Below are 63,419 nucleotides of genomic sequence, written 5' to 3'. Positions count from 1 at the left end.
CTATCCCTGCATTTCGGTCTGGATTCAGCTCTACAAGCTTTGGTTTTTTTTTACCTGGAATTTTCGTGGTTAAATGTAAATCAGCGTGTTCTATAAACACAAGTAGGGATATAAGCCTTTGAATACGAACAAGCTTTTTTATTTATTTATTTCTTGTAAATTACAAAATCATTTAATCCCAACCTTTACTAAATCTCCCAACGTGTGATGACTGGCTGAAGGATTATGGTAATTAGCAATAATATGCATATATCTCTTTCATGTAAGAACCAATTTGCATTTTGGAGGTCAAGATTTAGGAAGCAGAACTTTTGTTTTTTTAACAGCAAGGCAAGAGGCAAGCTTTGTTAGTGTAGTATCCAATTGAAATGTCTTTATCGTAAACCCATGTGTAGCAATACATAGTTAAGCAACTGCATTTACAGGCTGATGCAAATTTAGTTACACAGAATTATCTATTAAGGTACTCTCTTAGTACCTGCTTAACAATTGTTAATATAATATAAACAGATCCAAAGCATCAACACATCTTGACTAAATACAAAGAAAACACTCCTTGTTCAGACTTCTCTGGTCTAAGAAGCTGCTTTGGGTTAAATAATCGGTCAATGTAAATATAAGGCTGGGTTATTATGAAACGTGCCCTTTGCTAACGTTGGTGAAACAGTGTAAGAAGTGTTACGTAAAGCCACAGGTAGTTGCTCCACACCAGTTATGAAACGCACAACCTTCGCACAAGTCACACAGACTGCCTGAACTCAAGGGCTGTGTCCCAAATCGCTGACTCTATAGTAAACTTCATAGGGGGTCTATAAGCTAGTATTTTATATTCTAAGTTGTGGATTATCTAGGCTAAGACTGCAAAGATTTAAATAACTTTCGTTATTCAGTGGATTTCACAGTGAAGTGAATATACACTTAGCGTCCAGTTTATTAGGAACACGTGTGCAAATCAGCCAATTATGTGGCAGCAGTTCAATGCATAACATTATGCAGATGCTAATACTATTACTTTCATTACTTCTGTTCAAATTTAGATTAGATTTTAAATTAAATTTCTGCAAATAGAACAAGACTAGAAACACACAATAACAAATATAGACATATTATATTTCCCCTTGCTTTTCACAGTAACCCAGGATTATGTCTGTATAGTTTTATTATGAGACATTATTTGTTTGTTTTTTTTCTTCTTTTTTTGTGTGTGTACATGTAAATGAAAGATTTTCAAAGCTTTTCTTGTGTGCATACTGCATCACAGGACAAATTTTCTTATTTTTTCCTGTTAGATTTGAAAGCACATTTCTTATGTTTTAGAGCCCTCTTCTGCTTGCAAGGTGAATTGCAATAATTTTTATTTTAGCAGATGTTAGAGCTCAGCAGCACTGTTATTGGTTGTTGGAGAACTGAAATTTAGACCACAAATATGTAAAGATGAACTACACGATGCTTTGAAATGTAATGATGTAATGATTGCAATGCAATGCTTTGAAATGTAATGCAGGTTTTGAATGCATTCAAATATTGAGCTTTTAAAATATCAATATCTATGTCTTACACATCCAACAGGTAAAATATTTTTATTTATAATCTAGATTACCTGAAGAAAGCCAGCACTGAAAATCTGAAGACAAGATAGTACAAGGCTTAATTTGAATTTATGTATTATAAGAAAGCAGACATGGCCAATAAAGTGCAATCATGTTTATTTGAATTTTATTTTGCTCTTCATAGTCAACAGGAGCAGTGAAAGGCCCTCATTTATCTTATTGAGTGCTTACATAAATATTTAAGTCATAAAACGATGCCTATGGAAGTGTTTGAAGCAAATAAGTGTGTTAAATAGCACTAATTGAAAAAATGCATCGCTTTAACAGTGCTTGCATTTATAATATGTAAAAAATATGGTTGATTGTTATTAAAATCTGACAAGTGAGTTTTTCAAATTTGGAATCTTTTTTCCCCAAAATGAATTGTTTGTAGAACATTGTTGGTAGAAGTTGTGTACAAACCTTTGACTGGTAGTGTGTGTGTGTGTGTGTGTGTGTGTGTGTGTGTGTGTGTGTGTGTGTGTGTGTGTGTGTGTGTGTGTGAGAGAGAGAGAGAGAGAGAGAGAGAGAGAGAGAGAGAGAGAGAGGGTGTGTGTGTCTGTGTGTGTCTGTGTGTGTGTATGTGAGAGTGTGTTTGTCTGTGTGTGTGTGAGTGTGTGTGAGTGAGTGTGTGTGTGTGTATGTGTTTCTGTGTGTGTGTGAGTGTGTGTGTGTGTGTGTGATTGTGTGTGTGTCTGTGTGTGTGTGTGTGAGTGTGTGTGTGTTTCTGTGTGTGTGTGAGTGTGTGTGTGTGTGTGAGTGTGTGTATGTGTGTGTGTGTGTGAGTGTGTGTGAGTGTGTGAGTGTGTGTGAGTGTGAGTGTGAGTGTGTGTGTGTGTGTGTGTGTGTGTGTGTGTGTGAGTGTGTGTGTCTGTGTGTGTGAGTGTGTGTGAGTGTGTGTGTGTGTGTGTGTGAGTGTGTGTGAGTGTGTGTGTGTGTGTGTGTGAGTGTGTGTGTGTTTCTGTGTGTGTGTGAGTGTGTGTGTGTGTGTGAGTGTGTGTATGTGTGTGTGTGTGTGAGTGTGTGTGTGTGTGTGAGTGTGTGAGTGTGTGTGAGTGTGAGTGTGTGTGTGTGTGTGTGTGTGTGTGTGTGTGTGTGTGTGTGTGTGTGTGTAAGTGTGTGTGTCTGTGTGTGTGAGTGTGTGTGAGTGTGTGTGTGTGTGTGTGTGAGTGTGTGTGAGTGTGTGTGTGTGTGTGTGTGTGTGTGTGTGTGTGTGTGTGTGTGTGTGTGTGTGTGTGTGTGTGTGTTAGCGCTTGGGGGAATGTACACTTCAACAATGAAAATCAAGGTTAATCCCTGTGGTAAATGAAATGGCCGGCATTTAACAGTCACAGATTCCATTAACGATGAAAAGTGGCTAGAAACAAGCAAAATATTCTTGCACCATTCTGTGTTGATGTAAACACACACCACCACTGAGGGCATTAAATAAAACGAGGTACCATGAGAAACTATCCACACCTACAAAGATGACTATATTGTAGCTGAAACAAGAGACACACAATTCACACAACTGTGTGTCTTTCGGCCAAAACCTGTGAAATGTAATTTGGGGATATTATAAAACATGGTCAACCCATTGCCCCTTGCTTTTTCTCTTACTTTCTAAAACATCCTCTGGGACAACTACTACATTCCAATTGTGAGCAAAGTCTTTCCAATATAAAATCTAAACACAAATGCTGAAATTCAAATACAGCATGTTAAATTCATTACGTCAGTCACGTTGATCAAATAAATAAAGTGAATGTAAAATGCAAATCTGTTATTATTGCCTCACTGCTTTGGTCTTCGTCAACCCCTGCTTCCAACACCTGCTGGTGAAGCGGAGAAGCTTCTTCCTTAATGTCTTGATGGAACACAACCCCGGTCAAAGCAGTGAGATGCAGCCATAGCTACTTGAATCATTAAGATATGAACCTCTATATCATTTGGTGTGTTCATTTTAGAGTACTAAAATAGACTGATGCAGGGGTCTGGCCACTCCATGACCAAGATGAAGTATTGGGCTGTCTCGTACCATTCAATCAGCTCGATTACTAATGGACAGTGAGGTTCAAGCTCCACTTTAACAAGGAGACTGTGTGTGTCACCAGGCTTAAAATAAAAAAAAAAAAAAAAAAAAAAAAGCTTAACTGCTCAAATTAGAAATAAAGAAACATAAAATGATCTTCTTCTTATTAACTCAAATCAGCCTTCTTTGTATCAAATAAAGTTTTTAATTCCACACAGCTCTGTGACTACTCTGATTGTGATAGGTTTAAATCCTTTCATAGTTTATCATATAAAATAAACGATTATTATTGTTATCATTAATTATTATTATAATTATTATTATTATAGCAATAATAATAGTAGTAGTAGTTGTATTATAATTATAATTATTATTATGATTACTGTTATTATTTATTATTATTATTATTATTATTATTGTTGTTGTTGTTGTTGTTGTTGTTGTTATTATGATCATTATGATTATTCGTATCCTGCCTTGATGCCCGATGACGCCTGAGATAGGCACAGGCTCCCCGTGACCCGAGAAGTTCGGATAAGCGGTGGAAAATGAATGAATGAATGATTATTCGTAGCTTTTAATTTCCCATGCTAAAAAAAAAGACTTTTAAACAAATGGGAAGAACTGCCTTCGACACCGGATACAAAAACTCAGACTCCGCCCTCGTGAACATGTTAACTCCGGAGAGTGAAAAAATATCGTGCTTATTAGGACATAAGATATCCTTATCCGTTTCATATCAATCCGTGGAACAGAAAAATCAAGAATTTCAATTAAGAAAAAAAAAACATCAGAAATGATTCTACGGCCTTTGACGCGAATGTCCGTTAAAACACGTGACCTCAACCGGCACGTGCGACACGTGGGCGGTTTAAAGTCATGTTTTGATGATAGCTGTAAAGAGGGACTGATCCTCAAGTCTTCGTCCACGGATATCTTCCAAAACCTGGCTTTGGAGGACTGGATACATGATCATGTCGACTTGCAGAGTCGAAGGATCTTGTTTTTATGGAGAAACGCTCCGGTTGTGGTGGTCGGGAGACACCAGAACCCTTGGCAGGAGTGTAACCTGGACCTGATGCGGCGGATGGGAATCCCTGTGGCGAGGCGGCGGAGCGGAGGAGGAACCGTGTACCATGATTTGGGCAACATAAACATGACTTTCTTCTCTTCGAAGAAGAAATACGACCGCATGAGAAACCTCGGTGTGGTCACCAGAGGACTAAAGGAACTCAGGCCGAATCTGGATGTCTGTGTTACTGACAGGTTTGATATTATCCTCAACAGGTGTTATAAAGTCTCCGGGACTGCAGCCAGGCTGGGAAGGACGACCGCCTATCATCACTGTACCCTGCTGTGTTCCTCAGATCGCTCTATCCTCTCATCAGTCCTGAAGAGCTCGTGCACTGGCATTAAAAGCAACGCCACCCCCAGTGTGCCTTCGCCTGTTGCAAATTTATCAGACCACGACCCCACTCTGAACCCCGAGTCCATAATGGACGCCATTGCGTCTGGTTATAATAAAGAGTTTGACCTTGACTGTCCTGTCCTTACAGTTGACCCAGGATCAGAAGTGCTAATACCTGGCATTCACAAGATGACCTCTGATTTGAAAGACTGGGACTGGGTTTATGGAAAGACCCCAAAATTCAGTGTTTGTACATTTTTTATGGTGGAGAACACCAATGTTGGTCTGGAGATGGACATCAAGAATGGGGTTGTAGAATCCTGCATCATGGACGTACCCCATGACTGGCTGCCTGCAGACTTCGTGAACGAGTTCTGCTCCAGTTTGACAGGGGTCCGGTTCTGTCCAAATGAGTTTGCTGTGGCTGTAGCAGCTTTCATAAGAACGACCTCATCCTCTCCGAAGCACACACAAAACACATTAAGCCTTTGTGAAAGCATTGTATCTCTAATGTAAATAAAGGATTTGAGTTCTCTGTGAAGGTCTGATTCTAAGCGTCTGATTCGGTTTTTTACGTTCTCATGTATTTGTGCTGTGTCCAAATTAGAACAAAGTACAAGAATGCACACAATACTGGCTTCAAATTGTGAAACTCATACCATCATACTGTCAGCACTTGTAAGACACTCCAAGGACCAGAGCCGGATTTTAATACCATAAATAAATTAATGTATATTTAAAGAAATTTGTATTATAGTACATACCTGTGGTACTATCCTATAGTCTTGTTGAGTTAAATGCAAAAGTGTTCACACCCTATATAAATCTTTTTTATATAAGTAATTGTTGTGGAAGTTTTGAGGTTCGAGAGAATTAAAGCATAAAAGTATAACACCAATAGGCACGGGCAAGAGTATAAAGGTTTCACGGTTTATTGCGTTCAGCTTTGCAGAAGGACCCAACACTCTATGTGTAAAATCAGAGAGGAAGGGCCCCCATTATTGATAACATCAGCATTTTATAGACAGGAATAAAATGAAACAGGACATGTAAAACCAAAACATCATCCACCATTGGCTTAGAAGCATCGCCTGCTCATCTTCTGACCGAACTAATCCCACGGGAACAAAAAAGGTCTCATGGGAAAGGTCTGATTAAAGTCAGTTTTAGGAAGAAACAACTGAAATCTCTAGTCACAATAACTACCAGCCATGGGAAAATACAGAAGCCTAGAAGGACAGATTCATGTGTTCTTCTCTAAAGTAAAAATTTCCACTACATAATCCACAAAGTATTTGTTTAATGGACAACAGCCACAATTACAGTTATTAGGATTGTGGCATTAATTATAGAAAGCTCAAAAGTTTGACATGCTCATGTTATTTTATTTACATGCACCTCAGTATAATGGAAATACCTCCACCATTACCAACAGCAGAAACCTTCATTCATAAATAAGAATAAATACCACAAAGGTAGAGGGTTACTAAAATTCTTCACAATAAGGGGTATAAAATATGGTTTAAATTAGCAAATTATTTTAATTTAACATTTTAATCTATCTATCTATCTATCTATCTATCTATCTATCTATCTATCTATCTATCTATTTATTTATTTATTATGAAATATTTTACTTGATCGGCTATTTATTTATTAATTTATGTTTATTTTGTTAGTTAGTTCTGTATTTGTTTATTTAGTTAGTGAGTTAGTTATGCATTGTTTTTTGTTTGTTAATTAGTTATGTATTTTGTTTATTTTGTCAGTAAGTTAATTAGTTATGTTATTTATTTTAGTTAGTTGTTTTGTTAGTAAATTAGTGTCCTGTGGTTCTGTATAATCCACTACCGCAACATTATATGACAAATTCGAAATCTCCTCCCGAACAGCCATCTAGTGTTCTGCTTCCTTGTAGCACCTGAGAACATTTTCTGTAACCATGTAGTGCACCATGATAGTGCACACGAAGTGATTCGGAATTGTGCGAGCTTCCAGGCTGCGCATGCGCAATGCTGCTCATAGAGACCATATGCGCTAAGCGGTGACCACACACAGCGGTGCTAAGTGGGGAAATTATTACACAGTAATAATGGGAAAGAAGCAGAAAAACAAAGGAGATGACGGGTAATGTATACTTCAATAAAGGACAGCAGTGTAAAGCGCTCGTTGTGGAAGTGAAAGGTTTATTATGTCATGTTAGCGCTCTGAACCACGGGCATCATGTGGCAATAGCTAGTTAGCTAGCTAGCTAGTTAGCTTAGCCTCTGTAGTTAGGCCTGTGCTAACGTTGTATGTTATTATATATAACGGGACGTCTCTTTAAAGATGTTTAAGATGTTATTTACACCTCCGTGGGGTTGATTATACAGTTATGTTCTACGTCAGGGCTGTATAATGTGAGAGGAAAAGCATCTGCTCTGTTCACCTGATGTTCTCACAGCAGCAGTGAGCAACGATGTGAATGCAACATCATCTGTTTTCATTGTATTAGTATCTGTATAACAGCATGTCGCTATAACGCTCCTGCTTATTCAGCCAGCTCATCGTCTCTGTCTGTGATGCTGCAGTCAATTGTGTGGACGATCGTGTAATCTTTCTGTTGTGCGAACCGAGAGCACAGGCTCAGTGCTGACACCTCTTTTCAGGGGAAAGTAGACAACCAATCAACAGAAGCCGACTTATTGCGTCACGGACTAATTAGCATATTCGTTGATTCGTTGTGTCGTTGTCGAGAATGTAGGATTTTGTGAAGCGGGGTTTAGTCAGGAAACAAACATGAAAACGATTATCACTATTTTTTAAATTTATCAAAAATGCAGGTGGGACAAACGATGCTACATTAGTGATTCGTTGTTGGTGATTGGTTGTTGGATAGGTAGATGTGTTGGGTGGATGGACAGACAGAGATAAATAGATAGGCAGAGATAGATATGTTGGGTGGATGGATGGACAGAAATAGATAGGACTGTGGTAGCCTAGTGGTTAAGGTGTTGGGCTACCAATCGGAAGGTTGTGAGTTTGATCCCAGGTCCACCAAACTGCAACTGTTGGGCCCCTGAGCAAGGCCCTTAACCCTCAATTGCTCAGCTGTATAAAAATGAGATAAAATGTCAGTTGCTCTGGGTAAGGGCATCTGCCAAATGCTGTAAATGTAAGATATTTTGGGTGGATGGAGATAGATAAAAAGAAAGAAATTTATCATTGCATAGTACAGGAACACAGCAACGAAATGCATATAATTGTACAAAAGTTATATAAGTAGTGTAGAGTTCAGTAGTTTGATTGTGGATGGAAAAAGCTGTCCCTGAACCTGCTGGTTCTGGTGCTGGTGTTCCTGTATGTCCTTCTTGATGGAATGAGGTTAAACAGTTTGTGACTCGGATGTGAAGAGTCCTTGATGATGTTGTGATCTCTGCGCAGACGTCTGCTGTGGTGAAGATGCTCAATGGCAGGTAGTTGGGGGCCAGTGATGCATTGGGTGGATTTGAGGACACTTTACGTTCGCACACAGTGGAGCATCCATACCATACAGTGATGGAGTTTTTCAGGATGCTCTCGATGATGCAACAGTAGAAACTCGTTAAAACCCCTCGGGACAGATGAGCTTTCTTAAGACTCCTCAAGAATTACAGGCATTGTTGTGCCTTCCTAACCAGAGCTGAAGTGTTCTGGTGCCAGGACAGATCCTCAGATAGGTGAACTCCCAAGAACCTAAAGCTGGAGACCCGCTCTACCTCAGTTCCATTGATGTAGACTGGGGAATGTCTCCTGCTGTTAGATTTCCAAAAGTCCATGAGGAGCTCTTTAGTCTTGAGGGTCAGGTTGTTGATGGCACGTTACACTGTCAGGCTTCGTATCTGTTCCCTGCATGCCGATTTGTCGTTGTTGCTGATCTGGTGGTGTCATCTTCAAACTTGATGAAGATGTTGGAGATATGCAGAGGAGCACAGTCATGGGTGAACAGGGAGTAGAGTAGTGGGCTCAGAACACAGCCCTGTGGGATGCCAGTGTTCAGAATGAGGGTTGAGTATACCTGTTTGCTCAACCTAACAGATTGAGGTCTGTTGGTGAGAAAGTCCAGAATCCATCTGCAAGTGGGGGTGCAGATACCCAGGTCACTGAGCTTAGTGATCAGTACAGTGCGGATGACTGGTGTGGGTTTAGTGTAGGTGGTAGCTAGAGATGCTCCGATCAGCATTTTTGGGGCCGATTACCGATCACTAAGATCATGATCTGCTGATTGCTGATCACTGCCGATCACTGAATGGCAGGGGAATGGGAATCTTTTATCTATAATCTAGCAGAGTTTGCACATTTTTAGAAATGAAATTAACTCTAAATGAACTGTATTGAGAGGAAAAAAAAACTGTAGAAATAGGCTACAGTCAAGATCTTGAAGAACCACCAGGTGTTTATTTTAGAAAATGAGAACTTAAGGCTACTGTAGGCCATCTTTCCCAAATAAGGCAGAGTAACTTAAAATTATTCCAAACAAAGAGGGGTCAGGCAGACCAACACACATCAGATCAGCTTAATGGGATGTAGCCTCTTAATACACTGATTACATTTTATAATTGGCAGCAAAATGTAAAACTTGTATGATGAAAAACTACTGCCACAAAGGACAAAACTTTGGCAGGTGTTTTTTTTCTGTTATTATTATGAACGTCTGATGTAGTTGAGGAACCAACTACATCAGATCCAAAAAATAAAATAATGAAAGCCACTCTATCCTTCAGAAGCCTGTCAATGTTTGTGTTCACTGTTTGGTACAGAGTGGGGAGACACGCATCAGTTCGGTATTTCCTGCCTGGGGGGTCGTATCGTGGATCAAGGCAGCTTAGCAGGCGACACAGTCGGCTGATTGAGGGATGGGGATGTTGTTGGCTTCGGCTGGTATGGCGTGTTCTAAGATGCCTAATCATGTTAGTGGTATTAAAATGCCGTTTCCACCTCGAGGGATTTCATCACGGCATACATTGCAAACGGCTAACTTTACGTCTTTATCGGACACTTTGAAAAACTTCCAGACGGGAGAACTCATGTCGCCGCTGGTAAGCTCCGCTCTGCTGCTGTTTACCTGTGCGCCGTGCATGCACGAGTGAAAAAGTCGCACGAGTAATTTACGTCACGTGATCGGCTTTTTTTGATCGGCGCTTTTGGGGTTCGCCAATCAAGCTATTTTTAACCAATATCGGCCGATCATGATCGGTGGCCGATCAATCGGCGCATCACTAGTGGAAGGCATGCAGTGAGGTGATTCAGAACAAGTTTCTCAAAGCACTTCATAACAGTAGGGATTAAGGCATTTAGGCAGATGAGTGCTTAGGCACTGGTATGATGGTTGTAGTCTTTAGGCATGTAGGAACCATGGCTTGGGCCAGTGACAGGTTGAAAATGTCAGTTGTCCAGCGCATGCTCTGAGAACACGTCCCAGTATGCTGTTCGGATCAGCTGCCTTGCGTGCATCCACTCTGCTAAACGCTGAATAGACATCCGTTGTTGAGAGTGAAAGTTAACTGTGAGCAGAAGAAGAGTCAGCGGTTGAGGTGAAATGTTCTATGCATTGATCGAAACGAGCAAAAAAAATTTATTGCGTTTGTGTGGTAGGAAGGCACTGCTGGTTGGTTGAGATGGAGGTGTCGGTTTGTAGCCTGTGATGGTCTGGATGCCTTTCCACATGTGTCTGGGGTCAAAGTTGTGGAAGTGCCCTTCTCTGTGGATTTTGTATGTATGTTTGACTCTCCTGATTCCTCTTTTCAGGTTGGCCCTGGCTCTAGTGTAGTCCTCTGTTGCATCTCTCTCTTGCAGTGCTTTCATCTCTCTCTCTCTCTCTCTCTCTCTCTCTCTCTCTCTCTCTCTCTCTCTCTCCATCTCCCTCCCCCTCCCTGTGCATGTGCCCTGCCCTGTGTTGCCTCATCTTGTCTTGTGACTTGATGTGCTCTCCTCTGTCAGGTTCTTTCCATTGCTGATGCAACTGTTTGTAAGTTTTCTCTATATAAAGAGCTCTTCACGTGTTGTTTCCTTATTGCTGTAGATGCTGCTGAAGGTAAGAACCTCTAGAACTACTTTTGCTGTCGACTAAAGAAAGGTCTCTGATTATTAATCTTTCAGTCAGGTTTAAATATTATAATTATTGTTGCGTTCCCATTACGCATAAGGATGCGGTTCCTGAGATTAAAGAACGCAAGATGTCTGGTTCAGACGATTGATTTATACCACAGCGCTTTCTGACTTCTGAATGAATTCTGGAATCCGATTGGTCAGAAGTTGTTGACTGACGTTTCATAACAGCAGCTTGGACGGTTATAATTCAAACAGTTATTTTATTCACCTGGTCAAATACATTAATGTTTCTATAACGGCTTCAAAAATGCGTTTGTATCGTGAACACTGAAGAAAAATGGCGAAGCTTTGTGTAAATTGACGTTTGTATGGATGGAGTTTACGGTGTCGGGAGTCTGTAGGTCAGGAGTTTGTGCTTTCTGGAGTCTTGGTAACATGATAAACTGTGGGGGCAATTAATGTTTTAATAAAAAATTAATAAAGCACTTCCTCCACACCACTCCACTGCTGATTGTATTCCTTACATGATATTGATATTCTGATTAAATCACCTCAGAGTTAATGTGGTTGGAAAAAAAATCCATTTACATAAATAATAAGTCAAAGTATTGTGTTTTTTAATCGCTCACTACATATAAAATATGCTATTTATAGCTATAAATCCGATATAAACGATCGTTTTTAAAACGCAAATTAATAGTCTGACGGTGAATAACTGATATTTCATTCGATTCGTTTTGTCTTAAGTGCCAAAGACGACGGCGTTGACATCGATGCCTTAGCGGCCGAGATCGAGGGAGCCGGCGCAGCAAAGGAACAGAGCAAAGGCAAGGGCAAGAAGAAGAAAGGGAAGAAAGATGACTATGAGTAAGTGTTTCTTTGCTTGCTCTGTCTGTCTGTCTATTAAACTACTCTACGTGTTGTCACTATGGTTACATTCACACAACAAACCATAATGGCCCAAATCACCAATTTATTATTTTTAATGCAACATAAATTTGTTAATTTCATGACTTACAAAAATACAAGTGGCCATGGTTAAATGAAATGCTGTTTATACAGCAACTTAAAACTAACAAGCAGCATGATCTGTCCAGACTACAGATACAGTCTGCAATGACATTTAGTCAGTAAATCAGATCTGGGCCACGTTTGCTTGCGGTGTGAACGTAGCATATGTTTACTAATCCGAAGCGGAGAGAAGCCGATGCTCGAGTCTAGAGTGCTGATGGTGGTGTTTTTTGCAGTGAGGACGACATCCTGAAAGAACTGGAGGAATTATCACTTGAAGCCCACGGTGGAAAAGCAAAAGAAGCAGCAAAGGTAACAGCAGAGTGCTGTGAATCTGACACAATGACACAATTTAACTGTGGAAGTGTTCATTCCAATGAGCTTGATGGTAGATTATTAGTTACAGTCATAGTGTTATTTACAGTGTAATGATATAAAACAAATCAGAGCGCCGCAGACGTGTCCCTAATGATCTCATCATCTCCCACCTGCTGTATCCAGAAATCAGACTCCATAGAAGACGCCGAGCCCGAGCCGGCACTGATAAAGGCAGACAAGAAGAAGGCCAAGAAGGGCAAGCGTGAGGACGATGAGGGTGAAGAGGCTCAGGGTAAAGACGACCTGGAGAACGAGAGCAGGACGAAAGGCAAAAAGGATCTGGCGGCTCCCGCTGCTGCTCCTGCTGCTTCAGAGTCTGACAACGAGTCGCTATCACAACTCAAAACCAAGCCCGTTAAGAAGGGCAGGCGGAAGGGCGCCTCAGACTCTGAGGACGACGAGGAAGACGGACACGGCAAGAAAGGCGGTGGAGTCGACGAAGAGCAGTCAGACGACGATTTCCTGGCCGCAAGCAAAAAGAAGAAGAAGGGAAAGGCGAAAGCAAAGGCCGACAGCGACAACGACGACGCAGAAGACGACGGTTCCTTCAAGATGAAGACGGCGGCACAGAAGAAAGCGGAGAAGAAGGAGAGGGAGAGAAAGAAGAAGGAGGAAGAGAGGGCCAAGATGAAGGCGAAAAAGGAGAAGGAGGATGAGGCTGTTAAGAAGGAACCAGCTAAGACTACAGAAAAAGCTGCTGCTGCTCCATCCACAGAAACAAAGAAGACTGAGCTAGAGGAGTTAGACGGAGCTGAAGACCAGGGCGAAGGTAAGATTTTGTCTCGACTGTTTTAATAGTTTATTTATTTGCAATATCAAGCTAAAAAATATCTTTTTCTTCAGATGAGGGTGAGGGTGAGAAGAAGAAGAAAGACAAGAAGAAGAAGAAAGGTGAGAAGGAAGAAAAAGAGAAAAAGAAAGGGCCAAGCAAAGCTGCAGTGAAGGCCATGCAGGAGGCCCTTGCTCGGATGAAGGAGGAGGAGGAACGAGCCAAGAAGGAGGAAGAGGAGAGGGAGAGACGCCTGGCCGAGCTGGAGGCCCAGAGACTGGAGCAGGTGAGTCAAACACAACAGGAGAGTTGGATTTTCTCTGAGAACGCTGGTTACATTTTGTCTACATAGTCTTAGGTTTAGATTTCAGTAGAAAATAAAATGCTCTTGTTCAGAAAGTTTTGCCACAGTCTTTTGTCACTGGTCTTGCACAGAGATAACGATGACTACCCCTGACACATCTTTTCTCTCCCGCAGGAACGACTGGAAGCAGAGAGGAAGGAGAAGAAGAAGCAGAAGGACAAAGAAAGGAAAGAGAGGCTGAAGAAAGAGGGCAAGCTTCTAACCAAGTCGCAGAAAGAGGCTCGAGCCAGAGCCGAGGCCACGCTCCGTGCGCTGCAGGCCCAAGGTGAGAGAGAAAGACACACAAACTAAGAATAAGTTTATTCCAGTGTTTCTTAGCTCTGAGGGTCACGTCAGGAAAGGCATCTGGTGTCCGTTCGGTGTGCTAAACATGTGTCTTTCTCATTGCTCATTGGTTAAGGTGTTGAAGTGCCATCCAAAGACTCCATGCCAAAGAAGAAGCCTGTTTACTCCGACAAAAGAAAAAAGAAGCCAACAGTACACACTCCTGAAGGTAGCTTCTTAAACTACATGCTTCTTATGGCTGTGTTCAAACTCTCGCTTCATTATGCAGTGAAATACAACTGTTTATTCCTGTTTGCTCTGACAGAGACCTCAGAAGTGGTTTCACCCACGTCGGAGGTGGCTCAACCGATCGCCACTGCAATGGACGTGACCGCTTCCAAAGAGGCGGCAGGTAATTTTACACACACGCTTTTTGGTTGCCGTTCGTTACCAGGCCGACGTGTGCGGTGGATATTTCACATAAGCGCAGGTTGTGAATTGTTTGTTTGTTGTCACAGAGGCTAAGGTTGATGCTGCGGACCTAGATGACTGGGAGGCCATGGCCAGTGATGAAGAAAGAGGTAAGACCACAGACAACTAGATAAAATTAAAGGGTGCCATGTGAGGAGGAGGAAGAGGATGTATTCCCTTTTGGGGCTTTTTACACCTGGTCACTTTATGCGTTTTCTGTGATCAGATAGCTATCCGATGGCAAAAAGACCAGGTGTAAATGCCCGCCGAAATGTTTTAGAGACGGATATAAATCCGATGGTACAAACCCCTTCAGGAGGTGGTCTGGGACGCATTTCAGATGAAACTGGACAGGTGTAAATGAATGTGGTTGTTCAAGCCACATACGTCAGTGCTATACTCCTCCCTAACGGAAGTACGGCACTCGCAGGTGATCTTTCACCCAGGCGTCTCGTTGGGTCTTAAAATGCGCTGCTGCTGCCAGCGAAAATGCAGCAAACAGTAAATGCTGTTATTTGTAGCATAACCGTCGTAACAAAAACCGCATACGCCAAAGCGTGTTCCATTTTAATTACCCCGGAAATGAGGTCAAATATATTTGCATTTTGGGCGGGAGTAGAAAGATTGGATCGATATCCGATTCGCCAAGACGCATTTATGTGGCCTAATGTAAATGGAACAGTTTTAAAAAATCAGATAGCTATCGGATCAGAGACAACACATGAAGTGACCAGGTGTAAAAAGGCCCTTTGACTCACTAGGTTATTTCCTCATATGTTCTCGGGTGATTTTTCTTGCCACCGTTACCTTTGGCATGCTCATTAGGCATAAATATAAATTTCATTTTAAACTTTGTCATTTTTATGTTTCTGTAAAGCGGCTTTGAGGCCATTTCCGTTGTTAAAAGCTCTATTGAACTGAACACACGCAGCGCTTAGACGAGGCTGCACGAGTGAAGCAGGCCAAAAGTACTCTGAGGAAGCAGTTCAACCTTGGATAAAAACCAAGTGTAGGAAGTAACCAAGTATCTCATTTATAATGTTATAGGCAGCAAAAGTGATGGAGGGATGACCCAAAAAACGCAAGATGCAATAGACAATATAAAATAAATATTATTTCATTCTATACTTTATTCCTTGCTCTGTTCTCAATGCTCAGATAAATTTAGTAATATTCCACATATCTACAAAATTTATTTCTAATGGCTGAAAGAATACATTTTTCAGCCCCCCCTTTGTTAAATTATCTCCACTGTGAGATAATTATGAAACGTTAGGCGCCGTTCCTCGCTGCCGATGTTCTGTGAAAAAGACCGTAATCCTGTGAAAGAAAATTTGCCATCATCCCCCCCCCCCCAAACAAAGATTAATATATCGTTGTGTTTCTGATCACTCTCAGAGTTGAAGAAGGTGCACATCGAGGTGAAGGAGACAGCAGCTAGTCAGTCAGCCCGCAAACCCTCCGCCTCTGCCGAACAGGAGAACGGTAGCGAAGACGAGGATGACGACGACGACGATGATGACGACGAAGATGAGGACGGTGATGATGAGAGCGAGGAAGAGGTAGATGATGAAGAGAAGGACAGCCAGGCAGCACAGGAGAAAAGTGTGAAAGAAGAGAGCTCGGATTCGAGCAGCGAGAGCGATTCAGACGACGAGCGCACCAAAGAGGAGAGAATGTACAACAAGGCCAAGAGACGCATCGAGGTACAGACATAAACAAAGTGATAGAGACATGATTGAAATATCTGAATGCTAAGGAATAAAAGCCAGGTGGAACTGAGAGTAGCAGTAAATCTCCCAGGTTCTTTTAGCTGATCCTGTTATTTTATTGTGTTGCAGAAACGGAAACAGGAGAATCTGAAGAACATTAACTTGGAGAAATTGAGGTCTCCTGTGGTTTGTGTCTTGGGCCATGTGGATACAGGAAAAACAAAAATTCTAGACAAGGTGTGTATGTGTCTGTGTGTGTGTCTGTGTCTGTGTCTGTGTGTGTGTGTGTGTGTGTGTGTGTGTGTGTGTCCATTTATAGTTCACCCAGTGTGTGGTTTGAGTCACTTGTGCTGTTTTATATCTCCAGCTGCGACACACACACGTACAGGATGGCGAGGCAGGTGGAATCACCCAACAGATCGGTGCCACCAACGTTCCCTTGGAGACCATCATCGAGCAAACCAAGATGGTGAAAAACGTGAGTCTCACACCCGCCAACAGACAGTACAGAAGAATATGTGCACTATTTGTACACTTTTTACAATCCAAATGTTTACAATCTTTTTGTCTTTTGATTCGATTTGATTTTTCTTCAGTTTGACAGGGAGAATATAAAGATTCCAGGAATGCTGATTATCGACACACCAGGACACGAATCTTTCAGGTGAGCACCACGTGACATTGACGTTTTTCTCTTCCTTCCTTTCTTCCTGCATTTATTTATTCCCTTTTCTTTCTTTTCTTCACTGGCTTCTGTTCATTCTTGCAGTAATCTGAGAAACAGAGGCAGTTCCCTCTGTGACATCGCGATCCTGGTGGTGGACATAATGCACGGTCTGGAACCACAAACCCTCGAGTCCATCAACCTGCTGAAGGAAAAGAAGTGTCCTTTTATTGTGGCTCTTAACAAGGTGGGTCTTTCCACAGATCTGCGATCAGACAGTTACACAGCAGCCTTTGCCTAAAGCATATTAGGGATTATTTTTCCAGACCTCGTGTCTGTAACAGTTACGTTACAGTTTCACCTTCTGTAAAATGACCTGGGGAAAAAAATCCAAGATTAAATACTGTGTACAGTAATCCCTCGCCACGTCGCGGGTCACGTTTCGCGGCCTCAGTGCATCGCTGATTTTTCAGAATTATTCATCGAACAAATAAAACTAAAAACGGTTTCCCAGGATGCCAGACAAAGAGAGAAACTCTCTCAGAGGCTTTGTACATACCCACGGGCACTCAGACAAGGCACATGATTGGTTCCCGGCGCGAGTTCTGAGCTGATTGGCTGCGCATCATTGCATCCTCTCCCAGCTTCTTCCCTTGTTGTATCTCGCCACTCTCGTTCACGCTGTCAACTGTGTCTCGCTTATTGTGTTCGAAATTAACTTTTCATTAAGCCCTTACAATGCCTCCTAAGCGCTGCGTGCCCCAGCGAAAGATTCCTCTAGTGAGTTCAAGAGGAAGATGATGACCATCAGTGAAAAGGTCAAACTTAGGGCCAATCCTACTTCACGGATTTTCATCTATCGCGAGCGGTTCCGGTCCCCATTAACCGCGATAAATGAGGGATCACTGTGTATATATATTTTTATTTACATTTATGCCATTTGGCAGATGCCCTTATGCAAAGATTGTGTTATATGTTGTGTAGAAATAGTTTGTGCCCTTTTAGCATCAGTATAAAAATATAGACTTAAGGAAGCTTTCATGCTTTTCTGTTGTTTCCCTCCAGAATGAGGGGGAAAAGTATCAGAGCAATAGAATATAGACGATGTTTAAATAAAGGTGTCATGTGACCTACCAACGATCCCGAGTCATTGTACGTAGCCGTGTGGATTTTTTAGTATGACGCTCATGTGTACATTGTGTAGATCACGAATCGTACTTCATTTCTGTGTTACTCTGATTAACGTACCAGGAGGCTGAAAGGGTAATTATTTATGTAGCATTATTATTCATTATGCATTGTTTCACTGTCATGGCCACTGATATTTTGTCGCTGTCGGGCGGAAACCTCCTATGTCCAGATTTTGTCAATTTCATATTTTTTCACGTATCGATGCTATTGGTCAGTCCCCACGTGGGTCTGTTATTTTTACAAGTTATTAACCGATCTAAAGTCTTGAAAATAGCCTGAGCGCAAATCTCTTAACTCCATTGGACACTTCAACTGTCCACCTCTTCTTCACTCCGTGGGAGAGCTTCGTGGCATATCCTCAAGATTAAGAGTCGCAACGAATCTAAATGTCTTCAAAACACTGGGCTCAAAGAAAAAAAATCTTTGACCCCCGCTAGTTCTGGTGCTCGTCTGAGGACAGGAATTTAGCGCAAGACAATCCACTGCACCGCGGACTAAACCCTGTGCATTGCAGATAAGATACAAACCCTGTGATAAGATAAACCCTGTGTTTTTTTTTAATTTCCTGAAAAATAATGGTTTTGGAGATACGAGGATTCTGCCCGACAGCGAGGATTTGCTAAAGAAATGTGCAGTACATGTATTAGTATGACATTTATTTATTAATGCCATTCTTTCATGCTCTCAGATCGACCGTCTCTATGACTGGAAGAAGAGCCCGGACACAGACGTGGTGGCAACGCTGAAGAAGCAGAAGAAGAACACAAAGGACGAGTTCGACGAGCGAGCCAAAGCCGTCATGCTGGAGTTCGCCCAGCAGGTTCGTGCGCACTCCACATCCACGCCCTCCCATAGCCGATAGATTCACCTTTTTTCATCGCCGTATTGCTCGTGTTTGATTTATATTTAGAGTTAATGATCAAGTAAGTGGTGCTGAGAAGATCCTTCACACATCTTCGTAATATTACAACATCTTCGGTGCAGGATCTGTTCAAAATGTGACGTCAACACCGTGTCAGCGAATGTCTGCACTCACAGGGGTCATTTATAATTAAGATGACTCTTGTATTTTTTTTGTTTGTTTTCTCGTGTGTGTACGTTTACAGGGTTTGAATGCAGCTCTGTTCTATGAGAATAAGGACCCACGTACATTTGTGTCACTGGTGCCCACCTCTGCACATTCAGGCGACGGCATGGGCAACCTGATCGCCCTACTGGTCGAGCTCACCCAGACCATGCTGGCACGCAGACTGGCTCACTGCGACGAGCTCAGAGCACAGGTCATGGAGGTGGGGTTGAAATTTCATTCTCTTTAAAACTGTCAGAATTGTATATTACAGTATCTAGTCAAAAGCAAATCAGAAGTGTCATTAGAACCACAGTGTAATGACTGCTGTAGTAATGGAGCACATTTGGGTAATGAAAAGCATTTTTATGCTTTTTTTTATAACCAGCAGTAGAATCACAACCGAATAAACTTCCTGCTGTTTCTTGTCCAGGTAAAAGCTCTGCCCGGTATGGGCACGACAATAGACGTGATCCTGATCAACGGATGCTTGCGTGAGGGTGATACCATCATCGTGCCTGGTGTGGAGGGGCCGATCATCACTCAGATCAGAGGACTGCTGTTACCACCTCCTCTCAAAGAGCTCCGGGTTAAGGTCTGTCTCTGGCTTCGTTTAACATCCAGCCAACATACTATACAGAGCTTAAAGTTTCTACAGATATCGAACATCCTCCTGTTAAATATCTTTGTGCAGAATCAGTATGAGAAGCACAAGGAGGTAAACACGTCTCAGGGAGTGAAGATCCTGGGGAAAGATCTGGAGAAGACTCTGGCAGGTTTGCCCCTGCTCGTAGCTCATAAAGATGACGAGATCCCTGTATTGAGGGTGAGGATTTCTTTCCCTTCTATCTTGCTGCACTGTCTTGTTATTTGGGAACTTGGTGGCTTGCTAAAAATGACAATGAAGTAAATGGTTAAATAGCTACTTTTGCTAAATGTTTTATTTATTTATTTTTTTAGTTTTGGAAATTTAAGCCGAAAAATAAATAAATAAATCAAAAGTAGGCCTAAAATTCCCAGAAATATAGATATACAAATGGATATCACTTTACTCGAATGCATGTGTTACACAGAACAAAAGAACTAACACAAACATGTATACACACACACGCTTTATCTCAACGAGGCAGGAGAAAATGACAGCAGAGTGAAACCAGTTCACTGACCGAACAAAGAAATAATGGAATATTCTGAAAAAATGTATTTGTCTTAGTTCAAGCCTGAGACTTTTCTCTACACAAAAACATTTATACTGAGATACCCTGCATCTGTTTATGACCGTGATGATGCCATATATACTTTTATGTTTGTCCGTGTAGGACGACCTGGTCAGGGAGCTGAAGCAGACGCTGAATGCGATCAAGCTGGAAGAGAAGGGTGTCTATGTGCAGGCATCAACGTTGGGCTCGCTCGAAGCTCTTCTGGAATTTTTGCGCACATCCAAAGTTCCTGTAAGTACAAAGATCTATCTTAAAACCAACCTCAGGCTATATGTACTCACTGATGTACATAAATTTTCTTTTAAGAGTAGTAAAGTTTTTTTTTTGTGGCTTCAGTCATACACATGCTTGCTCACGACTTGCACTCGGTAAAAAGTCTCCAGTATTAAACTGTGAAGAATTTTGTAACGTATCTAAACTTAGATAACACGGCTCTGACGCTGTATAAATGTTCCTAGTGTATTATACTGTATCGTAGATCAACCTGAAATAAAGATGATTTGGATTTGTTTTGTTTTCTTTCCTTTTGTTTGTTTCAGTATGCTGGCATTAATATCGGTCCTGTTCACAAGAAAGATGTAATGAAGGCATCTACGATGCTGGAACATGACCCACAGTATGTAACATCTCTAACTCTATTCATTCTTCTCCCAGCTTGTACAATTTTATGGATTTTAATGTTTCATAATATTTTCAACATATATACAAAAATCAGAAAGCGCTGCACTTTCCTCTTGGCTGCTGCAGGTACGCGGTGATCCTGGCATTTGACGTGAAGATTGAAAGAGACTCTCAGGAGATGGCCGACAGTCTCGGTGTGAGGATTTTTAGCGCCGAGATCATTTACCATCTGTTTGACGCTTTCACCAAATACAGAGAAGACTACAAGAAACAGAAGCAGGAGGAATACAAGTGTGTGCTCTTTTCTGTCCAACTCTGTAGCTCCCAACTAGCAAATTGCATCCTTTGACCTTAACACTATTATGGTTACTGGTTAATAGTTAATATTATGGTTACTGATTAATAGTAATTATATTGTACATGCGATGTGATGTGTGATGAGATGTGATTATTTAAACATTGTCTAACATGTAACAGGTACTGCATTTAGCTGGAGATTAAAGGGGCACATATTTCAGATCAGCTCGTTTATTCGGTGGTTATCCGCCCCATCCCTAACCCTTCCACCCCACATAGAGCTAACATGGTCCGTTATCCCGGTCTCGTTACAATTCTGCATTTATTATACTGCAGTGTAAACACTATCCATCTGATTTTGGTCTTCTGTATAATTCTGCCGTCTTTCTGAAATCAGTTGACTTTTTAAAGATGCCCTGCCACATGTATTTTCATTACTTTTGTGGTAATGTCTGAAGTTTACCATGGACACTAACATTTTTTGTGGAAAAAATGCCTTGGTTACCTTGTTTCAAGCCATTCTAGTGTGGTATAGAAAGCCTGCAGGAAGACTCAGCTCGATTTGTGCCAGTTCTCATTAATATTCAATGAGCTATGCTGCTTGGCTCCGATTGGCTAACCGCTAGGATATGAGAGCATGACTATTCATTCACCCAGTGCAGTAAGTAGCCTAGGCTAGAGGAACTTTGTTTACAATCACCTGGAACTGAGGCAGAATGGCTTCTTCAGGTATATTGACGTTCAGCCATACTTGCTGTATAGGAAACTCACTGAGCTACACGAATTCTGTGGGCGTGGTCTCAAGTGGGAGAGCTCATGAATGGTAATGAGCTCGATCGATTCTACGTCACTCTGAGCAGCTTTTCTAACTGACCTGATTTCTCCGCTTATTTCTTTTAAGTGGCTAGAACTGACAGAGGAGGTAGCAGTTCATTTTCACATTCCCGACACAACACAAACACATATGGACCGAACACGTATCAAAAAATACAAGTAAAAACGGTTTTGTGTGGAAGGGCAACTTAAACATAATTCTTTGGCTCAGATATCTTCAGGTTCAGTTCTACTTTTTGTCATGTTGTGCTTTATTAGAAAAAAATGAACTGTACAGAATGATTTTACAAAAAAAAGGGAAGGTGATGTGTTTGAGTAATTATAACATCCCTGGCCTCGCCTTTTGCTCCTATCTCTCCGCTAGGCATGTAGCAGTGTTCCCTTGTAAGCTGCGCATCCTGCCTCAGTTTATCTTTAACTCCAGAGACCCTATAGTCATGGGGGTGACTGTGGAGGCAGGTGTACTGAAGACGGGCACACCGTTGTGTGTACCTACCAAAGCGGTAAGTGAGACTGAGGAAGTGTAGTGTGTGTGGTTTGGTTAACAGACTATCCCAGGTCTTCCTGCACTGATAGACTATATCTTTTCTGCCCTTTGTTCAGTTTGTGGATATCGGCATTGTGACCAGTATCGAGATGAACCACAAACCAGTGGACACGGCGAAAAAAGGGCAGGAGATCTGCGTCAAGATCGAGCCGATTCCCGGAGAGTCGCCCAAGATGTACGGCCGACATTTTGAGGCCGTAGATATGATCGTTAGCAAGGTGAGACTGTGTTTACTTAATGTGTGCTATGATATTTGATAACTTACAGGAATAATTTATTCAGGTGTTTAGTTTATTTGACCGTGCCTAAAAGGGCAGCTTTTATTTTTCAGTGCAAGTAGTAAATGCAAGAGGGAACTAAATATGAGATTTGGAGATGGGAACTGAATTAACCACGTGTTGGGCCACGTGACACCTATTCTATTGTCAGAATTTGTCCTTTTACTGCATCGTACCTTATCTATGTTCTGTGCTGAAATCAGCTTTTCAGAGGCATTTAGGTTTACAGGTTAGGGACTTTGGTCAAATCCAGCATTAGTCCCGATGGTTAATTTGTTTGTTTGTTTGTATATTTATTTTTTCCCCGGCAGATTACCCGTCAGTCCATCGATGCTCTGAAGAACTGGTTCCGAGACGAGATGCAAAAGACGGACTGGCAGCTAATCATGGAACTGAAGAAAACTTTTGAAATTATCTGAGCACACACAATGACTTTCAAACTGACCTTCATGCTGAGACTACACATACACACACACATACACACACACACACACATATACACACACACACACAGTTGTGCACATTGCCGAGTCCATCTGACTTTCTCGGTCTAAGTGTTGCTGTTGTTTTACACCTACGTGCACGCACACACACCCAGAGGAAGTGTTTGTGCGTGTGCAGGGTCGAGACATGTTCCTCCATGTTTTCTCTCCATCTCCTCCCATATGAGCGATGGAGATGACAGAAAAAGAAAAAAGAGAGAGAGAGAGCAAAAGTTTTTCTGTGAGAAACTGAAACTATTTCCACTGTTTTTAACAGTGAACGTTAGAGAAACATTTACACACTATTCCAAATGTGCCTGTTATTTCTGATTGACCCATTTAGTTTCCTTAGAAAATGGAGCTGCTTATATTGATTTAATGGAATAGATTCTCCCCAAAATGCTAACATGGATAATTACCTGAGAAAGTGAATCCAGAAGCCATTAGCGTAGATATTAGCGAGCGCTAATCCTGATGGCGTTTACGAATTAACCGCAGTGTTAAAATGTTTGGGTTATGGTGCAGTGGCAGTTTTGCAGGCTCAGTTTCAGCCGGTCTTTTGTGTGAACCTTCGTGTCCGTGGTGATGACGCTCCATCAAATCACAGAGTGCGTTCATTACACCATGTAGTGTTCGAGAGGGAATTGAAAGGCAAATGGGCAATTGATAGAGGTGAATTTGTAAACATTAAACAAGGATTTTAGACATAAATAATAATGCCTGGTCAGTTTTTTTTTTTATTATTATTATATTATTTTATTATACATTTTCCCCTTATCTCCCTGGTATGCAAGTCTTATGTCCCTTTGTGAATTAAGCCCACGCTGTATGATATTTGTTTCAAGGCATTTGCTTGATTCTGCCCAGTGCCTGTCTTTACTGACATTGTGTTCAATTGCTAAGAAAATCCCCAATTAAATACAGGTGATTGGAGATTTTATTACCAATAAAAAGATGGCATATTTCTAAGTTGTATTTGAACCATGATCCAGTTTTTGTGATTTCTAGTTTCTAATTGTTTCTGTCTTTAGCTGCTGAAGGAGAAAACTTTCTGAGCATGGAGAGCATGGGGTTGTAAACTTAACACTGAAGCAGTATTTACTGTATGCTACACACTACTCCACTCCCCTGCTGTGTAGTATGCAGTATGAGATGTATAGGAATCCTCCATCCCGTTTATACTGACATATAACAGCATTGTGTGATGTAGAAAAAGTTTGAACTAAAACCAGTTGTTGAAAATTGAACCAAATCTTTTGTAAAAGTTCACAGATCTATATATTACCTGACAATATGACTACCCAGCTACCAATGATTGGTTCCTGAAGCATTCAGATCTCTTTAGTTCCATTTCATTTTTTTTTTGTTTTACTTAATGTTCGTGTTGTGAATGGTTCAGAGAACATTCCCTTAGCGTTCTTATGGTAACCTTTAACGGATTTGAGAACCATTCTGGAACCCTTTGAAATATTTGTATGCCATTTCAAACACAACCCTGGGAGTTTTCAGGAAGGTTCCTGAAACGTCAGGGGAATGTTCTCTGAACCATCCGTATGTAAACCTGTCTTTATGCTGCTGCAAACCTGACCAGTTGTCATAAGGTACTTGTTATATTTGTATCTAATAAAACGAGACGGACACAAAAAAGCCTTGTAGATGAGAGAAGTCACAAGAGAGAACGACCAGACTAGTTTGAGCTGACAGCCAGGTTAACCACCTTTTCCAACTGTGGTGAGAAGAAAGGCGTCTCACAAGACGGTAAACATAATAATAAATGCTACAACAGCAGATCTTATTGGATTCCACTCCTGTCAGCAAAGACAGGACTCCAAGGCTTCTTTCTTATCAAGCATTATTCTTATTAACAGTTTTATCATCACACTAATACACGAGCGTCAATCACTGAATGTGTGCATTTTGTACTATTTCCAATCCTGCCATCAGAGCCTATTAATGAACCTTCTTAGAAGTCAATTAGAAGTTTTTCTCCTGACATCTTGTTTTTATTTCGAAGGTAATGACACATGAAACACAGAATGGAAGGATGTTACATAATTACATCATTTTCTCAAGCACTACACCAGTCCAGAAGCATCCTTTCTTCTCAGCCGATCGTTCATTCCAGCTTTTTCTTCAATGTGTCACCTGTCTGTACACTCTTAGAAATAAATGTGCCAAGAAGAATCCAAAATGGTTTTTTGGTTCACCAAGTAACCTTTTAGTAAACGGTTGTTTGTTAACCATTTATTTTTTGTAGTAAATACATTTTTCTATACTAAAAACCCTTTTGTTCAGAGCTCTACTCTTATGTTCAACAAAATGTTCCAAGGATGATAACAGTTCTTAGAAACATACATTTTTAGAACCTTTATTTTTACCACTGTAGTTATACATAGTGACCTGGAAGCCATTTAAGGATCACAAGAAATCACAAGGTAATAGAATAGTAAGAATTTTCACAATGCAAATTGTTCACACATTTTTTTTCTCGTGTGTATTAAGTGAGAAAAAAATTATTATAAACAATAAAAACTGCTTGTTTTTATTATCTAATATTTTCTCTAGATATATGTACAGTGTGCATGTATGTATGTTATATATTTTCTTTGTAGTTATTCACAGATTTTGGATGAATCTCGTTGTGTTTGTTTGGATGACGTGGTGTCGTCTAAATGCTGTACAGCACTTGTTCTGTCCTAAAGAGCTTATTGCATATTTTTCACATTGTTGTGTTTAACATACGTGGGGTTGAAGTCAGGACTTTATGCAGGCCACTCGAGTTCTTTTACATCTTAACTTTTTGGGTTTGTGCACTGTCACTGTCATGTTGGAACAGGTTTGGGTCCTTTAGTTTCATCGTAGGGAAACTGTAATGCTACAACACTTTGAGGCGACACTTAGAAAGACCTACATATCGGTGTGGTGGTTAAACTTCTGCCCATATAGTGTTTGTAAAAGGTAACGGCTAAATTGGGGTATCATCAGCCCTTAGCAGGGGGCGCTGTACACCAATATCTGTCTCACGTACACAAAGCCTACTTTGTGAAATTTTCTTTCATCAACAAGCAATTTGACAGAATTAACACTGCTTGTGTAGGACCAAACATGGTTAAGATTTTACAATTGTTAGTCGTTGGTCTAAAATTGACTCAATTCTAAGCAGCCATATTTAAAGTTTTAATGGTTTTTGGAATCAGCTGCAGCAAATGATCCATAGTATTAAATTTTATTGTGTTTAGTTGCTTTAAGTGAATCAAAGCGAGTAAAATTAAACCCAAACCATTTTAGTTTCAGAGGTGACCTTGGATGCTTGGTATCATCCTTACTTTAAAAAAAAATAAATCATATGAACCCCATTCTACATGCTTCAGATAACTTAAAGGTTATTTTCCACAGATTTTATCAGATGATTCATTCATTTTCTCATACATTTTATCCCCATGTACAGTATATGATTACATAATATGTATTCAACTTGAGGGAATACTATGTTCATAATAAGATCAAAAATTACTTGCAGAATTTGAATTCATTACCAGCATTTTACAGTCATATGTGTGGCAGAGGATGAGCTCACTCTAGCACACTGGGTAATTACTCATTATTCATTACCCAGCAGGGTTATTACAGTAAAACTCAACCCCAATCAGCATTGTCAGCATCATGGGTTTCATGGAACATTGAAACTGGAACATTGTCATGGATGGAAAAGCAAGACTGGCGGTGGGTTATTTTGGGGCTAGTGGCCACTAAGAGTCAAGTCAAGTCACTTTTATTGTTACATCACCACAGCAAATGTGCCTTGGTGAGTGAAAAGATCTACATTTAAAGGAAATAATAGGAAATTAACCAACACATGGAATATGACAAGCAAATGGAAAGTGCAAGCAGTGTATCTAATCAGTAAAGACTGGGAGAGCAGCCCTGATCCAGATCATTTCACTGTGCAGAGATGAGGCTGGTTGCTCTTTTTTTATGCTTTGTTCTCAACATTGTATGTATGCGTGTTTTGCAAAATAAGAGCCGCCTTTAGACAAAGCTTCCTTCCTTCCTTCCTTTTATGTTTGTTTTAAACTTCAGCCACTTGTTACCATCAGCAGCACTGAAAACAAATCTCCATTTGCATAAGCTGTCAGGGTCTCCAGAGGCGTGTTACTTTTTGTTAACAGGAGAGGAGAGGAGAGGAAAGGAGAGACAGAGGGAGAGGAAAGGAAAGAAGGGGTAGAGGAAAGGAAAGAAGAGGGAGAGGAAAGGAGAAGGAGAGGTAAGAAGAAGAAGAGGAAAGGAGAGGGAGAGGTAAGGAGAAGGAGAGGAAGGGAGAGGGAGAGGAGAGGAAAGGAGAGGGATAAAGAGAGGAAAGGAGAGGGAGAGAAAGGGAGAGGGAGAGGAGAGGAAAGGAGAGGGATAAAGAGAGGAAAGGAGAGGGAGAGAAAAGGAGAGAGGGGGGTCATTCTGACATCCTGCCAAACAGTTGGAAAAAGCACCAGAGCACGAAACCAAACCCCTACTAGACAAATCGAGGCAGATCGTCATGCACACTGCTGCCAGATAGAAGGAGGGATCACATCCAGGAGCTACTCCTCAAATGACTGCAGAGGAAAACAAAAGGATGTGTATGATCTGAGGTAACCGACCGCGCAAACCGATTCCAAAATCCATATTTGAGGACGCACGTTTCCGAACATGAATCCGGCCGAGCAGACGGTCACATGGCTCATCGCGCTCGGTGTGTTGGAGTCGCCAAAAAAACGCATATCGGATCCCGAGAGCTTTCTTCAGAGCTCGCTGAGAGACGGCGTGGTACTGTGCAGGCTGCTCGAGAGACTGCGCCCCGGGTCACTCCTCACGGTAAACTGCCTTTAAAACTGCTTGTGTTCTAAGCTGATAAAAAACAAACAAACAAAAAATAAAATAAAAATAAATAAATACCCGTTGGAAGAACGGCTCTCGGTCTGTGATTTTTTTTTCACCATCCACGCGCTCAGTTATTGTCCGGTACGGCGGAGAGTCAGCGCGCGCAGATGCGGTCAAAGCGCGGGGGGCTTTTAGCACCGTGGGCGCGTATATACCGGGTTTTACGACTTTGTAAGAATATAAGCTACCTTTGCGCATATATTCACACTTACCACTTTATTATAAACACAGGATCCTGAGGAAAAAAATTAAACCAAAACAAAACAACAGCATTTGTATGAGGTAGAGGTAAAGCCTTGATGGAAAAGGTCAGAGGAGAATGGCCAGACTGATTCGAGCTTACAGAAAAGCTACGGTAAAACAAACAATTACTCTTTACAACAGTGGTGAGCAGAAAAGCATCCCACCACATTGTGAACCTTGTGACACTTGGACAAGTAGAACAGCACGTGGGGCTCCAGTCCTGAACCAACAGGTGGCACATGTTAAGTAACACTGGGCATTTAATAAAGAAAAACAGCACCTGGTCTATTTATTTATTTATTTATTTATTCATTCATTCATTCATTCATTCATTCATTCATTCATTCATTCATTCATTCATTCAGTGTTTTATGGTACAGATTTGGTATGTGTCCACTGTAGGCTTATATTCCTGTTTATGGCTGACAGGGAGTGAAAACCGATCTGACCTTCTTTTGTAGTCCATCAATCTCAAGAGTCGGTGTGTTCTGTTTGGAGATGCTTTTCTGCTCACAACAGTTTTAAAGTCTGGTTTTGTTTTGAGTTATTGTAGCTTTGCAGACAACTGAAATCCGACTGACTCTGTGTATATGCTGTATATATGCAGAATTTTCACAAAGCCAGAATGTCTTCATAAAGCCTTTTGCAATAAAATGACTAGAAGCCATTTTGAAATATATTTTATTTGTGACCAAGCTTTTATATAGTGACAAGAATGCAGTGTGCATAAAAAAAAGCCAAAAAAGATAAATAAACAAAACTTTAAGAATCTTTTGCATTAACATACATCTATCCAGTTATTGTAGACATAAAACTGAGATGTTCATTTTTCTGTTTATACAAACACATGTAAGATCTTTTCATCTTGATTTAATATCATAAAATAAATTGTTGTCATTGAGCAAACATATTTAAAACAACCACTCTATGAAAAGATCTTACATGTGTTAATTAATAAGAAAGTTTTCTCATCACATAATCTTTAACCCAACCCCAAGCACCAGGGAGGTCTATAACCAACATGTACTGTAAACATACTTTAGTTTTTACATCAGCTGCCTTTAATATGAACTTTTACTGAAACTGTTTATCATGCAAGATAAGACAAGATTTAGTGTCCTAAGCGTCTTTAATATTATTTTTTTATTGGAGCTATGAATATAATGTTGCTAACAAGTAAGGAAAGATATGTCTACCAGTTTAGCATTGTGCAAATGGCTTGCACAAAGTGTATACATTATTAGTACATAAGTTATTAAGCAATCTCATAGTAATCTATGCATAACCTGTTAAAAGCAATACAGTAATACAGTGTATATAGATACAGGATTTGCACAATGAGTACTTGTAGCTATACCCTGTCTTGCATCATGAGATGGTGAAAATTTAATTTCTGGTCAAAGTATACCCTTAACCTATAACACAAATGGCTGTGATAGATGACATCTCAGTATCAGCAGATATTTTAAATGCATTGTGGAAACTGTTAACCAGCAGCATATGACAAACATGTTGATAAAAGGAGATTGAACAACAAAAGTCAACTTAAAAATGTAATTCTAGAGTAAATCTTATGCACACACACACACACACACACACACACACACACACACACACACACACACACACACACACACACACACACACACATATATATATATATATATATATATATATATATATATATATATATATATATATATATATATATATATAATACTAGAGTAAATCTTATACACTTATTAATAAATATAATCCAAGATGTTTTTCACTTTAAGATCATGAGTAAGCTGTATGAGAGCAGGTCAAGCATGAAATTATTTATAGAAATCTCCAATGTAGAATTATTATTATTATTATTATTATTATTATTATTATTATTATTATTATTATTATTATTTAATAACACTATTTATATAGTATGTTCGTTTTGAGTCCGAAATGTTCAATGGGCTTTATTTAAATATGAATAAATCAATACAAAACCACCTAACACATATACGAACAGTAGACATAAAACATGTATTTGATCATTTCATTTTGAACTCATTATAAACTCAGTGCTGTGTGTAAACACTCCTCCACTCACTGCGTGTCGCCGTCATCTTGCGTCACTTCCGCTACTTTTACGCCTACTCGGTGGATAGGTAGCGTTTAGAAGCTACAGCGGAGATTTTAATAAGTGCTGCTCGTTTATTCTCTATGGTGTAACAGAAAAAGTGTGGCTTTAACCCCGAGAACAGAGAGTTTCAGACGTTTTTATTTTATGCACTTAGGTCTATCAGGAGCCGAAGAGCGACGGCGAGTGTTTGAGCAACATCAGGGAGTTCCTCAAAGCCTGTGCTTCATATCGAGTGGAGGTGAGCAGCTGCTGGTGGTGTTTATGTTTACTGTTTATTCCCTGTGTCTGTACATTTAACTCTGTTTCAGCTTTTGCCATTTGAAGCATTTAGGGTAAGGCAGATAGGGTGAGGCAGATCGGGTGAGGCAGATAGGGTAAGGCAGATAGTGTGAGGCAGATCGGGTGAGGCAGATCGGGTAAGGCAGATGTGTTAAGGCAGATCGGGTGAGGCAGCTAGGGTGAGGCAGATTGGAGCTCAGTGGGAAGCTAGGAATCACATTGGATTAATCACTTCAATTCTATTCAATCTATTTGTATAGAGCTTTTAAAATTTCCCATTGTCCCAAAGCAGCTTTACAGAAGTATGGAAACAGAAGAGAGAGAAAAATAAATAAATAAACTAATAATAATAATAAGAAGAAGAAGAAGAAGAAGAAAAATAAGGATAAAAATAAATGAATGATTTAAAGTTTAAAAATAATTTAAAAAGGATTCACGTAAAAGATACTATATATCTATCTCTATCCCTAATGAGCAAGCCGGAGGCGATGGCAGTGAGGAAAAACTCCCTGAGATGATATGAGGAAGAAAGCTTGAGAGGAATCAGGCTCAGAATGGAAGCTCATAGTCATTTGGGTGACACTACAGTAAATAGTGTAAATGTAAATAATGTCCTTCCTGACAGTTTATAATAGTGCAACCGAGAGCTTCTGAGGAACTAATGAGTCATCGTTAAACTCTGAGTTCAGCGCAGACCTGATTGCTGATAAAGTCCAGACCATACTAATCCTTTATAAACCGAATCAAACTGCAGGGCACGATGTGACTTGTACTTCAGCATTACAGGTTCAGGTATTGAGTAAAAAAAAACAAACATGGCTTAGCTTTAAGTTGTCAGAAAAAATGAGCATAACTTCAATGTGCTAGATAGTATATGAGACAGAAAATTGCTAGTTTTAATTAAACTCTTATTGATCATCTGATTCTTGTAGCCTACTTTTTTTACATAACTTTTTGCAGGTGACTGCTTATTGTTTATAAAATACAAACTAGATTCTGTTATGTGTACAGTTATAAGAAACTAATGAGAGACAGGCTTAGTGTGATGCAGACCCATGTACAGTAAAGCAGAATAAATTTACATTTACACGTGCAAAGGTTTTACTGAGTTGGTGCTCGGTACTTTTGACAAAAAAAATCTGTTTTCTTGTCAGTAAAACGAAATATTCTGCTGGAAGTTTTGGTTTTTGGGTATGAAATTCAGCAGTTTATATCTGCATCATATCATAAAAGACGAAAGAGAAGCAGTGTTTTCTTTTTGCCAAGGAACACGTGGACTTTACTGTCTTCACGCCCAGTGGAAGTCGCTGCACCAAGTCGCTCCGTATTTGTATAGTTCACAATTTTGTAATGTTGTTGGACACGCGACATCTAATCACCAACACTCACTGTCACCTATATATATTGCTGGAAGCTGATTCATTTTGTCAGTGATTCATTTTGGTTTCTCAATCTTTATGCTTTTTAATAGCACTTAAAATGGTGGAGCATCCACAATACAAGTTAGCTCCTGTTACAAACAGCCGTTCCTGCTTCATCCTGACGTTAATAAGACAAAAGAAACCACAGCTTGTCTCGATCTCGAGAAAGCAGAAATCAACCCTATAAATGTTTAATAAATATTTAATTTATTTAAATATACAGCATTTTATTATCGATCATAGATTATCAGTACGGGAAGCGCACAAGCTCCTGTAAATGAGTTGTTACTGTAGAAATTATTACAGCAAGAGCAGAAATATTTATAAGTTTTTCCAGACAGATCAGCTGTTAAAAAATAAAACAGTACCTTCACCTTCTGACCAATCAGCTTTAAGAATACAGAAAGCCCATATAGTTTAAATACATCAGGACATGACGAGAAGCCTGCGCTTTGGAGTAGGTTTATTTAGTATTCTTATAAATACCGAAACTGTAGAAGCTTCCAGTATGAAACCGATCACTTTAACAGGCTACTGTGTTTCATATTGTGTACTGTAAGCATTCTCACCTCTTCAAGGTTTCAGATAATGGTTCTCTAGGGGTTTTGTGAAACTGTGCCATTGGCAAGTTTCAATCGATCAACCAGACCCAAAGCTGCTTTTTTTTTTTTTTGCTGAGCTCGGGCTTTAACTCCGAAGCGCATTCACTGTTTTTTTTTTTTTAATATATATATATAAAGACATCGTGATGCACATCATGATCCAAATGTGGTGTTACGTTAATGTTGTGTTGTTTAATTTTGCTAAAAAGGTTTCTCGCAAATTCCTTGGATAGTTAAGAGGTCTTATCTTTCTTAAGAGTTCTACTTAAAAGGAAACCCTCTGTGTATGTTGTGTCAGAGCGACAAGCCTTTCATTATAAACTTTGCATTGCATCATTTTATAGTTTTGGACTTGAACAAGTGCTTAAATAAATTAATTTGAGGCTCAATTTATTCAACTTGAACGATATAAAAACTTTCTGAGATGTCAATGCGTGGTGGACTTCCAGAGATCCCTGTTATCATCACATCACAACACACAGCTTCAGTCATTGGCCAAAGACTAAACACTCTGATAAAGGCTGTGCCGTCGATTCTCGACGACAACCGCTTCACCGTTTCTGCACTGAAGCTGGTTTTATCTGTAGCTCTGGCCCACGGTCAGCCTCAACACAAGCGCTCTATTGTAGTAAACAGAGCTGTGTGTCTGAATAAGCCTGTCTTACAGTTCATTAATGGCTTTCAGTTACAGGCACACTCCATCCCAGCGAGAGGCTCTCCAGAGAATAAGAAGGAGGGGAAACTCCAAGAAAGGAAAACAGTTCCTCTTTTAGAAGGAAAATAAAGGTTTCACAGTGACAGTGCAATCATTACACAAAGCATGTAGACGTTTGTCGCATCGCGAACACTTAAAGACGTTTATTACAGTCGATAAATACGTGTGTGTGTGTACGGACCTTAAAGGCAGTGCAGCTTTACAGTCAGAGATTTCTGACATCACTGTCACCAGTGAAGGAGGTGGAACTTTACTTCAGTTCCTGTTCAACTGGTATCTAATAAACATGATGAAGTCTAAACGTCCATCGGTGAAGATTAGCAGGTTCTGACAGAAGCTGTAATATTTTATTTCTAGTAATGTTTTGAATGCTATTTATATTAGTGCTTCTGCTCTGATATACGATTGCGTCTATAGGAACAACTCGCTCGTAGGAGATTGTATAGCAGAAACTCTACATAATTTAAGGCGAGCAATAAACAGACCAAACAAGTGTGTTATTTAATTATAAACATCGCATCCGCGAAGCAACGCTGTAACAAGTCCTTTTGTTTTTATCCTCTACAAAAGCAGACTTTGCAGTTTATCACTTATGTGCCAAGCTGCAAACTATTTCCTTTTATGGGACTGGATTTTCCCCCAGTTTCTCCCCAGTTTGGTCTCCTGCCAATTCACCCCCCACAAGTCAGCGCTCTCTGTCACGTGACAGCTACTAGCCGGGACGTGTGAAGGCTGTCGTGTTGCGTTCAGTTCTGTATAGCACTTTCAACAACGGACTTTGTCTCAAAGCAGCTTTACAGAACATAAGAAATATTGCAAAAAATCATAAAAATTTACATCCCCATTGAGCAAGCAAAACTCCCTTAGATGGAAGAGGAAGAAACCTTAAGAGGAACCAGGCTCAAAAGGGAACCTCATCCTCATATGGGTGGCGGTGTGATTTATAATTTGTTATAAAAGCTGGCACAATCATCGGATGCCTCGGGATGGGGAGAAAAACAGAAGCAAGTGGAGAGGAATTAATGTAGCTGTGATTCATAATATTAAACACAAGCCGATAATATATGTGTATCTACTGGAGCACACGGGTGTAGGATGTATTATGTGTACACCTGGATAAAGAGGGCCCTTTTTACACCTGGTCACTTCATGTGTTTTCTCTGATCCGATAGCTATCTGATTTGTTAAAACTGTTCCATTTACATTAGGCCACATAAATGCGTCTTGGCGAATCGGATATCGATCCGATCTTTCTACTCCCGCCCGAAATGCAAATATATTTGACCTCATTTCCGGGGTAATTAAAATGGAACTCGCTTTGGTGTATGTGGTTTTTGTTACGACGGTTATGCTACAAATAACAGCATTTACTGTTTGCTGCGTTTTTGCCCCAACGAGACGCCTGGGTGAAAGATCACCCAGACAACCACATGCATTTACACCTGTCCAGTTTCATCTGAAATGCGTCCCAGACCACCTCCTGAAGTGGTTTGTACCATCGGATTTATATCTGTCTCGAAAACGTTTCGGAGGGCATTTAGACCTGGTCTTTTTGCCATCAGTTAGTTATCTGATCATAGAAAACATGACCAGGTGTAAAAAGCCCCAGAGATCTTTAATCTACATTTAAACTGGGAAAGTGTGTCTGAGCTCCGAACACTGTCAGGAAGGCTTTAGTAGACACCGTTATTCCGGAAGTCCTGAGTTTTGTGATCTCAAAGAGCGTGAAGTATTGTTGTGTTAGAAGAGGATCAAAACTGATTAGGATCTAAACTTTACAGAGCCTTATACGTAAATAGCAGCAGATTGTAACCAATTTTATACTTAACAGGTAGCCAGTGTAGAGATGATGAGCATCATCATCATTAGCTCACATACAGTACATCACTGACTAGATAGAGTCTCTCTCATTGATAGTGGGGAGATTATGTCATGCCTCTAATATCCCTAATGGCTAAAGCATTTAGAATTGAACTTGAGAGAGAGCGAGAGCGTGAAAGGGAAAAAAAAAAGAAAAGAAAAGGCTCCTGAGGGGACGACTGGTTATGAGCTGTTCTATAATGAAAGTGTACACAGGAACTATCTTGGCACACTAGATGTAATTACAAATGGATAAAAAGCACCCTGAATAGTTCTTTAATAAATTTTTAATTTGTGCTGTTATAGGGTTCTTGGAAAAGAACCGACTTTGGGTTGTGTCGCGTGTCATCGCCCTATTAATGATTCTTTTCCTACGACAAGCCATGTCATGTCTTAATCCTTTCCCCTTTTTAACTCCACATCATACCATGATGTTATATAGTTTGTCAAGGTGTAACCTCATGTTCCTTAGGAGGTGCTGCTATGTAATGACATGTTTTTTTGGATCATTTTGGAAGAAGTGAAAATGCCATTTATCTTTATTTTTCAATCAGGGAATATAAAGTTTATATCATGTGGTGTTTTTGGAGGTGATTCCAAGAAAGCAGGAAAAACACAGGAGATAAACAGTCAGTTAAGATCCACTGATTGTGTTGCTTTTCACTCGTACCGTCTCAAAGACTGATTATCTTCTGCTGATAACATTCCAAGGTTCGAGGCTCTTTCCTGATTATATAACACACTCCAAAAGCCTGTTGTCAGCATACCTCGGCACTTCCCGGTGTGATTTTAGCAACCCTGTCAATCATTCTTCATTGCTTTGGGTTTAAACTGACTGCAGCTGCCAGCGCTTTGAAATTCACCCCCGGCTTGTTCTGTTACAAAACCGGACTTTGCAGATTAAGTCCAGGGGGAAAAAAAAAGTTATTCTGAGAATGTAAACAAATCTAAACATGTAACAGCAAAATGAGAAAAACACCACATGCTCTAAAATTTAACCCAATTCCTTGATTGAAAACTAGAGACAAAAATATGGTACGAGTTTAAAGAAACGTAATCGGTGGATCGTGTAACCTGGATTAGTAACTTGTATCTTTCTTCTGCGAGCAGCGATTAGTGGGTCCAAGCACCACTATGCAGCAATGTTTCATGAACATTTGGAGGATGTTCTGTCATGTCACCGAACGTTCATCCGAACTTCACCCACATCGCACGGTTTATGAAGGTCTTCACGGAATTTGAATCCTAAAAACATGCTCTGTTTGAGCTACGGGTTTCACTATATGAGGTACGGTGAAGTTATCGTAACCCTCCTGTTTGTGCATCGTCGCCTCACAGTTCACACTGGCGCATGGATTTTTATTATTTATTTTGTTGAAATTTGGCATGTATCTGAACCTTCGAGAAGCAGAATTAAGAGTGTTATATAAGCATCCCTTATACCTCGCCATGGCAACGCCGCTTACGTTAGCGATAAATACCTAGCAGTTAAGCATCGCGGACATCTTGAAGTCATGATCACCACATTTAGTTGGGAGCAAATCTGTCGAATACCCAAGAAGGTCTAGGATTTAAAATATTTGGTATCTGTCAAAATGCACAAGAATCAAAATGGCTGACATCCTGTTGGGCTTGCGAACGGAGACGACGGTGAAACGTGCTTATGGTAAGAAGACTCGTATGCTTAAACATGTGCTGGTGAAACTGGATTTTAAGAAAAATATCCTGCCTCATATCACATCCAAGGTTCAGTTGCGATCTGAGGCTGTAGTGAGCTGGGCTTATCAGGCCAGCGAGAGGTCTCTGATGAAGTGCAGGAACAACTGAGTGTCTGGAGTCTGAACAACCAGACAGACAGGAATACACACATTCTCGCACTGTTGTACATAGGTAGCTGAAAAAGTGTGTGTGTGTGTGTGTGTGTGTGTGTGTGTGTGTGTGTGTGTGTGTGTGTGTGTGTCACAAGCGAAGGGAATATATGAGAGATTAATAAAAAAAAAACACAACTTTGTTGTTGTTGTTTTTTAATCTGCTGTTTTTTAGTCTTCATTTGTCAGAATTCTCCCGGCACTAATGTTGTGGGTCTCATTCAGATATAGGAGTGTTTGTCTCCCCTGTGTGTGTCTGTCTCCCGTGGGTGTCTCCTGTGTGTGTGTGTGTCTCCTGTGTGTGACTTCGTGAGAGCTTCAAGGCAAAACTAGTGAATAACAGACCCTGTGTGATATTTTGCATGCCGCTACCGTGTTTGCATAAGCTATTCTAAGCATTGTTCCGAGGCGCTAACACGCTGTTTTGATCAAATTTCACTTGGCGGAAAAGTGAAGGGGAAGAACTCGTGTAAGATTTATACGAGACGTGAGCTTTTTATTGCAGTTACTTTCACTTCACACTGACTTTATCAAGGTGAACTTTGACCTGTGATTTCACAAACCTCAGACCTACAGAGACCATAGCTCCAGTTCTGATGAATGAAGCAGAGCAGTCGTCAACTCTCAAAAGGTTCCTCGATGGGTTTTTCCTCCCGAAGCCATCGCTGATCTTTGGCTATTGCCGAAATCTAATGTTTACACACAAACAAGTCATTTCTGTAACAGCACCTACAGCATCAAATGGATACACAACCCATTATGATTGCTAGCAATTAGCCAAACCATATTTTAGCCTCTTTTACTGTTTTTGTCAGTAAATTTTCAGCTGAATGCTACTTGGCAAAAGTATATTAAAGAAAATATATTTTTCAGCCGTACATGTTTATTATGTTGCATCCGGTGGTCCAGTAAAGACAGCGATGATGGCGATGGTTCCACAGGTTTTAAGGAACTTCCAGTCATGTATTTCGTTACCGTAATTCCGTCACTGCGTTAGAGTCCTGCGCTAATGTGCAAAAAAAACAAACCACACACAATCTCATTCACTCACACAATCACACACTACGGACAATTTTCCAGAGATGCCAATCAACCTACCATGCATGTCTTTGGACCGGGGGAGGAAACCGGAGTACCCGGAGAAAACCCCCGAGGCACAGGGAAAACATACAAACTCCACACACACACACAAGGCGGAGGTGGGATTCGAACCCCAACCCTGGAGGTGTGAGGCAAACGTGCTAACCACTAAGCCACCGTGCCCCCTCCCAAACGTATTCATTTGATATATTAATCCGGAAAACCGTTATTGTAGTTTAGTTTTCGTGTTGTTAGTGTTGCTGTACACTCACTGAAACTGCTTTCATATGTAACTGATTTAGGGAACGATATGTAATGATGCCATAAATAAGTTCCACAGTTTTGAACCATTACATCTCTAGAGGACATGCTGTAGATTCTGTTTTTTAATAAACCATTTAAATAACTGGTCACACGGCCATGCAAATGAAGACTCGGGTACTGAATGTCACTGTGATGTGTGAACTGGCTACCAGGTAGCTCTTCTGCTAGTTGTTTTGAGATGGACCTTCTGCTGTTATAGAAGATGAAATGAAGAAAAATAACAAAGCACCTGTGATGAGGATGAAGGTATAGTGGAGGTTTAGAGGTTCAACGTCTTAAGGGTTGAGATGTATGACTGGCCTCTGAACTCACTACAGTCAGAACCTCGTACACAGATCAACTTGATATCAACTGTGTTTAATTTACCTTCAGAAAATGAAGAAGTGGTTGCTCTGGCCTGAAGTGTGGTTTTTGTCACATACTTGATTTTTGAGCTTGTCGGACAAGTTTAACTGGAATAAATGTGGGTAAATGTGGGATTTTAATGAACTGATGCACTGATTTATTTATTTATTTATTTATTTCTTTTGTTTGTTTGTTTGCAGGCATTTGAGGCTGATGACCTGTTTCAGGGCAAGAACTTCACCAAGGTGCTGAATTCCTTGGTTGCACTCAACAACGCAACAGCAGGTGTGTGTGTATGTGTCTGTGTATGTGTCTGTGTGTGTGTCTGTGTGTGTGTATGTGTCTGTGTCTGTGTGTGTATGTGTCTGTGTGTGTCTGTGTGTGTGTGTCTGCGTGTATGTGTGTATGTGTGTGTGTGTGTGTGTGTGTGTGTGTCTGTCTGTGTGTGTTTGTGTGTGTGTGTGCACACACACGCATGCCAGGAAATCATAGTATGCCTGGACAAATGAAATAGTCTGTTTAGATGTTCTCCCTTATGCATGTTGTAATGAAGTCTATTGAGCCTGTTTGTGAACAGTACAACGTGCTTGTTTGTGTGTACACATGTGCTTGTGTATGTCACTATAATATAAGCTGAAGGTTTATTCGGATGTACAGATACTGGATCAGGCAGTGACTCCATATGTGTCCAACACTCCTCTCTGAGAATCAAGTCCTTTGACTCCCTGAACTGTCAGCCTCCTCGCAGGAGATCATCCAAACGAGTGCACAGTCAGTACTGCAGTCTGGTCAGTATTAAATCTATTACCCAAGCTATTAGTACTAAATCTTCTAACAAGTACAAAAATATATCACTAAATTTAGTCCCAGTTAAAAAAAAACCCAAAAAGCTACCAGGTAAATAAAACATTACCAAATGTTTAAAAAAAAAGAAACTATTAGTAAACTATTACTAGGTAAAACTATATTACTAAAGTTAGTACTATGCAAAAAATCTAACTATTGGTAAAGCATAGTTTAATGTGCTGAGTGCTAGAATTTAGCATTTTTGTTGAATGCGGTAAAAGCTAAACTTTTACTTAAGCTAGTAGCAGTAAAATATATATGATTAAAGCTAGTAGCAGTAAAAATATACATGATTAAATCTAGTAGCAGTAAAAATATACATGATTAAATCTAGTAGCAGTAAAAATATATATGATTAAATCTAGTAGCAGTAAAAATATATATGATTAAATCTAGTAGCAGTATAATATAAATGACTTAAGCTAGTAGCAGTAAAAATACATTTGACTTAAGCTAGTAGCAGTAAAAATATATATGATTAAAGCTAGTAGCAGTAAAAAATGAAAACTATTAATAAAGCTAGTAACATGTTAAAAAAAATTTTGATTTCTGTTGGAAATAGTGCTGCATCTTTCTCTTTCATTGTCTCTTTTCCTTCCTCTGTCTCATTCTCTCTTTTTTCTCTCTGTAACATATCAGGACATGTCTGAGAACAGTTCAGCTCAGCTGTTGGTGAAGGCGCGGTTTAATTTCCAGCAGACGAATGAAGACGAATTATGCTTCAACAAGGGTGACATCATCCAGGTGACTCGGCAGGAGGACGGGGGCTGGTGGGAAGGCACGCTTAACGGCAAGAGCGGCTGGTTCCCTAGCAACTACGTCAAAGAGATCAAAGGAAGCGGTGAGTTTTTTTAGTGTAAACGTCTCTATGTACATACGTGTCTTCATAACCAAAAAGGAAATTATTCACTAACAGTTCTTCTTTCTTAGAAATCTGTTTTTGAGAACCACTTTTCCATTTCTTCCACCGGATTTATCTCGGTTTACTTAGGAGCTGAAAGAGAAAGAAAGTCTCGCTGACGCCATGATGTTGTGTCTGATGATGTCAGGAACCGAGCGTAAATTTTTGAGAAGTCATAGCGAGAAGGATAAGAACCACTGAGTAATGCACTTGAGTGGTAGTTGTTGATGGATGCAAATGCATTTTAACGTGATTATAAGACATGACTCACTATGATGCCGAAGCTACAGCGTCAATATCTAACCCAATGGAGAAGGCGTCTCTACTTACCTGTCGATCACAAAGCTCTGCCTCATCGCTTGCATTGTAGCCCAGTCACGTTTCAGGTGTTTGAGGTAATCAGGAAACATTTAGGAGGACGAGATGTGGTCTTGTTGGAGTCTTGTGGCATTTTGTTTGTTACACAAGTGCATTATTTGATCCTATAGTAAGTAAACAGTTATATAAGGAATTATTTATAATCTCACTCTTTAGTGTAACGCAGATGAGGATCGGTTGCCTAGTAATGTTTTTTTTTCCCTCATTTCATCTCATGTGTTTTTCCTCACCAGTTTTGCTTCTGGCTTTCTCAGGGATACATGTAAAATTTAGAACGTATTTCCTGAATCGATATATATTCTTTAGAGCTGCTTTGTGACAAAAGCGCCGTACAAATAAAACCGAATTAAATCGAACATGTTTATTCTTCTAAATAGAAGCTTATAGTTCTGTAAACATCATTAATGCATTGATTACTAGCTTGATAACAGAATAATAACTGTTTTGTTTCCTGTTGTGTCATGTGTCATGATTTTGGGATTGTCAGAATTGGTGTGCCTCAAATCTGGCCTTGTGATGCCACCAATTCGGTTTGGCATTTGTGAGCCAAGCATCATAAAGCTTTCTCTGAGCACAGCATAGGCTATTAAAAGGACAATTAACCTTTGCATAGATTAATGCTCGTATGCTAGTGCATAGAGCAGCACAGAGGATATTAGACTCCAGATTCGATCACAGGAAATGACACGTCTCAGGTTTGGATATTAGAAATGCGTCTATTAATGGCACATATACTGCAAAGCCACCGGATTGAACAAAGAAGTCAATGACAGCTAGAGAAGAGCTGGCGGACTGCTAGCGTTAAGTTATTATTAACCATGTGAATGTTTGGGTGAGGTTTTCCTGTTCGGGTTCCTGTATAAAGGCTCATGAGGCACTGTTGGCTTCATCTTCTGCTCTGTGTGGATCTGGATTGTGGACTCTAAGTGATCTTTTATTATGCGCTAAAGCCAGATGAATGTTTAGGGGCCCTTTTGTAGTTTTTTATTTAGAAGGCATTATTAGCAGTGTTAGCATTATTGAGAGTGAAACTTGTAGTTCAACCCCCAAACCCACACAGGGACATGCGTACACACACACACACACACACACACACACACACACACACACACACACACACACACACACACACACACACACACACACACACACACACACACACACACACACACACACACAGAGTCTCAAAGCCACCTAGGTTAACCGCAGCACCCCATATGCATCTGTGGTTTCACATCACTACATAAATGCAAATGAATAAGGATTCTTTTGGATGACATCACAGTGCACTCTACCGTCCCAAGCAGGAAGGAAACTTTTTCCTCAGACAAAGACAGGAAGTGGTGCAGGCAGTGAGTGGCGTTTCCCTTTAGGTCAACACAGCAGTGTTCTACTGCTGCCTCTGTTCACTCATCTGCCTGGAGCTGTGCTTACCTGTATACAGAGAGGGAAAGAGAGAGGGAAAGAGAGAGGGAAAGAGAGAGGGAAAGAGGGAGGGAGGGAGGGAGGGAGGGAGGGAAAGCATGTGAGGGAGAAGTTGAGGGAGAGTGAGAGAGAGGGGGACAGGGTGAGATAGAGAGAGCTTCAGTACGTGTCGTCCTGCCACTACATGATGGAGAGACACTGAGTCTTCATCACTATACAGTAGAGTTTTACTGAAACTGTCCTTTCTTTCACCTGTCCCATTATTCCATGTGACTCCCAATGTCTTTTTTTTTTTTGTGTGTATGTACCGATATATATTTTAGATTGTTTGACTGATGTGTATGCATGTATTTTCTTTTGATTTATTTTTCTTAAATATATTTAAGTCACATTTAAAGCAAAATGAAAGGAAAAAAGATAAATAAAGATTACACTAATGTTTAATAGTCTATACCTGTGAAAAAGCTTAACATAGTCCTGCTTAACATAGTCCTGCCAAGTCCTGAGGTTGAGAGTGTGTGAGTGCGTTAGTGAGAGTGTGCATGCGTGCGGGATTGCATGCGTGCGGGATTGCTTGCCTGCGTAAATGTGTGAGTGCGTTAGTGAGTGTGTGCATGCGTGCGGGATTGCTTGCCTGCGTAAATGTGTGAGTGCGTTAGTGAGAGTGTGCATGCGTGCGGGATTGCTTGCCTGCGTAAATGTGTGAGTGCGTTAGTGAGTGTGTGCATGCGTGCGGGATTGCTTGCCTGCGTAAATGTGTGAGTGCGTTAGTGAGTGTGTGCAAGCGTGCGGGATTGCTTGCCTGCATAAGTGTGTGTGAGTGCGAGAGAGTCTTGAAACATGTTTTTCCGTTTTGTGTTACATTGTGGTTACGTTACAGGACTTTTTGTTTGCATTTGTGCTTTTGATCTCTTTCAGGTGTTTTCTGAAAATCACTCTCTCCTCCACAGCCACATTTCTTATTTCACTCTTCACACCTGAAGTGTTTGATTCTACACCCTGAGACAGACACACAAACACACACACTTTTTCCTTGTATCCTTCACACTGAGCTGAAATCGAGTGCTGTGAACTGATCTACTCCGATGGTGGATGTTTTATCTGCTTCATTTCATCTTGCCCTTCAGGAGCAGCTCACATCTAATATTCAACCTAAAAGAAACAAAATGTCTCCACATGATGCCTGGTGTGATTTATTTGTCTTTTCCTCCCTTCTCTGTTTGTTCTGCAGACAAGCCCATATCCCCCAAGCCTGGGACGCTGAAGAGTCCTCCCAAAGTATTCGAAACCAGCGCTACTAAAGCCTACTACAACCTGGTACGAGTCAATCAGCAGCTCACACACTGACATACCAGCAGATAATGATGATGATGATGATGATGTTTGTGTGTCTGTGAGTCAGTCAGACTGAGTTTAAATTGTTGTGTTACAGTGTTTGTGTGTGTGTGTGTGTGTGTGTGTGTGTGGAGCTGTAATGTAGGTCATTGTTTCCTTTTCACTGATCTTTGGGACAGCTGTGTCTGAGGCCCTTAGCACTCACTTTCCTCTCTCTCTCTCTCTCTCTCTCTCTCTCTCTCTCTCTCTCTCTCTCTCCCCCCCCTCCCCCTTCCCTCGCTCTCCCTCCCTTTCTCTCCCTCATACACACACACAGTCAGGGAGTCAGGTTCTGTTTCATGGTTAGAGTTAAGTGATTTTAAATAAATTTGATTTAGTCTTGTGAGTTTGTGTGTGTGTGTGTGTGTGTGTGTGTGTGTGTGTGTGTGTGTGTGTGTTGTTGTTGCACGGCGTGGCATGGAATTAAATTAACGGTGAAATTTTATACCAAGGCCTATTGTCCAGAATTATTGGCACCCTTCCAGAGAATTAGCAAACGTTACACCGCTCAATCATAATTTATATATATTTATATATAAATGAGACACACCACTCAGTATGAATTTTATCTTTGCCCCCAAACTATTGTTGCCATTGACTATCTCCTGTTACTCTTGCTATGATTGTGCACATGTGGGATCTCTCTGTCGTCCAATTAAAATTGCTTAACGGATACATCAATAATAAATACTCTCAATAAAAAGCCAAATGATTTATAACCATCACTAATGAGCACATGCACACCCAGACAAAAATGAAAAACCTGTGATCTGAATCAAAGAGTGCTTGCAGAAGTGCAAAATGAGCTTCTGTATAAAATCCGTCTCAGGTTTTCAGGTCTGCACACTTTGTTGTCAAGAGTTCTTGTTGTTTACATGGATAATTTTACCAGATAATTTCAGCTCTACCCCACCCCTTTAATTCCAATTGTAATATCATTTGTGTCGAGCTCGATCGAGGTGTTTACATAAAGCTTTAACAGTCCCAGTGAGCTATCAGTACAACAGATACATACCGTATTATCCTCGCATGTTCTCATTAAGAGTGAAAATAATTCTGTAGTTGATGGTACTCTAATGTGTAGTGTTGTGTTTGTCTCTAAATAATGAATAGCTTTTGAAATGTCAGGCCCCAGTCTGCCTTTCTCCTATTGTGGGTTCTTCATCAGAGAAGGTGGCTTTCAGACTTATTTCCGCTGTGACTGGCCTGATTCTGTCATCCCCCACTCCTTCCTTTTCTCTCTTTTCTTTCTCTGTGGGTTATAATTGCTTTAGAGATTCTGTTCTCCGTGCACTCAGAGATGAGGCCATGACTCAGAGGCTGTATTAAAGCATCCTACACAACTGTCAGCTGTCAATGGGAAAGCTTTTATATGTGATATACAGTATATGTGTGTTGTTTTGAAGCAGTGCGCATGATAGGGATTCTACATTCTGGTTGCAAGGCTAATTATTTAAATTGCTTGTGCCACTGGGCTGTCTGATTTTATTTTTAGGCTGAAATAAATGAATTATGGATGCAATCCCTGCTCCCTCATTCTCTCTCTGCTCAGTTTTGGCCATTTAGTACTGCTTTCTTTAACGTGTTAAATCGGGACCCTTTGGCAGTCTGTAGGAAAAAGAATGAATGGTAGCATCGAAATCTTATTACTTCATACTTTACAGGAAACATGAATATAGATTAATTTTATTATTAGTTTTTATTTTATTTAATTTATTTTTTTGTTTTGCTTTGCTTTAGCACCACATATTTGAATCCAAAATCTAAAAAAATATTGTCTGTACATGTATTTATAAAATGTCTGGGGTTTTTTTGTTGTTTTTTTAGGTGATCCAGAATATTGTGCAGACAGAAACTGAATATGGTAAAGAGCTCCAAACACTGCTTTCAACATACTTGAGACTACTGCAGCCAACAGACAGGTAGCTCTTGTATCTACTGCATTTGATTCAGTACCTATTGCATTTGATTCAGTGTTTACTGCGTTTGATTCAGTGCCTACTGTGTTTGGTTCAGTGTCTGCTGTGTTTGACTCGGTTCCAAATGCGTTTGATTCGGTACCAAATGCGTTTGACTCAGTACCTACTGCATAGGCTTTGTGTGCATGATGTGAATACAGTCTTGACATACAACAACTCTCATGTTGGAATTGTCATGTGACCGACACTGGGGAAAAACTGCAGCTGTTTGTTTTTAAGTTAACAATTTACTAAGGTGTTGTTAAACAAGTACGGTTTAACCACAAGGAACAACGTTTAATACCTTACACTTAAAAAGAGTTTCTGACTGCTCTTCTGTGTCCCTCCTGTTATTTTATGGGATCACGCAGGGTCCTTACTGTAGATAACCCTTTTTAACATGCATGTTTCTTTGCTAATCTGGTTTAATAACACTCATCTGTCCCTCATTCTCTTTCTCAGAGTCACCGGGTCTGATATCGCTCACATTCTGGGCAATCTAGAAGAGATCAGCTCCTTCCAGCAGACACTGGTTCAGTCACTAGAGGAATGCACCAAGTAAGTCTAAGTGGATGTGAGAGCGTACTTGTGCCATTTCCTGTTCTAAAGTTAAAGCTAAGAGACCTGCAGTAGTATATAAGTGATTTAAGTGAAGCAATTGATGCATGCCATCTGAGACTCTTCTTGTGAGCATCTGAGGCCATCTGCTGGTGGCTTTCATGATTTCGCCGAGCGCCTCAACATCATCTGTATTTTAAAACATATTCCCTTCTCTCGAGTAACTGACATATTTAGTCTTTTGTATGTATTTGACACACTCGGATACTGCACGATAATCAAAATAGTTCATTGGATTCGAGAGACTAACTAAAATGGCAATCCGTATGAATCCAGTTATAAAGTATTCTCTATTTAAAACACACAAACTCATCCACGTGGTTATTTTCCATTTTGATTGCTGTCTATTTTGAACTTCCATGCAGGAAGAAACTTTATAACCTTATATAACAACACAATACGGAACAGCGTTCAAAAGCTGTATCACTCAGTCACTTGGTTGCTGCACAACTAACCAGGATGTGATGTTTTACTCACCTCATCAGGAAGCAAGGACATGATGATAATAGTATAAGCATTCTTAATATTTATAAACATACAAATATAGGATAATTAAGAATTGAACACTTTTATATGCTCATATTTGCACATTACGTATTATGGCTTTACGTACAGTAACGCTAATATTCTAACTTTAATATATTTAATACTGATTTATACCTGAAATAATTAAATAACTTGTTATATATGTGTGTGTGTGTGTGTGTGTGTGTGTGTGTGTGTGTGTGTGTGTGTGTGTGTGTGTAGACTTCCAGAGAGCCAGCAAAGGATCGGGAGCTTCTTCCTGTCACTCATGTCTCAAATGAAGAACCTTTATGTAACTTACTGCTCCAACCACCCGTCTGCTGTTAATGTCCTCACACAGCACAGGTATACACACATGCGCACACTGTCGTTTATAGATATATACGTGTAACTACATGTAATACGGTCATCTGTGTACATACACCAGACATCAGAACTATAAACTAAGTGTATTTTTTTAATTACTTCAAATGTTCATTTAAATTGTATTGAGCCTAAAATGTTATACTGGACAATGTTATACAGGATGGTAAGTTTTTTCCATACTTTGGCTTAAGACGGTCCGTACAGTTTTAAAGCATAGCGGATGCTCGGATATTAGGACTGAAAAGCGTACAGTGTGCTACTAGAAACAAGCATCCGTTAAAGAGGACGAGTGTCTGTTTATGTTGCTGATGTGATAATTCTGTTTTGTCATTTCTTATACTGTGTGTGTGTGTGTGTGTGCAGTGAGGAGCTGGGTGAATTTATGGAGAGTAAGGGTGCAAGCAGCCCTGGGATTCTCACTCTCACCACCAACTTGAGTAAACCCTTCATGAGACTGGACAAATACCCCACACTACTCAAAGAGCTGGAGAGACATATGGAGGTGCTGCTCTGTTTGTGTGTGTGTGTGTACGTGTGTGTGTGTGTACGTGTGTGTGTGTGTACGTGTGTGTGTGTGTACGTGTGTGTGTGTACGTGTGTGTGTGTACGTGTGTGTGTGTACGTGTGTGTATATATTTGTATGTGTGTGTGTGTGTTTATATATTTGTATGTGTGTGTGTGTATATATATTTGTATGTGTGTATGTGTGTGCGTGTATATGTTTGTATGTGTGCGTGTATATGTTTGTATGTGTGCGTGTATATGTTTGTATGTGTGCGTGTGTGTGTGTGTGTGTGTGTGTGTGTGTGTGTGTGTGTGTGGTAATAACAAAATATTTATTTGCTGTCAGAGAAAAATGACAAGTATTTAAATAGAGAATTTAAACATCTGTTTTGTGTTGCTGTGTGTGTTTGTATATATACAGTACTGTGTGTGTGTGTGTGTAAGAGAGATATAGAGAGAGAGAGAGAGAGAGAGAGAGAGAGAGAGAGATTTGAATGATGGATTGATGGATGATGATTGATTACTAGAGTCTTCTGCTTTTTGCTCTTTTTAGGATTTTCACCCGGACCACCCTGACATTCAGAAAAGCTTGACAGCTTTCAAGAGTCTTTCTGTAAGTCTCTTTATTTTCTTGATATCACAAGTTAAACTACTTTGGTTATGTATCCTGTAACATAGAGAAAGGCTTTCAGGAGTCTTTCTGTGCGATCTGTTAAAAGTTCTATCTACATGTCAATACGTTTCCATAGTAGCAGCTCTGCCAATCGTAACATAAATTATTGTTTCTATAGTAACAGCTAACCAAAAAACAGGGCTTGAAGGACTTACACTCCTTTATACACACACACACACACACACACACGGTGTGTAATAGTCGACATGGTGTAGGGCAAAAAGCCGTAAATATAAGTTTTCAGACAGGAACATTTTCAGGATGCAGGTTCTTGTGGTTTCTCTGCAACATGACAAGCTGCTTAACATTAAGAGAGAAAACAGGCTGGTGAGAGAAGGACTATTTATAGCTACAGTAATGCAAGTGGACATTTTATATTATTCAGTGTAACTTTATATGGATAAATACTATGACAGGAAAGTTTGTAGCATTGGCAAATCATTGTGACATATAAGAGGAATATGCAGTTCTGTTATTGGAGAAACTTGTTGCTGATTTTTTTCCTATTACAGAACAATCATCATTACAATGAATGAATAAAACTCTCTGCTTTTCTTTGAAAGAGATGCTTGCTGTAGTTTTTTTTTTTGTGGTTGTCACATAGCATAAATGGTAGCTTATGTTGCTCTGACAGCCAAGTCGTTATGCATTTGTGTGCATTTTGTTTGCACACAAAATGCAAACTTTCAATGTTGCACACAAAATCTACTGTCCCGCTTTCTGGTTGGTTAAAAATAAATAAATAAATAAATAAATAAACAGAAAAAAGCTGTGAACTTTCAGTTGTTCTGAAAAACATACGAATAAATTAATTTTATTGAAGCTTTACTATTTGTGCATTATTATTATTATTATTATTATTATTATGATTATTATGATTATTATTATTATTATAGCCATTTGGCAGATTTTCTCAAAACATGTTCTATTCTAAGCATTTTCTGTTTAAGACCTAATCCAGATGGCATGCGTTAGCTGGAGTCTGGGCTGTTTATTCAATGTTAGAAGATGACATGACTATAGTATGTTTTTTTTTGTTGTTGTTTTTTTATACTTGGCTGTGTTAAGAGGTTTGCATGCTTGCAAAATCCTTCGCTTGGCATGAATGTATAAAAATCCTCCATCCTTTTCAGATTTTTTCTCTTTCTGCATTGTTCTCAGGCTGTCTATCACGGCTCAGCTTATCCCCTCAAACACCTCTTATCGTTCTGTTACAGAGAATAGACAGAAACACAGAGATGAAGGGAGGGAAAGTGGACACAGTGTGCTGTTTCATTAGGACTGTCCACATACAGTCCATTATTGTCCTCGGGTCTTATTTTCACTTGCTCTCGGCTCGTACGTTATTGTTGAACAAAGAATAGTTGGAATACGGCTTTTCTCGGCCAGTCGCTTTCACAGTAATGACTGCTGGGTGAAAGCCTGCGCTACACTGGAGCGAACAGAATTGCAGGACCTGCAATAATAGTCATAGTAATTTATGGTGCATCCTGAGGGTTGTGAAGGTTTTCAATGTGTGTGTGTGTGTGTGTGTGTGTGTGTGTGTGTGTGTGTGTGTGTCTTAGGCACAGTGTCAGGAGGTGAGGAAGCGTAAGGAGCTGGAGCTTCAGATTCTGAACGAGCCGGTGCGTGGTTGGGACGGGGAGGGCATTAAGACCCTGGGCACCGTCCTCTACATGTCTCAGGTCCTCATGCAAAACCATGGCAGTGAGGTGAGTCTACACACACACACACACACACACACACACACACACACACACACACACACACGCACACACCGCTGTCCTCCAGCACATCCAGATTTGCTGACCCAATTTAATTTGAGTTTTAATTAAACATTATAAGTATACTTAGTAATGTTAATAAGGCCTTTATTCTCCAGCAGAAGCGCTCTGATGTTAAACAGCTAGCTAAGAGGTAAAATATTTGATTATGCATTTTTAACGAATTAGTTATTTTGCTTAAATTCTTTCAGGATAGGAATGAGCGTTACCTTCTGCTCTTCCCCCACGTGCTGGTGGTGCTTTCTGTCAGCCCTCGGATGAGTTGTTTTATCTACCAGGTAACTAAGTGGTGTGTTTTTATCAACCAGCTTGCTTTTAGCTAGTGTCTGCAGGAAATCACAGCATATTTTTGATGGTCCACAGGGGAAAATTCCTCTAACAGGGATGACTGTTAACAAGAGTGAAGAAATTAGAAATGCTTTTGAAATATCCGGTATGTGCTTCATGACTCTGGATAAATACACACTTATTATAGTTACAATTAATAATTCAGTACGGGTATATATAAAGTGACGTATATAGCATAATGTGCATTGATTGTGTGTGTGTGTGTGTGTGTGTATGTGTCCTCTGTAGGGAGTATGATTGACGGGATGCACGTGATCTGCAATAACCCTCAGGATCTACAGGACTGGGTGGAGCATCTTCACCGCCAAACCAAACGCACATCAACCAGCAATTCTAGTTTAAAACCATGCCATACGGTCAGAATACACACACACACACACACACACACACACACACACACACACACACACACACACACACACACACACACACACAGTCTATACCTAGAAATAAACTGATTTTATTAAGCATAAAGAGATTATTTTTATTGTTAGAATCAGTTATTGACACATCTTTCATCGTGACAGAACATTTCACCTTTTGTCTTTTTTTTTTTTTTTTTACGTTAAAATATTCTCAGCACACAGTGTTGTTTGATTCCTCTTCCAGCTCCCCTCTCACCCTCCCACCCCTTCGAGACACTCAGAGAGCCGGGGAGCCTATCACACCCTCCCGCACCCCTCCTCACACTGCACCCCACACAGCACCATGATGTGGGGACCCTTGGAGCCGCCAAAAACTCAGAAACCATGGAGCCTGAGCTGCCTGCGACCAGCACCACCTTTAAAAGCATCAGCAGCTCTCTGTTATAAAGAGGTTTGGATACTGGAACCTTTTTTATTTTCCACAGTATTAGAAGTATTATACATGTGTGCCATTAAAGTGCCACTTGAGCTCAGTATAAACACACAGAGATTGTTCGAGGACATACCTAAGCAAAGGGTTATAAATCTATCCAATCTTTAAGTTTAAGTATTAAAACAATGAAGGAATATGGCAAATCTACAATCTGTCTAGAGGAGGATAACAAAGTGTTAAGTGTTCAAGGAAGTCAAATTTGGAGAAGCGACAGAGAGGAAAAGGGTTTAACCATTAACATTATGCTAGCATCATATCATGCATGCTTCACTGTACAGATGTTCTTATAGTGATGAACAGTGAAATGATTTGTGTCAATAAGTTCAGATTTCTGTGGTTATTTTCCTTAAAAAAAACTAAATTGGCACACACCTTGGTGACCTGTAGTGTATCCATGTCTCTGTGATGTGGATGGTGAACATTAATTAGTTATTGTTGACTAGTAGTAGTGATTTTTTTTTTTTCCCCCAAATTGTAGCTTGTAGGAGTCAGTATCGCAATCGGGTTGTGGGTTTGCTTAAATTGAGCTCAATTTATATTGGCAAATTTGTCTTTTTTTTTTTTTTTTTTTTAGATTGGGCCAAATCCTCGACATCTCTTTTCACTATAGCACGCAATAGCTAAGAAGAAATGGTGTCATTAACTAAATGGCAAATAGAGCAGGGTCGACAGACAGACAGACAGACAGACAGGCATGCAGGCAGGCAGGCTTGTTTGTTTGTTTGTTTGTTCCAGTAGGAAGCACAATTCTGTGTTTTGTAAAGTATTGGCCCCCTTTTTCTGGGCCTCTAGTACTGCAGCTTAACAGTCTACTTGTGTCTCCTGCTCTACACTTTTCTCTGCATGTCGTCATGCACATTTTGATGGGCAGTGTATGCATATATATTCATTGTTTTTATTATTGTTCTGTCACAGGACCTGAGCAAAAGCCCCAAGAACAAGAAGCTTCTGCACAAACGCAAAGACAGGAAGCCCTCAGATGATGAGTTTTCTCTGAGGAAAAGTATGTTGCTGCGTGTCACGTCGAGACCTTTTTTAGGTTTTTTGACGTGTTCATAGTTATACATTATTTTGTGTAGCTCACAGTTCTTGTCTGATTTCCCCATTCAGGCACTGCAGCTCTGGAGGAGGACGCACAGATCCTGAAAGTAATAGAGGCATATTGCACAAGTGCCAAGACAAGACAAACACTTAACTCAAGTAAGATCATGCTATCAATGAGCTTATCGATCTCTTGAACCTTAGTTGTTTTTGATTTTATTCAAATTGCTTATTTCCTCAGAATTTTTTAAAAACATTCAGGTTTCTGATTAAGCACTATGTTTTGTTATAGTGAGACTTCAGTAGATCTATGGAATGAGGCTTTTTTCAGTTTGTTTAGCGCTCAACATACGCGAGCACTATTTCAGCCCCGATGACACCTGATCTCTGGACGAATAAAATGCACCTCATTTTATTTACTACTTAAGATCCTCTGATTGTTGGTGGTGTTGCTCGTGGAATCGAAACCGCAGCATTGATTACAGGGATTTTTCTTTGTATGCAGTAGATGATGTGAAATCTGTTACACAAGTTAGTCGCTGTTAATCCTTCGTCACTGTCACTTTATCTGTGAATGAACTGAAACTCTAACATGCTACAACAAATGCACTGATATCAAACTGATTTGCCTTGATGTATGTATTACAGAAAATGAATACCATCTGACCAATCAGATTGAAGAAATCCTCATCCAGTGTGTTTTTATGATGATGATAGATTAGCCTGTGGAACTGTTACTAGTCAATAGTTGGTCACTCACTTGTTGGACTTTTCTCAGTGGAGGTTGTGTTTATTAGTGGACATTTCCACTGTGCTGGAATTTCCAGTGCCATTCGGAACAGCACGCATACGATTTAATTTGGTTTATTGTGCAGAATCTTGGAGCATAATTTATACATAGACATGATTTTCTGACCATATCATCGTTTGATTCGAGTGCTCTGAGGAATAACGACATCTCAGCCATCAAACTATTTCAGCTACCTCAGCGTGATTTGTGACACAATATCTGTTTGGTATAAAGGAAATTGATACCGTGCTTCATCCTGTGATCTTTCCACTAATCTTACCTTGTGTCTTGCATTAGCTCTTAAATTTTAAAGACTGAATTTGAAATTTAGGGATTCTGCTTGTCTATTTTAACCACATTCTGTTTTCTGTCTTCTTTTTTTCCTCCTCATTTACTTCCTTCTCCTGTTTTTCTGTGCTCCATAAATGTTCTATTATTTCTATTTGATTAAAACATGCGTTCATTTCCATTTTATATAAATCGTTATGCCCTTTTTGGCCCACCATAATACATGACCTTTGCTTCATCGTTGGTTTGCTCCATCCCCGAACCCTCCCCTCCCCCCACTTCCGTTTGATTGGCTTGATCATTTGACCCGCCCCAAATTCATTAGCATGGCAGGGCACTGATTTGATGCATAATCACGTGCTGGCTGACGTCGGCCAGTCGCGTACGGAGACAGCCGGTTGCCGTACCAGTGCGTTGCGCCTGGAACTATCGTCTGACCAATCAGAAGACTCGGACTATGACAGTATATGGACAACCCATAGTTACAGGATGGGTTCCACCTCTCGTAAGAGCTCCTGCAAATAAACACGCTTAGATTACTAGTCTTCTTCATTTGTTGTGAATGCCCTTTTTTTTTGTTTTATCCTCATAGTCCTGATGTTAGAGGTCAGTTTTTCTGTTGACTAGCTGCTTCTTCTCCTGCCTGACCTTTTGTGTTCCTGAATATTAGATTGAATACTGGTTTCTGTGACTGTGTATAATTTTATTGTGTAGTTGGATCTGATAATAGATTATATTATGCCTTAGATTTAACTGGACATCTCATAATAATGTAATATTTTCAAAATCCAAGTTTCCAGCATTTCATATACAAAGCTGTAGTAAATCACCTTCAGCGTAATAAAATGTTTGCAATTTGTCATATTTCTGATCGTGTATCTTCGTTGTAGGGATTGTCAGAAAAGCTACACAATTCATTCAGTGTTATTGGATTAGTAATTATTCTTTACTGATTTTATGTGCTCTATTGTAACATAATGGGAAATATATTTGCATGACCGGTGTCAATCTTCTTTGTTTATCTTCTTGAGCATTGTTACCTGAAACAGCTGTAAGTTAATGATCATTATCCAGATGACTTCCTCCAACTGTGACATTTCAAACTGCCGTGTGACTTTTTTTCTTCTTTTTTCTTTGGAGCAGGTTCAAGAAAGGATTCAGGGCTGCATATGCTTTTCCCTGAAGAGGAGAAGATCATTGTAGAAGAAATAAAGAGCAATGGCCAGACTGTGATTGAAGAAAGGTATGAATTTGTGAATGAAAGGTATAAAAGAAACCCTAAAATTTAAAAAAAACAAACAAAAAAAACACCCTACTAAAATGTGTTTTTATGATTTTGTTCATTCAGTTTTATTATGACATTAAAAATTCCAAGTGGGCATATCATCTAGTATTGAACAAGTTACAGAGAAATATTATTACATCATGAAATCTAAGCACAAATCAGATCCTTATATGTAAATCCAACATCAGTGGATCAGGGAGTAGGAGTGACTTATTCTCAATTTGCATTTTATACCATGTTCTGTTGTGCAATGTGTCATCTTTGCAAGTTTGTTATTTTGCATAAAAGCATTTCAGACACTGTTTGTGTTTTAAAAATTATACTGTTTTTTTAAATCACTTTCTTTAAAGGAGTTTGGTGGACACTGTTTATGCGCTGAGGGATGAAGTTCAGGAACTCAAGCAGGTACGTTTTAATGTTCGATAATGAAAAATGTTTGGATGTTTAATAGGAAATCATGTACATCATGCGTCGTCTTACAGTTCATTAAATCCTGGAAGTCATAGAGAATACAGTTTTATTTTTCAGACATGGAAGAGTTTTGGAAAAAACATCTGATATTCACTAGGATTTTGAAAAGTCTGTGGACGAAACATTTTAATGACACAAATGTTGGTTTACTGAGCTAATGGATATTTGTCCAAGTTAGATATTTAATGCAGTAGCTTTGCTGTAAAAAATGTAAATGCCATATCGAAGAATTGAAGGATAATTCTAGAAAAATAGAATGTCCTGCACGTACATTTCGGAAACAAAGATTCGTTCTGATCTGAAAGCCTATACAGACTATTTATTTTATAGATCTATACAGGTTTATTACACAATTTATGAACCTATTAAACAGCAAACACAATATGAGATACATTTAGACAAATACTCTAAATTGTAACCCTTTAGCAGGCACTGCTGAGCTTTAAATGCTTGTGACTAGATATCTGGTGCCGTGACCCGGATCATTATAATTTTCTCTTTCCAGGATAACAAGAGGATGAAGAGCAGTTTGGAGGAGGAGCAGAAAGCAAGGAAAGAGCTGGAGAAAATAGTCAGGAGAGTATTAAAGAACATGAATGACTCGTCATGGGATGAAACAAATCTGTAAAGTTCAACGAAGATTGTTATGCATGTGGTCCATGCCGGCACGGACAGGATTACAAAATAAATACTGTAAAACAGCATGATGCAGCTGAAGAACTCAGCATAACTTTGGACCAAGAAAGTTTTTCAGCTGAACATAGTGTTGAAGATAATGGAGATGCTATCAGGCTGGAATGGATCTGATCGCTGAGTAAATGCTCTTTAAGTTTGCCAGTGCCAAATTTGCTGGTCTTTGCCAAATATCCTCTGAACTGCAAGTATAAATCAAGGTGCAAATACTAAAATAAGTGGCCAAATACAGCTTATGGGTTTGCCTTAATTTTTTTTTAAAAAACATTTTAAGAAAAATATACTAATATATAACTATAATGCTAAGTATGAGTTACTCTGTCTTAGGAAAAAAATGTTTCCTATTCAGTGCTGTCATTGCCGTCACATCCTTTCTGTACTTCCACTGACGGCGTGTACCAGCATGTACCATTCCTGCAAATAATCCGATGTCACGGTTTGACCGAGAGTCTCAGGGAGTCCTCGAATCAAGAAAATCATTCCGTCAAGAACTTCTTAGTAATCTATAGCAACACTGTGAAAAAAACAGATGCATTTCCCACCAGAAAACACAGCAGGTACAGTACTGTAAACATTCAGAGGAAACAGATTTTTCTTATACTTTTTTTTATTTTTTATTTGTAAACAAACTTCTCTTTTTTTTCTGGTCAGCTTGCATGCACCAGCCAATCATTGGCTGCGTTTCTTTTCATTTTTTCAGTTAAGCCAATATTTTTGATTAGTAATGCTAATGAATTTGTAAAAAAAAAAAAAAAAGCCTATCAGCCTGTTTCAAAATTGCAGATGTGCCTTTTTTAATTTAATTTGGAAATTCCAAAACATACTTGCCATTTTTCCTGCAATACTAAGACCAGCTAAAAGACAAGTACATATGCAATTGATATTTTGAATATGCAGCGCTACTAACCGACAACTCAACATTCTTACATGTCGTCTGTCTAATTTATGTATTTAAATAAAATGAAAATGTCTACTGCAAACATCGTTCATTCTGTTCCGTCGTTCCAATTCTATGACTATTAATTCCTTCCTAATGTACTTACTAACTTTCTATTCCTACTCTTCTGTTCTTTCTATGACTACTTTAATCTATATGATAAATTATGTGAATTTAAATAAAAGATTGCTTATTTATCCTTTAATACCTCTGTGATCTGGACATTCTGTGCTAATGCCTTCTACAACACTTTGTTACACTACACAAAAGTCCTTCCCTCCAAATAAATTTCAACAAAAAAAAAATGCTGTCATTATTTACCAATATGAACCAGCAAAAAGAATGCTTAATACAGGAAGTTAAGCTGGTGTTTCATATTCATTTCTAAAGCAATGATAGTAAGAAAAAGAAGTTAGGGTTAGTAAGAAAAAAGTAAAAAAAAAAAAAAAGCATAAAGTTTATAAGAAAATAGTACCGTTACTAAGTGAAGTATGGTATTTAAGAAACATAAGGAAAGTTTGGTTAAAGTTAAGGTGGGAAATAAGGAATGTTAAATTACTTAGCAAAATTAATGCCAGTCTAGCATCAGTGTTAATTTAATCTCTTGAGTCTGTCACTGGCTTGGTAAAATCTCACATTGGTGCTTTCTTCAATATGAGTTTTATTTAGAGTTTTACGGTCTGTGGTGCTGGATTGTAGTGTAAGCTGCTATTGTTGGTGGTGTTGGTGAAGGAACTTTTGAACAAATCATTTCCTGGGCTTATCTTGTACTCGATCACTTGCTGTCCTTTTAGAGTTAAAACTGGGATCCTAAAAGATCCTTTAACTTGTACCTATGCAGGAGAAAAGCGTTAATGTATAGAATCTTGCTGTGTTTGCACTCTTCTAGGAAGTCTTTCCTCTAGATGGAGCATATAGATAGAAATATAGAATTTGTGATCATTGAGTTACAAAAGCATCAGTGTGATCAGACACGGATATTGAGTGAGGAGGTCTGGGTTGCGGTCGGAGTTCCAGTTCATCCCCAAGGTGTTCAAATGGGGTTGAGCCAGGGTTCTGTACAGGACAATCAAGTTCTACTGCAAACTTGCCAACCTTGTCTTCAGGAACCTTGCTTTGTGCACAGGTGCCCTTTAGTTCCAGTGAAAGGAAATTAAAAGTTACAGCAAGACATTGTTGTATATGGGTATGATGGTCAGGTGTCTTCAAACTTTTGGCCAATTGGTACTGTATATTGGTTGGAACCTCATAGAGACATAGGTCCAAAAATATTTGACTGGCAGTTTATATATATTCCTTGTTGCCCAGAAGACTTTTTGGTTCTTCAAGATTGAACCACCTGCTTATTCTTCTTATTTAATTATTCTAATCTAATTATCCAAATATTCTACAGCATGTAACACTAATAGCATCAGCATCAATAAAGCATAGATGCATCAGATTTAAATAAATGTACACTGGGGATGATAAGCAGTGATCAGTATTTCTGGCTGCTTTGAATCTCTTGGTGTTTTTCTTTTTGTCACATGCTTTGCCCAAGAATATTTAATTCCTGAAGCACTTCTTGTTAATTCCTCTTTTATTGCTTTGCTATTCAGTATTGTTTGTGGCTAATCCAGATTTGAGGTGGAAGCTGCGGTGCCAAGATGGTTTGCATGTGGATTTTAGTTCATACACACAGGAAGTGGCCAGCATATGCAGGAGGATGTTGGTGAAATTCTGGAAAAGTATGCTATCTGATGTTGACTTGCACTAAGCAGTCTACATTTTTGTTCTTTCTCAGCTCATATTCGTCTTTATATCGCTGGATTGATGTAATCATTAGGTGAGATGAGAATATACCCTGGGTAAGATGCCAGTTCATGGCATTACACCAAAGACACACACATTCACATTTAGGGGTAATTTAGAAGAACCAATCCAGGCATGGGACATGGAGAGAACATGCAAACCTCCATGCTGATATTAATAAATAAATAAATAAATAAATAAAAATAATTAAAAAAAAAAAAAAATAATAATAATAATACATTTTATTTAAAGGTGCCTTTCTGAACATTCAAGGTCACCGTACAAAAGAGGAAGAAAATATAGTTATAGAATAGTTACATAGAAATACAAATTAGACTAGCATTACAAATCATGATGTAGAATGAGCTAAACTAAACAGATGCTGAGATTTAAATGATGAAAGAGAATCAATATTACGGAGTTCAGATGGAAGTGAGTTCCAGAGCTGAGGTGCAGAATAACTGAAAGGTGCGTAGTAACTTCCCCATAGTTACAAGACGGACAGAGGGAACAATGAAATGAGTGGAAGAAAAAGACCTAAGAGTGCGAGTTGGTTTCGGAGTATGAAGAAGATCAAGAATATATGAAGGTGCAAGATTGTGGATAGCTTTAAAAGTTAGAAGAAGAATTTTATACTTAATACGAAAATTAATGGGAAGCCAGTGTAGCTGTTCCAGAACAGGTGCAATATGATGGATAGAGGAAGTACGAGTGATAATGCGGGCAGAAGAATTTTGAACGAGTTGCAGCTTATGAAGGGTTTTGTGAGGGAGCCCAATAAGAAGAGAATTACAGTAGTCAACTTTATAATATTAACCTTGTGTTCAGCATATGAACTCTTTCCATTCCTGAAGTAATCTGAAACTATTTAAAAAGTAAAATTGTATTAGAGGTTGTACCAGGAAACATTCTGTACTGGAATGTGTAATACATTAATAATTCATTTTTCTCTATTCATCCACAACTGCATATTTTTTGTATTAGCATTAATTTGTCTGTCTTCCTAGTTGCATGTGTGACAGCTGTTTGTGTAGATGTGAAATGTGAAAAGATGTGTTTTCGCTCATACTGCTACATCCACCTTCTGCCTATTATAACAAACAATGAGCAGAATCAAAAGATTCAAAAGACACGCGATCCTCAGGGATAGCGAGCCATTGTGTGAGATTTTAATCGCTGGATATGGCCCAGGCGGGAAGAAGGCAGGTTCTTTTTGTATGGGCACTGAGGCGATGGTGACATTTGGGGAAGAGAATGACGTTCTGAAGACATTTACATGAGGACAAAGCCTGTGGCGGCGAAGGAAAACAAGAAAGTGAAAGAAAATGTTAGCTGTCACTTAATTGGGCCTGGCTGGGTGGCTTCAGCTGCAGGTAGACACTGTGTGAGATGAGTAAAGATTAATGACTTCTTTTCACAAACTCTTTTAAAGCCAGAATGGGGTGTAGGTCTACAAAAGAGGTGTAACCACTGAACCATGAATACAGTAGGTGCTTCACTTCTTAACATCAAGGTTACCATTTTTAATGAAGTGTTTAAGACATACACATGGCATTAAAAGTGTGAATAACAGCTGATCTGGAAACAGTTCTGACTGGTGCACTTTACATTTGCAGCACAGAAACACTGATCCTAAAGCTGTCTGTAACATCAAAGAGAAAATTGTTTCTTTATTCCCCTCACAATAGCAGCGTTTGGTCAAAGCCGGCCTGCCGATAGCTTAGTTCCTATTCATAAGCATACAGAATGAACGACAACAGCCTATTCACTCTCTCACTCTCTCTTTCTACCCCCATACGCATATACACCTGAGGATTTGGGATGTATATACCATGCCTTTATTGCGGTGACAAGTCAATTTCATTCTTTTTATGGACGCTGACCAGCCCTCATTGACTCACAATGGGAAGCATGTAATTTTGCAGATGTTGGTGAAAAGCTCAAATGTCAGCCTCTTTTCAGACGGCTGCTGCTGCCTTTGCCCACGAATGAATAATGTATCATTCACCTTTGTCTAGAGTTTAATATTCGTACATGAGTACAAAGGCGCATAAAAAACATGCAGAAAGAGCGTCTTAATTTATCGTCGAGCCTCTGCGATAAGGGCGAACTCCTCGTTCAGGTTTCCTTAACACGAACAGGAAAGAGGAGGTTTTAGTGTCCTATACTTCTGTCTCTGTTGAGATGAGAACAAAAGGGAATTCTGTTTGACTGATAGCCTCTGGGTTGAAAGAACTACTGTTCATGGTTGAAGTTGGAGAAAGGAGGATAAGAGAGAAGAATCTACACTTACACCTCTTCTGCTACATTACTGTGCTCTTTCTTAATTCCCCTCCATTCTCCCAGTTCTGACTGAGTTTTGTATTTAAAATTTAAACCATTCTTGAAATCTGTCAAATTCTTCTGTGGTGGAAATTTGACTTGACTGACGGACCTTTCTTTTATTCATTCGTCCTTGATAACTGGTTTATTATAATTAACCTGCTCATGAGTTTACTGGATCATCGAGTCCCTGGTTTCCTAAAGGAGTTCTACTTGTAATCTGCTTTCTACAAGGAAGCTTAATGATTTTTCCAAAGATACCTTTGAAAGAGGGGCGCACGGTGGCTTAGTGGTTAGCACGTTTGCCTCACACCTCCAGGGTTGGGGGTTCGATTCCTGCCTCCGCCTCCCCGTGACCCGAGAAGTTTGGATAAGCGGTAGAAAATGAATGAAAACCTTAGAAAAAACCTTCACCGGTCCTTCAGTTCAAGTAAGCAAATCCAGCATAAACCAGCTTAACTGAACCATGCCTAATGTATACCGTACAGTATTTGTATTACACTCATGGAACACTTTGTTAAAAACACCCGCACATGTACTCATTCATGCAATTACATTATCATAATTATTTGACAGCAGTGTAATGAAACCTGCCCAAAGTCGAGGCTGGTGGTGTTGGTGTAATGTGTGAGAATGCATGACGCAATCATGAATATAAAAGAAATGTTTCTAATATCATGAAGAATTGTTTTCTATGTGCAGTTTAGTTAGTAAATGTAAATCATAAACTGCATTATCTTGCAAAAACATTAGCAACTTATTATCCGTAGTATCCGTATTATCCTCGTCTGGGTCGTGGTGTATCCGGAGTCTATCCTAGGAACACTGGGTGCCAGGCAGGACATCATGCCCCCTATACATTTACACACTCATTCACACCTTGGGACAATTTAGCATAGCAAATCTGCCTTCTAACATGTATGTGGAAACTGGGGATCCTGGACAGAACCCACGGGATAACACACATCGTTTAATATTCATTGCAAGATTACACTGTACATTGAATGTGAGATCAGAAAACAGTTCTATCCCCCGAGGCACTTAGTCATCTCAAGCCTGGACTACTGAAACTCCCTCCTGACAGGAGTTTTCCCCTGCATGCCATCTGACCCTGCAACTGATCCTGTATTGAGCTGCGTGACTTGTTTTCTCCAGATTCTCCCACCTCACTTCAATTAATGCTTTCCATTCATTGGCTTCCTGAATCTGCCTGCAAATGATTTTACCCCACATACCTGAAGCTACATGAATGGTAGGTTTCCTGGCACCAGATAAACATCCTCCCAGGGCTGCTTCTTCACCAAGGACTCAAAACTCTAATTACTTGTTGCACTACCAGTGAATCTTCACAGGACTTTATCTGGAAAATGATCTTGAAAATCTTATACACTGATCTATTTGTACTACCATTTTAAAAGGCTATTATATTTAGTCCCTACAGGTTGTTTGTGTCACAATTTCAGCTTTTTGTGCTTTTATTTTTTTGAAAACTGCTTGTACTTTCCCTTTGAAACTCCTACCAGTTAAGACACAAATGTACTTACTCTATGATGCTTACTGAATGTGAATCGAATATGTCACACATTATGACTGAATGTGTGTTGTGATGATGTCGGCTCAAATTTAGAAAAATTGCAAACTCCTTTGAATATTGTGAATTTGGTTGATTTTGTGTTCATTTCTGCAAATCCTGGATGGACTGAATATTGCTCTGGCTGACTGTATAGCAAAAGCTTTATATATTATATACTGTACACTCATATGTATGTATGTATTGTATATGTGTACATAAACCCACGGTGTTCTTGTTTTCCGCTAAATCATCGCTCCATTTCACACAGAAGAGGTTGTTCTAGGTGTTTGCCTTTTGTCTACTGTAGCTGTCTGTCTTTCTAACCAGAAACTTTACTACCTGGATCCCTCCCTCCCTGCTCTTCCTCTTTCCTCCATGACTTTAAGTCCCAACATCATTACCATAAAAACTTACTCTGTCCATAGTTCTCCATCATCATTCCCTCCTTTATAGTTACTCAGCTGACCACATTCACTTTTAATGCAGACTTTTATAATCGCTCGCACACCAGACAGAATACGGGGTAAAAGACAGAATAGACTGCATTGTGTCTCACTGAAAGCCAGAGAGACCTGGCTGCCATCGATAGGCCATGTTCTCAATGGCCGCAAGTCACCACGGACGGTTAACAAAAGCCACCGGCAGCAT

General features: G+C 39.8%; 3 protein-coding genes across 5 annotated transcripts; all 3 read left to right on the top strand.

The window, feature by feature from the left end:
• The first annotated feature begins 4,238 nt into the window (after positions 1 to 4,238).
• lipt1 (lipoyltransferase 1) lies at positions 4,239 to 5,552 on the top strand. The gene has a single exon (XM_027156006.2). The coding sequence runs from the start codon at positions 4,400 to 4,402 to the stop codon at positions 5,525 to 5,527; it is 1,128 nt and encodes a 375-aa protein (XP_027011807.2). The 5' UTR covers positions 4,239 to 4,399; the 3' UTR covers positions 5,528 to 5,552.
• A 1,428-nt stretch (positions 5,553 to 6,980) lies between these two features.
• On the top strand, positions 6,981 to 24,896 carry eif5b (eukaryotic translation initiation factor 5B). The gene is made up of 24 exons (XM_027156201.2): positions 6,981 to 7,138; positions 11,828 to 11,947; positions 12,328 to 12,403; positions 12,593 to 13,238; positions 13,313 to 13,524; positions 13,717 to 13,867; positions 14,003 to 14,095; positions 14,192 to 14,278; positions 14,385 to 14,447; positions 15,736 to 16,043; positions 16,179 to 16,286; positions 16,417 to 16,527; positions 16,646 to 16,713; positions 16,819 to 16,960; positions 18,593 to 18,724; positions 19,011 to 19,193; positions 19,404 to 19,565; positions 19,665 to 19,796; positions 20,290 to 20,421; positions 20,730 to 20,806; positions 20,938 to 21,102; positions 22,307 to 22,445; positions 22,546 to 22,707; positions 23,079 to 24,896. The coding sequence occupies exons 1-24, from the start codon at positions 7,104 to 7,106 to the stop codon at positions 23,184 to 23,186; spliced, it is 3,612 nt and encodes a 1,203-aa protein (XP_027012002.2). The 5' UTR covers positions 6,981 to 7,103; the 3' UTR covers positions 23,187 to 24,896.
• A 2,786-nt stretch (positions 24,897 to 27,682) lies between these two features.
• arhgef7b (Rho guanine nucleotide exchange factor (GEF) 7b) lies at positions 27,683 to 57,290 on the top strand. Of its 3 annotated transcripts, none has more exons than XM_027156411.2 (22): positions 27,683 to 28,097; positions 30,683 to 30,766; positions 39,223 to 39,307; positions 39,680 to 39,810; positions 40,508 to 40,709; positions 43,804 to 43,889; positions 45,774 to 45,868; positions 46,367 to 46,462; positions 47,270 to 47,392; positions 47,777 to 47,915; positions 48,471 to 48,530; positions 50,156 to 50,302; positions 50,566 to 50,652; positions 50,738 to 50,807; positions 50,951 to 51,078; positions 51,332 to 51,538; positions 52,496 to 52,583; positions 52,691 to 52,780; positions 54,025 to 54,204; positions 54,843 to 54,942; positions 55,335 to 55,389; positions 55,961 to 57,290. In XM_027156411.2, exons 1-22 carry the CDS (start codon positions 27,933 to 27,935, stop codon positions 56,081 to 56,083), a joined length of 2,541 nt encoding a protein of 846 aa, XP_027012212.2. In that variant the 5' UTR covers positions 27,683 to 27,932; the 3' UTR covers positions 56,084 to 57,290. The 3 variants fall into 3 exon arrangements, with proteins under 3 accessions (XP_027012212.2, XP_027012213.2, XP_027012214.1); XM_027156413.2 differs by lacking the exon at positions 27,683 to 28,097 and adding an exon at positions 30,519 to 30,588; XM_027156412.2 differs by lacking the exon at positions 54,025 to 54,204 and having other exon boundaries at positions 27,687 to 28,097.
• The last annotated feature ends 6,129 nt before the right edge of the window (positions 57,291 to 63,419 follow it).

The sequence above is a fragment of the Tachysurus fulvidraco genome, chromosome 18 (genome assembly GCF_022655615.1).
Source record: "Tachysurus fulvidraco isolate hzauxx_2018 chromosome 18, HZAU_PFXX_2.0, whole genome shotgun sequence".
Lineage (NCBI taxonomy): Eukaryota > Metazoa > Chordata > Actinopteri > Siluriformes > Bagridae > Tachysurus > Tachysurus fulvidraco.
This window is presented reverse-complemented; position numbering and strand designations above follow the sequence as displayed.

Bases quoted from the DNA above. Each gene is read 5' to 3' on its own strand.
- lipt1 (XM_027156006.2), top strand. From the start codon at position 4,400: ATGATTCTACGGCCTTTGACGCGAATGTCCGTTAAAACACGTGACCTC.
- eif5b (XM_027156201.2), top strand. From the start codon at position 7,104: ATGGGAAAGAAGCAGAAAAACAAAGGAGATGACGG. The intron at 11,948-12,327 runs GTAAGTGTTTCT...TGTTTTTTGCAG, and splicing joins GGGAAGAAAGATGACTATGA to TGAGGACGACATCCTGAAAG. The intron at 16,714-16,818 runs GTGAGCACCACG...TCATTCTTGCAG, and splicing joins CCAGGACACGAATCTTTCAG to TAATCTGAGAAACAGAGGCA.
- arhgef7b (XM_027156411.2), top strand. From the start codon at position 27,933: ATGAATCCGGCCGAGCAGACGGTCACATGGCTCATCGCGCTCGGTGTG. The intron at 39,308-39,679 runs GTGTGTGTGTAT...TCGGATGTACAG, and splicing joins ACTCAACAACGCAACAGCAG to ATACTGGATCAGGCAGTGAC. The intron at 46,463-47,269 runs GTAAGTCTAAGT...GTGTGTGTGTAG, and splicing joins TCACTAGAGGAATGCACCAA to ACTTCCAGAGAGCCAGCAAA.